The sequence below is a fragment of the Cervus elaphus genome, chromosome X, assembly GCF_910594005.1.
Source record: "Cervus elaphus chromosome X, mCerEla1.1, whole genome shotgun sequence".
Taxonomy (NCBI): domain Eukaryota; kingdom Metazoa; phylum Chordata; class Mammalia; order Artiodactyla; family Cervidae; genus Cervus; species Cervus elaphus.
The window spans coordinates 28,639,312-28,708,344 of NC_057848.1; the positions used below are offsets into that span (position 1 = coordinate 28,639,312).

General features: G+C 39.5%; 1 long non-coding RNA gene across 7 annotated transcripts; it reads right to left on the reverse strand.

The window, feature by feature from the left end:
• Positions 1–534: 534 nt before the first annotated feature.
• On the reverse strand, positions 535–41,989 carry LOC122690231. 7 transcript variants are annotated; one of them, XR_006340024.1, is made up of 8 exons: positions 41,897–41,989; positions 41,145–41,324; positions 20,257–20,382; positions 19,775–19,885; positions 10,286–10,388; positions 8,015–8,104; positions 5,935–6,154; positions 535–587 (listed from the first exon to the last, which is right to left on the reverse strand). It is a non-coding gene; the product is annotated as an uncharacterized LOC122690231 (long non-coding RNA). The 7 variants fall into 7 exon arrangements; XR_006340022.1 differs by lacking the exon at positions 535–587 and having other exon boundaries at positions 5,523–6,154; positions 41,150–41,324; XR_006340021.1 differs by lacking the exon at positions 535–587 and having other exon boundaries at positions 5,523–6,154.
• Between the last annotated feature and the right edge of the window lie 27,044 nt (positions 41,990–69,033).

Consider the following 69,033-nt stretch of genomic DNA (forward strand, 5'->3'; position numbering starts at 1 on the left):
ACCCAGTCCAGTATTCTTGCCTGGGAAATCCCATGGACGGAGAAGCCTGGTAGGCTACAGTCCATGGGGTCACAAAGAGTCACGACTGAGCCACTTCACTTCACTTTCTCCTAGAGGTTGCACGTTGTGTTTCTTTCCCTGACTTTCCTTTTGCCTTTACTTTTCTGAGCTTTGACTATGATATGTCTTTTCCTATGTACTCTGCTTTGGGTCCACTCAATTTCTTAAAAATATAGATTTAGACACGTGTAATCAACTAATTTATTTTTATAGATTATTAATTATTTTTTATTTATTTGTTTATTTTTGGTTGCACTGGGTCTTTGTTGCTGTGTGTGGGCTTTCTCTAGTTGCAGTGAGTGGGGGCTACTCTCTAGTTCTGGTATGCAGGCTTCTCATTGTGGTGGCTTCTCTTGTTGCAAGCATGGGCTCTAGGCACACAGGCTTCAGTAGTTGCAGCTCGTGGGCTCTAGAGTGTGGGCTCAGTAGTTGGGGTGCACAGGCTTAGTTGCTCCTCGGTATGTGGGATCTTCCTTGACCAGGGATGGAAACTGTGTCCCCTGTATTGGCAGGCTGATTCTTAATCACTGGAACACCAAAGAAGTCCCTGGTCAATTAATTTATGACAAAAGGAACCAAGAATATACACTGGGGAAAGGACAGTCTCCTTAAGAAATGGTGTTGAGAAAATTAGACAACCATGTGCAAAATAATGAAACTTGACCAGTATCTTCAACCATACATAAAAATGAACTCAAAATGGGGTTAAAAACTTGAACCTAAGACCTGAAATCATTAAACTCCTAGAAGAAAACAAGCAGTACACCCCTTGACATAGATCTTGGTAGTGATTTTTTAATCTGAAACCAAAGCAAAAGCAACAAAAACAAATGGGACTACATCAGACTACAAAGCTTCTGCACAGCAAAGGAAACCATCAACAGAATTAAAAGACAACCTACCAAATGGGATAAAATAATTGCAAATATCTGATAAGGGGCTAATGTCCAAAATATACAAAGAACTCATACAACTCAATAGCTAATAACAATAATAATAATAATAATCCTATTTAAAACTGGACAGAATCTGAACAGACATTTTCCCAAAGAATACATAGAGGTGGCCAACAGGTACATGAAAAGTTGTTAAACATTATTAATTGTTGGGGAAGGGCAAATCAAAACCAAGATGAGATATCACCTTACACTTGTTAGAATGACTGTTATTAAAAAAAGAGAGAAGAAATAACAAGTGTTGGCAGGGATGTGGAGTACTTTGTGCACTGTTGGTGGGACTGCTGTAAATAGGTGCAACCACTATGGAAAACAGTTAGGAGGTTCCAAAGAAAATTGAAAAAAACAAAAAAAAGAACTATCATATGACCTGGCTGTTCCACTTCTGGGTATTTATCCAAAGAAAATAAAAACACTAATTTGAAAAGGTATATGCATCCTCATGTTCATTGCAGTATTATTTATAGTAGCAAAGGTATGGAAACAACCTAAGTATCCGCAATGTGTGAATGGATAAAGACAATGTGGTACATGTATTTAATGGACTATTATTCACCCATGAGTAAGAATAGAAATCTTTTTGCTTGGGATAACATGGATGGATCTTGAGGGCATCATGCTAAGTAATTCAAACAGAGAAAGACAAATACTATTTGATCTCTTTTATGTAGAATCTAAAACAACCCCCTCCCCCAATCAAGCTCATAGATACAGTGAACAGTTTGGTGGTTGCAGTAGGTGAGGGGTGGGGGGGTGAGGAAATGGAGAACTTTTTCTTAGCTTAAATAAATTGAGCAAAGAATTTTAATTAAAAATGTAAATTTAGATTTTTTTTACATTTTTAATTAAAATTCTTTGCTCAATTTATTTAAGCTAAGAAAAAGTTCTCCATTTTTTTTTTGCCAGACAATTTTATTCATGATCACTAGCCACTATTTTTCAAATCCATTTTCACCCATGCACTTTTTCTCCTCTCCTTCCAGAACAAAAATGAGAAGCATAGTATATCCTTTGTTAGATCAATGGGTCCCTGAGGCTTTGTTCTTTTTTAAAGTACCTTTTCTCTTTGCTGTTCTGATTGTATAATCTCTAACATACTGTCTTCAAGTTCACTGATTCTTTTCTCTATTCTGCTCTTCAGTCTATCCATTGAGCTTTTAATTTATGTTTCAGTTCTAAAATTTCTAATTGGTTTTCTCTATATCTTGTGTTTCTTTGCTGAGACTTGATTTTTTTTTCATTTGTTTCAAGCATATTTGTAAGTAATTGTCAAAACATTTTCATAAGATCTACTTTAATTTCCTGGTCAGATAATTCCAACATCCATGTCATTTCTGTGTTGGTGTCTGTTGATTGTCTTTTCTCAATTTGAGATTTATCTGGTTCTTGGATATTGTATCCAGATTTTGAAGAATGTGATATGACACTCTGTATCTTATTTAATTTTATTTTTATTTATTATTTATTTGGCTGTGCCAGGTCCTCATATTGAAGCACCTTTACTCTATTAGAATAAGCTGCATAATGTGGAACTCCATAATAAGCTCCATAATTTTGAACTGTGGTGTTGGAGAAGACTCCTGAGAGTCACTTGGACTGCGAGGAGATCAAACCAGTCAATCCTAAAGGAAATCAGTCCTGAATATTCATTGGAAGGACTGATGCTGAAGTGGAAACCCCAATACTTTGGCCACCTGATGCAAAGAACTGACTCCTTGGAAAAGACCCTGATGCTGGGAAAGATTGAAGGCAGGAGGAGAAGGGGACGACAGAGGATGAGACGGTTGGATGGCATCACCGACTCGAGGGACATGAGTTTGAGCAAACTCTAGGAGTTGGTGATGGACAGGGAAGCCTGGCATGCTGCAGTCCATGGGGTCACAAAGAGGCAGACACGACTGAGCCATTGAACTGACACAGAAGTCTGGTAATGGAGCTATGTTGGTTCCACCTTGTGACAAAAGCCTGAACTGCAGCTTAAACATTTGGGAACAGGAAAGTGGGACAGAGGGGCAAACTCACCAGACAGAGCTTTCTAGAAGTCTGGATGGAAAGGGGGGAATTGCTTGGGTATGGCTCTACTGATGGCCTCTTTCTGGCCATTTCATATAAAGGGAATCATATAATATGTGATCTTTTGCATATTCAGGTTTTCACTTGGCATAAATTTTTCAAGGTTCCTCTAAGCTGTAGTGTGTATCAGTACTTCATTCCTTTTTATTGCCAAATAACATACCATGTTTTATTTATTCTTTCACAAATTGGTGGATATTTAGGTTATTTCCACTTTGGGCTATTATTAACAATGATTTCCATTCATATATTAATATTTAAATGTCTTATTCAATTTGAAAAGGTTACTTTCCATTTATAGTTATTATGAAATATTGGCTATATTCCCCATGATGTACAGTACATCTTTGAGTCTATCTTATATCCAGTAGTTTGCACCTCCCACTCCTACTCCTCCACCGCTCTTTTGTTCCTTCCTGCCCACCACTGCTAGCCATGAGTTTGTTCTCTATCTGTGAGCCTATTTCTGTTATATTTGCTAGTTTATTTTTTAGACTACACATGTGATATCATATAGTATTTGTCTGTCTCTGTCTGACATTTCACTTAGCATAATACCCTCCAAGTCAATCTGTTCGTTGCTTGCTGCAGGCATTATTTCATTCTTTCTTATGGCCGAGTAGTATTCCATTCTCTCTCTCTCTCTCTCTCTACATATATATATATATATATATATATATATATATATATATACCACATCTTCTTTATCCATTCATCTGTTGATGGACACTTAGGTTGCTTCTATATCTTGGCAATTATAAATAATGCCATGAACATTAATGCACATGTATCTCTTCATGTTAGTGTTTTTGTTTTGGTTATATACCCAGAAGTGGCAATGCTGGGTCATACAGTAGTTCTATGTTTCACTTTTTAAGAAATCTCCATACTGTTTTCCACAGTGGCTTCACCAGTTTACACTCCCATCAACAGTGTACCAGGGTTCCTAAATCTCCACATCCTAGGCAACATTTGTTATTTGTGGGGCTTTTGTTAATGATAGCCATCTGACAGGTGTGAAGTGATATCTCACTGTAGTTTTGATTTGCATTTCCCTTATCATTAGCAATGTTGAACATCTTTTCATGTACCTATTGGCCATTTGCATTTCTTCTTTGGAAAAATGTCTCTTCAGTTCTTATGCTCACTTTTTAATTGGTGCGGGGTTGTTTTCTTAATGTTGATTTGTGTGAGCTGTTTATGTATGCAAAATATTAATCCCTTATCAATCACATCATCTGCAGATATTTTGTCCCATTCAGTAGGTTGTCTTTTCATTTTGTCAGTGGTTCCCTTTGCTGTGCAAAGTCTTTTAAGTTTAATTAGGCCATATTTGTTTATTTTTGCTTTTATTTCCTTTACTTTAGGAGATGGATCAAAAAACAAACAAACAAAAAAAAAACATTGCTGCAATTTATATCCAAGTGTGGTCTGCCTATGATTTCCTCTAGGAGTTATATAGTATGCAGCCTTACATTTAGGTCTTTAGTCTATTTTGAGTTTATTTTTCTGTATGTTAGGGAATGCTCCAATTTTATTCTTTTATTTGTAGTTGTCCAGTTTTCCCATGCACCATTTATGGAAGAGACTGTCTTTTCTCCATTGCAAGAACTCTCTGTTTAACTGTCTGAGGATCTGTCACACTGTTTTCATGACTCTGACAATCCTGAAGAGAACAGGCATATTTTGTTATTTTTCTCATGATTAGACTGTGGTTGTGGATTTAGGGGAAAAAAATACCACAGAGTTGAAGTGCCCTTCTCATCACATCATATCTGGGAGAACATGGTACCCACATGACATCACTGTTGGAGAGGTTGACCTTCATCACTGGGTTAAGATGCTGTTTGCTGTGTTTCTCCAGTGTACGATAACAGTTTTCCATTCACCTACTCTATTCTTTATAACTGAATCACTAAGTCAGCCCTGCCTTCAGGGATAGAAGGGGGAAGGTTCATCTCATGGAGGGAAGGTATCTATTTGTATTATTTTGAATTGTTTAATCAAGAAAAATTATCTCCTCTTTTTATTAATTCATTTATTTATATTAGTAGGGATTTATATATATTTTTATTATAAGATTTGTGTTATTTTACTGAATGGATACATCCTAAAAACGTGATTTCTGTAATGCAGTACAAGTATTTTGACTTAAGAGCCAGGAACCTGCCAAAGACTAATCACCACCATTACACTGGTATTTCAAAACTAGTATATTGCTTAATTGTGGTATAACAGACAATACTTTAGGTGACACATTTAACTGTGGCAAAGTGTGAAACATAATTTTAGATGATTTCATTGCATACTTGGAAATCTTTAACAAAGAAATGAAAACAGGTACATCAGAGTTTATTTAAATGACCATAAATAATTGCTAACATGCCTTAAATTTATTTGCAAAATCCCTTTCAATGAAGCAAGAATATGAGATGTAAAAGGGAAAGCATATGCTTTATTTGAAAGTGCGATGTCTAAGGCACAGCCTTCACACTGTCTGACTGATTCTATGGAAGGTATTTTACAATTTGACCTTTTTGGTAACTGATAGCATGACAATATGATCTTTGTCTATATACAAGCAAATGAATTCTGTCCTGGGGACAGACATACCTCCTGGAGAAATATCTGTTTGTCTTCATTTGACTCATGATCTATAAATGTGACAAAGAGGTGAATATTGACACTGTCATGGTAAATTTAAAAGTGTGGGAGAACATAGCCCATTAGATAAGGGATGAAGATTGAGTCCGAGGGCAGGTGCAAGGAGATGTGAGTTGAGTATCAAGAATTCTTTGTAAAATTTTGGTGTGAAGGGAAGAATATACATCAAGAGGACACTAACCAGAGACGTGGACAGAGGCTCACAGCAGTAAATGAAGTTGTAAAAATCACCATTTATAGAACACTTGAGCAGGCTGAGATCTTAATGAGAAGGATCCATCTCTTCTTAGATGTAACATCTCAAGGTACCACACCAGGCTTCTCACGCCTTACTTCCTTGTTTCCGTTCTGGAGAAGCCTAAGACTTAGCCAAAGAGTGACGTAGAGTTTCTTCCTAATGCCTGTCAAATATATGAATGGAAGAATAGATGGACGCACAGTGTGTCAAAGATGTGATAAGAATTTAAGGATTTTTATCCGTGAGTGTGGAACTCCTCAGGGAGATGACTGAACCTGTGTGGTGAGTGGTTGAGAGGATATAGCTCCTCAGGACTCTGCAACTGAGGCTGCAAGATGGGAGCCCTCAATTTCAGAGCTCAGCAGCAGATTTAGTCAGACAGCCACACCTTACGTCCTGGAGGGATCCATCCCTGACCTGAGCAGGTGAGTGCAGACAGGCTTGCCTTCCATCTGGGGAAAGAGACTACTGTCTGCTCAGAAGCACGTTGTGGTCTAGCTGTGTGCCATTTAGAAAGACTTGAGAATGAGCAAATCCAGCTCCTCTCTAATCCTGAACTCAGCATACACCACAGAGAGATATTCTCAACCTCTTTCCAGGGATACACACTGTCATTGGGAGTCCCCGGAGTCCACACACACACACACAACTGGAGCTTACAAGCAGGCAGTAGCATTAGGAGAAACTGTAGGCTTATGTGACTGTCACTCATTGTTAGGCTTCCTATGTAACTAGACCCATTTGCAGTGAAAAAAATGACAGTTATGACTGATAGAGTCTTGTATAGGAAGAAAGCTTTTATTTTAAATAACCTTGATATGCAGTTAAAAATGATGGCAATAGACTTTCCATTCATCACATCAGAAAGTATAACAATAAACTATGGAGTATTTCCAGTGGGTGAGCATGACCCTACACGTTCTGATACTACTACTACTGATACTACACGTTCTGATACTCCTGGTAGGGCCCTCAATCAGTACGTCTTTCCAGGTTGATTTGTCAGTGTCCATTAAAGAGTCTGTGCACTTCCTGTCTGTATGTATTCGGGGACTGCTCCTTCAAGTATTAATCCTCAACAGGAGAATTGTCCCTCTATTAGAGAGTGCATATTCCTTATGACATATAGGTGGTCTGGGGACTCTGCTTTCAAAAGTACCTATAATAGTTTAAACAGAGTCCCTTGTTTCTTTGCTTTAGCTTTACCGAGGTATAATTGATATGCCAAAAAATTACACATGTTTAACATATACATATTCTTGAATTTGGACCTATGCATAAACCCATAATAATCACCAAACCAAAGTTGATGTATCCATTAACTCCAAAATTTTGCTTGTGTTCTTTTCATACTCCCCAGGTTTTACAGAATAGGAAATTGAGGTCAAATCAGGTTTATTGTCTTGCAAAAATATAGGCAGACTCGGCATCCTGGAATCAGAAATGAAGATACAGATTATAGAAGTGACACAGGTCAGCAGGAAAGCAAAATTTACTTGATTTTGGCCTGATGTGTGGCTGAGCCTCATGCAGTCTGTGTGTGGATATGTAAGGTACTAGTCTCTGCTTTTCTTAGTAGCAGGATGACCCCCAGCCAGGTTACCTAATCTCTGTACATCACCACTTCACCAGCTACAAAATGGTGTGGAAATCATGCTCTACCTCCCTGGAATGTTGTGCAAAATACATGAGGATAAAAGTAGCAGACATTCAGGAAAGCTGAGTTCTTCATGGTTTCCTAAGGTCAAGAATCCTACTTTTTGCAAGTTTTAAGTTCCAATCATCCTATGACCATGCATAAGTGGTCATTCAATTAAGAAACAGTATGAGGACTACTGAGTTCATCTGATAGAGTGTGATAAGAGCTGAAGACTGGAAAGTAATTATTTGGAAATCACCGCTTGTTCCTTCCCAACTAAGGTCTCAAAAGGAAAGGCTCTTTCCTAAATGGGATCTCATTTACCTCTATATCTATCTCACAGATTTTATCTGAAAAACAACCAGCACAGGGGAAAAAACTTACCCAAAGGTGGATGATGTACCTGGCGCCAGTATCCTATTGCAGTGTTCCTTTGCAAACCTCCTCTTTCTGGATAACATTGCATATATTACTCTGGAGAAATTAACACAGAAGATAAAAAGTGGAATGGGAAAGTATATGCAATAAAGTGATGTGGGGTGATGGTTTTGGTGGTTTCTTTCTCAAACCATATGGAGCTGGTCCAGTGATTGTTTCCTTCTTCCTAAACTAAGTGACAAGTTACGCCAGCGAAGAGATAGGACACAGAAGTGTATAATGGAAACTTAGTGTATAATGGAAACTTATACATTTCTCTTCTGCTTAATCTTTCCAGTCGTCATCATAGAGTAATGCTATTTGGATTATGTCAAGGGACGCTCCTATAAAGGAAGGATGGGTATGGGATAGGATGGGAACTAACATCTATTGAGTGTCCTATGTACAATATGCTGTGTATGACACCCAACATATTTTTTTCTTTTGCTCCTCAAAACAATTGTTTACATTTTATAAATTAGAAAAGGCAAACACAGAAATATATAATTTCTAAGAATTATATGTTTATATATATACATATATATAAAATATCCTACCATAACTGTAAAGATCACAGAAATGCTAATCCTGAGGCAGTGCTCTCCTCATGTAAAACACCACATCCTTTTTACTCTGTGGTGGTGCAGGGCTTAGGGATAAGTGTTTTGAATTGAGTATGTTTTCCTTGACAATCATGCATGTATGGATGGCGACTAATACTTTTCTTTCTCCAGGTGGACACTTTCAATAAACATAAGCATCTAGATCTCAGAAGAGAGATCTTCTAGGACATGGATTTTCACTGGAGTGTCTGGCAAATAATATTCACCCAATAAAAATGCATTGAAATCACAAGTCCATGGATCAGTGAATGCATGGAGAGCTCCTACAACAAAATACCAAAGTGGACAAAATGTGTAAACTGTTCACAGATGAAGAAATTAAAATGGCCAATAATCACAAAAATATGTTCCAACTCACTAATAATTTAAGGAGTGCTAGTGAAAACATCTAAATATCCTTTCATTACCTATCATCTGACACATGAAAAATACAAAAAACAAAAATCAACAAAAAATTCACAAACATTTGAAAACTGGCTTGTGTGTGTGTGGGACAGGTTGGAGAGGCTAAACTTCAGCATAAGTCAAGGAAACAGAACACAGTCAGAAATAAATGGAAATATTATGAACAAAAGTTTAGAGGGGTAAGAAATGAGAATGCTCTGACACCTTACGGGAGAATTTAAACTATTGAAATCATGTCCCAGGGAAGATGGCAGGGAAATTTTTACACATGTACAAAAGTAAGCTGGTAAGAGGATATTTACTGCAGCATTGCATGAAATAGGAAAGAAAAATGGAAATATAGGAAGCTGTCCAAATGTCCATAAATATGTGAGTAAAGGCTATCAAAACCATTTATACTTCTCTATGGGCTTCAAGGCAAAATGAAAAAAAAAAAAACAACATGAAATTCCAGAGTTAGCTACTGATCAGGAAGAAAACAAAGCTGTGCCCCTGGTTAACTGAAATCCCTAAAGTCAGTCCTGGAGGAAGGCATAGCAGCCCACTCCAGTATTCTTGTTTTTGTTTATCTGGTGGCTTAGTGGTAAAGCATCCACCTGCAACGCAGGAGACGCAGGAGACGTGGGTTCCATCCCTGGCTTGGGAAGATTCCCATGGAGGAGAGAAATGGCAACTCACTCTACTATTCTTGCGTGGAGAATCCCATGGACAGAGGAGCCTGGCGGGCTATAGTTCATAGGGTCATAAACAATCAGACACGACTGAAGCAACTTAGCACACACGCATGCAAAGTTAGTCCTCTGTTCTGAATAATGGTCATAATAATGGGTAACTTGAATAGCCACTAGGATGAAAGGACATGAAATATAAAATACAATTCCTTAAAACACTTCTGCACATATCACTTGCCCTCCCTCCAGATCACCTGTCTCAAGGGCAATACCTGAGCTTCTGCCGGAGCCCCACCCCTCTCTTCAGGGATAAGTCATTGCATGTGGCCCGGACACCAAGGTCAGCTGGCAGAAGGGACAGGATTTCATGTCCTCTGTCCTCTTCCTCTCCCAATGGGGTAGGTGAGTGAGTACTGTGAGACAACAGCAGGGGTGTGTAACCATTTCTCCAGCCCTGAAAGCCCATCTTCTGAAAGGGCGGCTGCTCTGTGTCCTCAGGGAGGGTGAGGGATGGGACCTCATCCCATCCTGACACTTACTTGCAGAGGTGACCCAGGGTCGGTCACTATGATCTTGGGCATCTGTGACTGGGCTTCATGGTGCTTTTGTCACAAAGCTGTCTTGATGGGTGAATAAGGAAACCTGCCCAAAGGGTAGAGCACATGGTCAGACTTCAGGGCCCTTTAAGAAGTAGGGGCTCAAAAAAAAAAAAAAAAAGAAGTAGGGGCTCCACCAAGTCAAACAAAAGAGGAGGAGATAGGGAATCTACCTGAAAAAGAATTTAGAATAATGATAATAAAAATGATGCAAAATCTTGAAAACAAAATGGAGTTACAGATAAATAGCCTGGAGATAAAGATTGAGAAGATGCAAGAAATGTTTAATAAGGACCTAGAAGAAATAAAAAAGAGTCAATTAAAAAAGAATAATGCAGTATATGAGATAAAAAATGCTCTGGAGGGAACCAAGAGTAGAATAACGGAGACAGAAGATAGGATAGGTGAGGTAGAAGATAAAATGGTGGGAATAAATGAAGCAGAGAGGAAAAAAGAAAAAAGAATCAAAAGAAATGAGGACAACCTCAGGGACCTCTGGGACAATGTGAAATGCCCCAACATTCGAATCATAGGAGTCCCAGAAGAAGAAGACAAAAAGAAAGGCCATGAGAAAATACTCGAGGAGATAATAGCTGAAAACTTCGCTAAAATGGGGAAGGAAATAGCCACCCAAGTCCAAGAAACCCAGAGAGTCCCAAACAGGATAAACCCAAGGCGAAACACCCCAAGACACATATTAATCAAATTAACAAAGATCAAACACAAAGAACAAATATTAAAAGCAGCAAGGGAGAAACAACAAATAACACACAAAGGGATTCCCATAAGGATAACAGCTGATCTATCAATAGAAACCCTTCAGGCCAGAAGGGAATGGCAGGACATACTTCAAGTAATGAAAGAGAATAACCTACAACCCAGATTACTGTACCCAGCAAGGATCTCATTCAGACATGAAGGAGAATTCAAAAGCTTTATAGACAAGCAAAAGCTGAGAGAATTCAGCACCACCAAACCAGCTCTTCAACAAATGCTAAAGGATCTTCTCTAGACAGGAAACACTGAAAGGTTGTATAAACACGAACCCAAAACAACAAAGTAAATGGCAACGGGACCATACCTATCAATAATTACCTTAAATGTAAATGGGTTGAATGCCCCAACCAAAAGACAAAGACTGGCTGAATGGATACAAAAACAAGACCCCTATATATGCTGTCTACAAGAGACCCACCTCAAAACAAGGGACACATACAGACTGAAAATGAAGGGCTGGAAAAAAATATTTCACGCAAATGGAGACCAAAAGAAAGCAGGAGTCGCAATACTCATATCAGATAAAATAGACTTTAAAATAAAGGCTGTGAAAAGAGACAAAGAAGGACACTACATAATGATCAAAGGATCAATCCAAGAAGAAGATATAACAATTATAAATATATATGCACCCAATATAGGAGCACCGCAATATGTACAGCAAATGCTCATGAGTATGAAAGAGGAAATTAATAGTAACACAATAATAGTGGGAGACTTTAATACCCCACTCACAACTATGGATAGATCAACTAAACAGAAAATTAACAAGGAAACACAAACCTTAAATGACACAATGGTCCAGCTAGACCTAATTGATATCTATAGGACATTTCACCCCAAAACAATCAACTTCACCTTTTTCTCAAGTGCACACGGAACCTTCTCCAGAATAGATCACATCCTGGGCCATAAATCTGGTCTTGGAAAATTCAAAAAAATTGAAACCATTCCAGTCATCTTTTCTGACCACAGTGCAGTAAGATTAGATCTCAATTACAGGAAAAAAATTGTTAAAAATTCAAACATATGGAGGCTAAATAACATGCTTCTGAATAACCAACAAATCATAGAAGAAATCGAAAAAGAAATCAAAATATGCATAGAAATGAATGAAAATGAAAACACAACAACCCAAAACCTATGGGACACTGTAAAAGCAGTGCTAAGGGGAAGGTTCTTAGCATGACAGGCTTACATCAAGAAACAAGAAAAAAACCAAATAAACAACCTAACTCTACACCTAAAGCAATTAGAGAAGGAAGAAATGAAGAACCCCAGGGTTAGCAGAAGGAAAGAAATCTTAAAAATTAGGGCAGAAATAAATGCAAAAGAAACTAAAGAGACCATAGAAAAATCAACAAAGCTAAAAGCTCGTTTTTTGAAAAAATAAACAAAATTGACAAGCCATTAGCAAGACTCATTAAGAAACAAAGGGAGAAGAACCAAATTAACAAGATTAGAAATGAAAATGGAGAGATCACAACAGACAACACTGAAATACAAAGGATCATAAGAGACTACTACCAGCAGCTCTATGCCAATAAAATGGACAACTTGGAAGAAATGGACAAATTCTTAGGAAAGTATAACTTTCCAAAACTGAACCAGAAAGAAATAGAAGATCTTAACAGACCCATCCCAAGCAAGGAAATTGAAACTGTAATCAGAAATCTTCCAGCAAACAAAAGCCCAGGACCAGATGGCTTCACAGCTGAATTCTACCAAAAATTTAGAGAAGAGCTAACACCTATCTTACTCAAAGTCTTCCAGAAAATTGCAGAAGAAGGTAAACTTCCAAACTCATTCTATGAGGCCACCATCACCCTAATTCCAAAACCAGACAAAGATGCCACAAAAAAGAAAACTACAGGCCAATAACACTGATGAACATAGATGCAAAAATCCTTAAGAAAATTCTAGCAAACAGAATCCAACAACATATTAAAAAAAATCATACATCATGACCAAGTGGGCTTTATCCCAGGAATGCAAGGATTCTTTAATATCCGCAAATCAATCAATGTAATACACCACATTAACAAATTGAAAGATAAAAATCATATGATTATCTCAATAGATGCAGAAAAAGTCTTTGACAAAATTCAACATCCATTTATGATAAAAACTCTTCAGAAAGCAGGAACAGAAGGGACATACCTCAACATAATAAAAGCTATATATGACAAACCCACAGCAAACATTATCCTCAATGGTGAAAAATTGAAAGCATTTCCCCTAAAGTCAGGAACAAGACAAGGGTGCCCATTCTCAACACTGCTATTCAACATAGTTTTGGAAGTGTTGGCCACAGCAATCAGAGCAGAAAAAGAAGTAAAAGGAATCCAGATAGGAAAAGAAGAAGTGGAACTCTCACTGTTTGCAGATGACATGATCCTCTATATACAAAACCCTAAAGACTCTACCAGAAAATTACTAGAGCTAATCAACGAATATAGTAAAGTTGCAGGATATAAAATTAACACACAGAAATTCCTTGCATTCCTATACACTATCAATGAGAAAACAGAAAGAGAAATTAAGGAAACAATACCATTCACCATTGCAACAAAAAGAATAAAATACTTAGGAGTATATCTACCTAAAGAAATGAAAGACCTATACATAGAAAACTATAAAACACTGATGGAAGAAATCAAAGAGGACACAAACAGATGGAGAAACATACCGTGTTCATGGATTGGAAGAATCGATATTGTCAAAATGGCTATACTACCCAAAGCAATCTATAGATTCAGTGCAATCCCTATCAAGCTACCAACAGTATTTTTCACAAAACTAGAACAAATAATTTCACAATTTGTATAGAAATACAAAAAACCTCAAATAGCCAAAGTAATCTTGAGAAAGAAGAATGGAACTGGAGGAATCAACCTGCCTGACTTCAGACTATACTACAAAGCCACAGTCATCAAGACAGTATGGTACTGGCACAAAGACAGAAATATAGATCATTGGAACAGAATAGAAAGCCCAGAGATAAATCCATGAACCTATGGACACCTTATCTTTGACAAAGGAGGCAAGAATATACAATGGAAAAAAGACAACCTCTTTAACAAGTGGTGCTGGGAAAACTGGTCAACCACTTGTAAAAGAATGAAACTAGAACACTTTCTAACACCATACACAAAAATAAACTCAAAATGGATTAAAGATCTAAATCTAAGACCAGAAACTATAAAACTCCTAGAGGAAAACATAGGCAAAACACTCTCCGACATAAATCACAGCAAGATCCTCTATGACCCACCTCCCAGAATATTGGAAATAAAAGCAAAAATAAACAAATGGGACCTAATGAAACTTAAAAGCTTTTGCACAACAAAGGAAACTATAAGCAAAGTGAAAAGACAGCCCTCAGATTGGGAGAAAATAATAGCAAACGAAGCAACAGACAAAGGATTAATCTCAAAAATATACAAGCAACTCCTGCAGCTCAATTCCAGAAAAATAATCGACCCAATCAAAAAATGGGCCAAAGAACTAAACAGACATTTCTCCAAAGAAGACATACAGATGGCTAACAAACACATGAAAAGATGCTCAACATCACTCATTATTAGAGAAATGCAAATCAAAACCACAATGAGGTACCATTACACGCCAGTCAGGATGGCTGCTATCCAAAAGTCTACAAGCAATAACTGCTGGAGAGGGTGTGGAGAAAAGGGAACCCTCTTACACTGTTGGTGGGAATGCAAACTAGTACAGCCGCCATGGAGAACAGTGTGGAGATTTCTTAAAAAACTGGAAATAGAACTGCCATATGACCCAGCAATCCCACTTCTGGGCATACACACTGAGGAAACCAGATCTGAAAGAGACACGTGCACCCCAATGTTCATCGCAGCACTGTTTATAATAGCCAGGACATGGAAGCAACCTAGATGCCCATCAGCAGACGAATGGATAAGGAAGCTGTGGTACATATACACAATGGAATATTACTCAGCCATTAAAAAGAATTCATTTGAATCAGTTCTAATGAGATGGATGAAACTGGAGCCCATTATACAGAGTGAAGTAAGCCAGAAATACAAAGACCAATACAGTATACTAATGCATATATATGGAATTTAGAAAGATGGTAATGATAACCCTATATGCAAAACAGAAAAAGAGACACAGATGTACAGAACAGAATTTTGGACTCTGTGGGAGAAGGCGAGGGTGGGATGTTTTGAGAGAACAGCATCGAAACATGTATATTATCTTGGGTGAAACAGATCACCAGCCCAGGTGGGATGCATGAGACAAGTGCTCCGGCCTGGTGCACTGGGAAGACCCAGAGGGATCGGGTAGAGAGTGAGGTGTGAGGGGGGATCGGGATGGGGAATACATGTAAATCCATGGCTGATTCATGTCAATGTATGACAAAAACCACTACAATATTGTAAAGCCTCCAACTAATAAAAATAAATGGAAAAAAACAAACATAAAAAGAAGTAGGGGCTCTCTGAGCCTTTGTCCTAAAGAAGGCACTGTGAAAAGTCATTTCTCATTTTTTTTTCTCCTATGACAATATATAAATCTTTATGAAGGAAGCAAGTATCTCTCTGTTATACCATGAGACAAACTTTTGAGATGAGATGGTTCCTTAATATTAACTGGCAATCTTTCAAAGAGAGAATAGCATTGAAACATATACATTACCCATATGTAAAATAGATAGCCAGTGGGAGTTTGATGTATGATGCAGGGCACTCAAAGCCTGTCCTCGGCATGACAACCTGGAGGGATGGGGTGGGGAGGGAGGTGGGAGGGGGGTTCAGGAGGGAGGGGACACATGTATGTCTATGGCTGATTCATACTAATGTATGGCAAATCCATCACAGTATTGTAATTACCCTCCAATTAAAATAAATAAAAAAATTTTTTAAAAACTAAAACGAAAAAAAATTCCTCCTTGGATCCCTCATCCCAATGCAGCCATAAGCCTTCTCCATCCTGCCCTGTCCCAACTCCTTGTCCACTTTCCCGTCCTTTGTCTGTCCCTCCCTCTTTAAAATCAATGTTCCAGAAAGTCTTCTACATCCACTGTTAAGATTCTTTGGATCCCACTGGCTAGTCATATCACTGCACTGTGGCTTTTGTCCCCATGATTGCAATAAACATGCTCACACAAGCAATGTTTTTATCACTAGGCCCCGATATTTTGTGTAAGTAAATATATTATCATACTGAGTATTGCTTTTAATGATGCCTAAAATACACATGTTTGAGCAGACTGCTCCTGTCACTTAACATCAAATCTTTGGCAGTTTCCCACACTCTGGAGCATGAGTGCTGGGTACAAACCCAAGCTGTCCTGCTCCCTAATTGTGCAGTGCTGGGCCAAGTCTTTATGTCCCTGTCACTCGGTGTTTCTTCTATAAAATGGGGATGAGCACAGCAATAGTATCTACCTCATAAGGTGCTACAAGGACTGATGGAGATGATACATAAAAAAGTACTTAGCACATTAGTAAGTTTTAGCCATATTTCTTCCTTCTTATATGTCTTTATTGGCAATACTATCCCCACTGGCATAAAAAATAGGATATAGGCTGATGGTTCATTCTTAACAGTCTCCTAGGACCACCTTGGGGCTTCCCTGATGGCTCAACTGAATCTGCCTGCAATGCAGGAGACTCAGGTTCAATCCTTGGATCAGGAAAATCCCCTGGGAGAAGGGAATGGTTACCCACTCCAGTATTCTTGCCTGGAAAATCCTTATGGACAGAGGATACAGTCCATGGGTTGCCAAGAGTCGGACATGACTGGGTCACCTTAACAAATTATTGAGCTTCGTGGCTTAAAATGTCAGAAACTTCAGAGACAAGCTCTCATAGTTCTAGAGACCAGAAGTCTGAGATCAAGGTGTCAGCAGGGCCAGATTCCTGCCAAAGGCTCTAGGGAAGCATCCATCCTTACATCTGCTAGTGTCCAGTGGCTTCTGGAGCCCCTTGGTTTGTGGCAGCACAGCTGCCATCTCTGCCTCTCAATATCTCTTCACATGACTTTCTTCCCTGTGTGTGTGAAATCTCCCCTCCTTTCTCCTATAAGAACACTAGCCTTTGTCGATTTCACCTCAGTATCCTTAACTGGGGCTTCCCTGGTGGCTCAGAGGTAAAGCCTCTGCCTGCAATGCAGGAGACCTGGGTTTGATCCCTGGGTCAGGAAGATCCCCTGGAGAAGGAAATGGCAACCCACTCCAGTACTCTTGCCTGGAAAGTTCCATGGGCTACAATCCACGGGGTCGCAAAGAGTTGAACATGACTGAGCCACTTCACTTTTCACTTTCAATCCTTAACTGAATCAAATCTCTCAAGATTATTTCTTATTAAGGTCACATTAACTTGTATGAGGGTGTTAAGCTTGGACACATCTTTTCGGGGGACCCACTTAACCAACTTCAATGAGGTATGCAGGTTCCCAAAGTACATGTAGATGAGATCTTATCCATTGTAGATAAATATACAAATATACACATAAATGGGGGCTCCCCTGGTGGCTCAGTTGCTAAAGAATCTGCCTGCAGTGCAGGAGACCTGGGTTCAACCCTGGGTCAGGAAGATCCCCTGGAGAAGGGAATGGAAACCCACTCCAGTATTCTTGCCTGGAGAATTCCATAGACAGAGGAGCCTGGTAGGCTACTGTCCATGGGATCTCATAGTCAGACACAACTGAGCAACTAACTCTAAACACACAAATATATAAATATCTATGGGGAATTCCCTGCTGTCCAGTGGCTAAGACTCCATGCTGCCAATACAGGGTGCCCAGATTTCACCCCTGGTCAGGGAACTAGATCGCACATGCCACAACTAAGAGTTCCCATGCCAGAACTAAAGGTCCCACATGCTGCAATGAAGATCAAAGATCCCATGTATTGCAACTAAGACCCAGTGCAGCCAAATAAATAGCAAACTATTAAAATTAAATAACTATCGATTGTTAGGTTGTTAAAAAGATTAACATCTGCATTAGAAAATTCTGGAGGAATATAATATAGAGGAAAATACAGTTTAATTGGGTGGTACATTTTGGGGTAATGCTTTTTCCCCCTCTTTTCTATGTCATCCATCTTTACCTAAAATGAATACCAATTGCGTTTGTACCTATATAAAAACAAAACAAAATGGGAGGGAAGCAAGAGGGTTCCTAGCCCAAACATAGGAAAGCCTTTGGAATGGGAAAGCCCTAGAAGCACAGGAAGGGAGATGAGATATCGGGGAACCTTTCTAGATTATAACAGGACACATTCCACCCAATTCCAAGCTATAGTGGCCACTATCACTATTTTAAATTCCTGTGTATTGAAGTGGGAAAAACAACTGTACATCAGTTTGGTTGATTATGCTTTGCAGGTCTTATCAGATGAGGAGTAGTGTGCACTGGTTAGATGTGGGTCTCAGCAGCCACCCAGAATCTGTTCACATCTTAGTCTTGTGACTGGCGAGCCCTGCCCTCACTCTGTCTCACTTCCTTGATGTTTAAATTCGGGCAACAGTAACTCCTCCTCATGGGTTGTGGTGAGGACTAAATGAGCAAGTACAGGTTTAGCACTTACAGTAGCATAGGCAGAGGGGAAATCAGCAATAATATTAAATATTCTTATCACTATTATGATATACAAATTGACTATTAATGCTACCACTGCCATTTTTATTATTATGTGCATTTGTACTGATTGGCATAGACTAACCTTCACAGTATATTTATAGTAAAAGTATTTTATAGTTTTCATTTGTATTCATTTTATATTTTACTTGGAGGATAATTGTTTTACAATGTTGTGCTGGTTTCTGCTGTACAACAACGTGAATCAGCTATAATTATACATATATCCTCTCCTTCTTGAGCCTCCCTCCGACCCATCTCACCCTTCTAGGTCCTCACAGAGCACCAGGCTGGGCTCTCTGTGTTATATAGGAGCTTCCCACTAGTTATCTGGCTTACACCTGATAGTATACATATATATGTCAATGCTACTTTCTCAATTCATCCTACCCTCTTCTCTCCCATATTATTTTTAAAACTCCACATATAATCGGTATGATCTAATATTTGTCTTTCTCTGAGTTATTTCACATACTGTAAATGAACTGTACTTAAGTTAAAAAACAAAAATTTCAAAAAATGTATTCAAATGATAACAGTGCTTATCCACTGTAAGAGTCTCTAATTTTTTTTCCTCTCCTATATTTCCCATTTTTAATTTATAACAAAAGGGTCTTGGTTTTTTGGTAGTGAAAAAAATAGTATTTTTAGCCCTTCCCAAAGGAAACTGGTCAGCAGCAAAATGAGGAACATCCCTAAGCCAAGGGAATGAGGTAACAGCATGGTCCAAGGTGAATGAATCTACCACATGACAGTCCCAACTGGGCAATTTCAGGGACAAGACAGAGGCTTAGGGGAGGGGCAAGCCTGTCTCTCAAATAAGCCTTCCAGTCAGCATTCAGATGATCTTGCCAATTCCTAGAATTTTAGTGAAGTCAAGAGATGAAAGCAAGTTTCACAACATGCTTCTTTCTGTCCCCTCCAAATAAAGCCCCCTGAACTGAAACCAGGTTCACTGGTTTAATCACACAGTTAGCCAAGTTCAACTTGCAGCTTCTCCCTCAGGAGGAAAAGGCAAGAGTGATTCACCTCTCTTCTTTTGCTCCAGGAAAATGTCTAGTAGACTCATTATCACACTTGGTTCTTCTCTACTGGATCTTGTTTCTGAGGCTCAGAGTCCATACCTTCTCTAATGTTCCACTGTAAGGAAGGAAGAGTAAGGAGATAAACACATGGAATAGAGAGGAAAATGAGAGGAAGGGAAAGCACATGAAACACAGGGGAAAGGGCTCAGGATCTGCTTGCCTGCCCCCTCTCATTTCCCTGGAAGCAGTGCAATGATGCTTTTCCTCTTCCCCAGCTCCATCACACAGCCCCCTCCACACACAGCAGTGACACTGAGGCTCTCACATCATGGACATGTGCCCTTATCCCTGCTTATGTTATATGTCTAAGTATTCTCTCCAGTAGACATGCTATTATAGAAATGTCAGAGGCATCACGTTGACAGAATCAAGGAGGTAATGTTGGAATGGGAACTAACATTGCTGAAAGGTTACTAGATGCCATACCATGTTGGTTATCTTCATTTCCTCTTCATATGCTCAAAGTAATGCCTTGAAATGGACATCATCACTTCCTTTCCACAGACTGGCATATACTCAGGCTCAGAGAGCAAAGCACATGTTCAGAGAATCCTAGGAAGGCACAAAATGGACAGAGAGGCAACTTTGTAGAGCTGGCAGGCCAATTCTGTGACAGTTTGATCATAAAAATAAATAATTCTGTCAGATGGAAAACCTTTGAAAAAATAAGAATCTATGAGTCTTACTAATAAAAGAAATATATGAATAAATAAATAAATGATAGGGGAGAAGGGAAAGCTCAACCCAACATCTGAATGTCAATTAACATCAATAAATCTAGAAGAAATGACAAAATTATAAAAGCAGCACTTAACAACTAACATAGTCATAACAGATTCAGATAAGAATCACAAATGGATTTCAGTCTGTAATAAATCCCACAGCAATCACTGAGTCACCATGGTAACCATGCTGACCAAGGAAATCTGTGATAAAACAAATAGCAACGATCTTGATACATTTCCTAATATGTGCTAGGAACTGAGCAGGACTGACATAACACACAGGAATTAACCTCAAATATTCCTGACACAAATATTCCTTATAACTTCACCAATACACACAAACACACACACACATCCCCACCTACATACATGGATACCCACATTCATAATGCTCTCTCCCACTTTTTCTTACCACCCAAGAACCCAGGAATTCATCAAGGTAGATTTGTTTGAGGATAATGAAGATAACTCCACAATTCAATCCTAACCACACAAACGTTAAAGCTATAAAACTATTTCATTTCAGTGAATGATTTTCTGGAGATAACCTGTAGAAATGTCTGTATGATATTTTTGTCCTTTGTTTTGGTATATTGCCAATGACATCTAAAAGCTGATATGAGCATCTAGGCAAATGAATACTGTGATGGTAATTTTATGTATCAACTTGCTGGGACCACAATGCCCAGATATTTGATCAAACATTATTCTAGATGTTTCTGTGAGAGTGTTTTTGAATGAGAATCACATTTAAATAGGTACAATTTGAGTAAAGCACTTAGCCCTCCATAATGTGGATGGGCCTCATCCAATCAGTTGAAGGCATGGATAGACCAAAAGGCTGACCTTCTCTGAACAAGAAGGAATTCTGCCAGGAGACTGCCTTTGAACTTCACCTACAACATAGGCTCTTTGTGGCTTGCCAGAGGGTGCCTTCAGACTCCAACTATAACTCTCTCCTGAGCCTCCAGTCTGTTTGCCTCCTACATTAGACTTTGGACTCACCAAGCCTATTCAATCTCATTAGTCAATTCCTCAAAATACATCCTATTGTTTTTGTCTCTCTGGGAACCTAAATAATACACATATTAAGCATCAAGAGTCTTTTCTATTCTATTCTGTGGTGCTTTCTACCCAAAAGATTTCCCAGCAACATCTGGTTACTGACAGTTCAGTGAAAATATATCTGGGATTTGTATCAAATAAACAGTGCCATTCATGGAAGCAATTTAAATATCCATCAATGAAAAAAAAAGAAAAAAAATAAACATCCATCAACGGATGAATGGATAAAGATGGTGTGCTACATATATACAATGGAATATTACTCAGCCATGTAAAGTAACAAAGTTGAATCATTTGTAGAGATGTAGATAGAACTACAGTTTGTCATACAGAGTCAAGTAATTTAGAAAGAGAAAATCAAATACGGTACATTAAAGTATACATGTAGAATCAAGAAAAATGGTACCGATGAACCTATTTGCAGGGCATGAACAGACATGCATAGAGAATGAAAATGTGGATATGGGGAGGGGGAAACAGGGGTGGGATGAATTGTGAGATTGGGACTGACATATACACATTACCATGTGTAAAACAGATAGCTAGTAGGAACCTGCTGTATCGCACACAGAGCTCAGCTTGGTGATTTGTGGTGGCCCAGATGTATGTGGGGGAGGTCCAAGAAGGAGATATATGGATAACTAATACACTTCTTTCTACAGCAGAAACTAACACATTATAAAGCACTATTATCCCAAATTTTAAAAATGCCATCAATAATAGCATCATAAAGTATGAATATATAGAGATAATCTATGTAGCACACCTATGTCCATAGATGTGTATGACCTGTAATCTGAATCTGCAGAACCTTGCTGAGAGAAATTAAAGAAGCCCTAATAAACAGACCGACTACAACAGTCCTGAGAGCCACAGAGTGTTGGCATAGGTCCTTTTGAAAGGACATCACCATTATCCCAATCACCCCTACCATAGTTGGGCCTCAGGCCAAACTACAGGAAGGGAACACAGCCCATCAACAGAAAGTTGGATTAAGGATTTACTGCACATGGCCCCACCTACCAAAGCAAGACCCAGTTTTCCCCACAGCCAGTCCTCCCATCAGGAAGCTTCCACAAGCCTCTTATCCTCATCCATCAGGGGGCAGATAGAATGAAAACCACAGTCACAGAAAACTAACCAAACTAATCACATGGATCACAGTCTTGTCTAACTCAATGAAACTATGAGCCATGCTGTGTAGGGCCATCTAAGACAGATGGGTCATGGTGGAAAGTTCTGACAAAACGTGATCCACTGGAGAAGCGAATGCAAACCACTTCAGTATTCTTGCCTTGAGAACCCCATGAACACTATGAAAAGGCAAAAAGATATGACACTGAAAGATGAACTCCCCAATTTCATGAGTTCCATTCTCATATGGAAATCTTATTTGGTACAAGAAGGCAAAGTAAAAAAAACAGAAATAAAAGACATACAAATTGTAATGTAAAAAAATTTCTTTCATCTTTGTGGATGACATTATTGTCTATGAAGAAAATCCCAAGAAACGTATATTGCAAAAGAAAAAATAAAACCAAAACAACTGGACATGCATAACTAAAAAAATGGACTCTAACACATACCTCACAACTTATAGAAAAAAATAACTCAAAGTGTAGTATACTTAAATATTAGTTTATATTTAAACATATTTAAATATATTAAAAATAAAAGTAAAGCATGCCGTAAATCATGAAATGTAAATCTAAGACCTAAGAAAATAAAGATTAACTCCCCAGGTCAGCAGGTGTCCAATATACTACTGGAGAAGAGCAGAGAAATAGTTCCAGAAGGAAAGAAGAGCATGAGACAAAGTGGAAACAATGCACAGTTGTGGATGTATCTGGTTGTGAAAGTTAAGACAAGAGCTCACCCAGAAGTCTCCATATCTACACTGAAACCAAGTTCCACTCAAGAGTCAACAAGTTCCATTGCAAGATGCACCATGCTAATTCTCCAGCAAAACAGGAACATAACACTGAACATTAAAAGACTGGCTGCCCAAAGCTATGCCCAGCCCATAGAAACCCCAAAACTCACTCCTGGACTCTTCATTGCACTCCAGAGAGAAAAGATCCAGCTCTACCCACCAGAACACAGAACACAACTTCCCGAAACCAGGAAACTTTGACAAGCCACCGGTCCAACCCCACCCACAGATAGCAGTCTCCACAATTAATAGGACCTTGAACTTCCAGCCTGCAGAAAGGGCACCCCAAACACAGCAATTTAAACAAAATGAAAAGGCAGAGAAATATTCAGCAGGTGAAGGAACATGATTTAAAAAAACCACCAAACCAAACCAAAGAGGAGGAGATAGGGAGTCTACCTGAAAAAGAATTCAGAATGACAGTAAAGATGATTCAAAATCTTGAAAACAAAATGGAGTTACGGAAAAATAGACTAGAGACAAGGGTTGAGAAGATAGAAGAAATGTTTAACAAACACCTAGAAGGAAAAAAGAAGAGTCAATCAATAATACACAATGCAATAACTGAGATTTAAAGTACTCTGGAGGAAACCAGCAGTAGAATAACTGAGGTAGAAGAGAGGATAAGTGAGGTGGAAGACAGAATGGTAGAAATAAATGAAGCAGAGAGGAAAAAAGAAAAAAAGAATTAAAAGACATGAGGACAACCTCAGACACCTCTGGGACAACATTAAATGCCCCAACATTCAAATCATAGGCATCCCATAAGAAGAAGATGAAAAGAAAGGGCATGAGAAAATATTTGAGGAGATAATAGTTGAAAACTTCCCTAAAATGGGGAAGGAAATAGCTACCCAAGTCCGAGAAACCCAGAGAGTCCCAAACAGGATAAACCCAAGGTGAAACACCCCAAGACACATATTAATCAAACTAACAAAGATCAAACACAAACAGCAAATATTAAAACCAGTAAGGGAAAAGCAACAAATAACACACAAGGGGATCCCCATAAGGATAACAGCTAATCTTTCAACAGTAACTCTTCAGGCCAGAAGAAAATGGCAGGACATACTTAAGTTATGAAAGAGAAAAACCTACAACCAAGATTCCTCTACCCAGCAACTATCCTATTCAAATATGAAGGAGAAATAAAAAACTTTACAGACAAGCAAAAGCTGAGAGAATTCAGCACCACCAAACCAGCTCTTCAACAAATGCTAAAGGATGTTCTCTAGACAGGAAACACAGAAAAGGTTTATAAAAACGAACTCAAACAATAAAGTAAATGGTAATGGGATCATACTTATCAACAATTACCTTAAATGTAACTGGGTTAAATGCTCCAATCAAAAGACAAAGACTGGCCAAATGGATACAAAAACAAGACCCCTATGTATATTGCCTACAAGAGACCCACCTGAAACCTAGGGACACATACAGACTGAAAGTGAAGGGCTGGAAAAACATATTTCATGCAAATGGAGACCAAAAGAAAGCAGGAGTAGCAACACTCATATCAGATAAAATAGACTTTAAAATGAAGACCGTAATAAGAGACAAAGAAGGACACTACATAATGACCAAAGGATCAATTGAAGAAATATAACAATTATAAATATATATGCAGCCAACATAGGAGCACCTTAATATGTAAGTCAAATACTCATAAATATGAAAGGGAAAATTAACAGTAACACAATGATAGCAGGGGACTTGAATACCCAACTCACACTGATGGATAGATCACCCGGCCAGAAAACTAGCAAGGTAACACAAGCTTTAAATGATACAATGGACCAGTTAGACCTAATTGATATCTACAGGGCATTTCACCCAAAAACAATGGATTTCATGATTTTCTTAAGTGTACATGGAACATTCTCCAGGACAGATCACACCCTGGGCCATAAATCTATCCTTGGCAAATTTTTAAAACTTGAAATCATTTCAAGCATCTTTTCTGATAACAATGAGGTAACATTAGATGTCAACTACAGGAAAAACACTAGAAAAAACACAAATATATGGAGGGTAAATAACACCCTCCTGAATAACCAACAGATATTGGAAGAAACCAAAAAGGAAATCAAAATAAGCATTGAAACAAGTGAAAAGGAAAACACGACAATCCAAAACCTATGGGATTCAGTAAAAGCAGTGCTAAGAGGGAGATTCATAGCTATACAAGCCTACCTCAAGAAACAAGAGAAACATCAAATGAACAACCTAAATTTACACCTAAAGCAATGAGAAAAAGAAGAGTAGAAGAACCCCAAGGTTAGTAGAAGGAAAGAAATCATAAATATGAGAGCAGAAATGAAAGAAAAAGAAATGAAAGAGACTAGAGCAAAGATCAACAAAACTAAAGGGTGGTTCTTTGAGAAGATAAATAAAATAAAATAAAATAAAATAAAACCAGACTCATCAAGAAAAAAAGGGGAGAAGAAGCAAATCAAGAAAATTAGAAATCAAAATGGAGAAATCACAACAGAAAACCCAGAAAAAAAAAGATCTTAAGAGAATACTATGAGTAAATTATATGCCAATAAAATGGACAACTTGGAAGAAATGGACAAATTCTTAGAAAAGTGTACCCTTTCAACACTGAACCAGGAAGAAACAGAAAACCTTAACAGACCCATCACAAGCACAGAAATCAAAACTGTAATAAAAAATCTTCCAACAAACAAAAGCCCAGGGCCAGATGGCTTCACAGGTGAATTCTACCAAAATGTTAGAGAAGAGCTAACACCTATGCTACTCAAACTCTTCCAGAAAATTGCAGAGGAAGGTAAACTTCTATTAGGCCATCATCACCCTAATATCACAACCAGACAAATGTGCCACCAAAAAAAAAAAAGAAAAAAAAAACTACTGGGCAATATCACTGATGAATATAGATGCAAAAGTCCTCGACAAAATTCTAGCAAACAGAATCCAACAACATATTACAAAAACCATATATCATGACCAAGTGGGTTTTATCCCAGGGATGCAAAGATTCTTCCCTATTCACAAATCAATCAATGTGATACACCATATTAATAAATTGAAAGATACTCGCCAGAAAGCAGGCACAGAAAGAACATATCTCAACATAATAAAAGCCATATATGACAAACCCACAGCAAATATTATTCTCAATGGCAAAAAATTGAAAGCATTTCCTCTAAAATCAGGGGAGAGACAAAGGTGCCAACTCTCACCACTACTGTTCAACACAGTTTTGGAAATCCTAGCCACAGCAGTCAGAGAAGAAAAAGAAATAAAAGGAATACAGATTGAAAAAGAAGTAAAATTCTCACTGTTTGCAGATGACATGATCTTCTACATAGAAAACCCTAAAGATACCACCAGAAAATTACTAGAGCTAATCAATGAATATAGTAAATTTGAAGGATATAAAATTAATACACAAAAATCCTTTGCATTTCTATACACTAACAATGAAAAACAGAAAGAGAAATTAAGGAAACAATTCCATTCACCATTGCAATGAAACGAATAAAACACTTTGGAATAAATTTACCTAAAAAAACAAAAGAGCTATATGTAGAAAAATATAAAACACTGATGAAAAAAATCAAAGATGACACAAATAGATGTAAAAATATACCATATTCATGCATTAAAAAATCAATAAAGTTAAAATAAGTATATTACCCAAAGCAATCTATAGATTGAATGCAATCCCTATCAAGCTACCAATGGTATTCTTCACAGAACTAGAACAAATAATTTCACAATTCATATGGAAACATAACAAAACTTGAATAGCTGAAGGATTCTTGAGAAAGAAGAATCGAACTAGAGTAATCAACCTTCCTGACTTCAGACTATACTACAAAGCTACAGTCATCAAGAGAGTATGGTACCAGCACAAAGAGAGAAATATAGATCAATAGAACACTATAGAAAGCTCAGAGAGAAACCCATGCACCTATGGACACCTAATATTTAACAAATGAAGTGCAAATATACAATGGAGAAAAGACAATCTCTTTAACAAGCGGTGCTGGGAGAACTGGTCAACCATGTATAAAAGACTGAAATTAGAACACTATCTAACACCATTTCAAAAGGTTCTAAACTAGAACACTTTCTTTTTTTTTTTTTTTGACTATAGGAAATCTACTTTTTTTTTTTAGTCTGAAATTTTTTTCCTTTACTTTTTATTAGTTGGAGGTTAATTACTTTACAATATTGTAGTGGTTTTTGCCATACATTGACATGAATCAGCCATGGATGTACATGTGTTCCCCATCCAGAACCCCCCTTCCACCTCCCTTCCCCACTAGAACACCCTCTAACACACTTTCTATCACCTTTGTAAATTCAGACTTAAACTGAAGTAGAGAAAACCACTAGACCATTCAGGTATGGCCTAAATCAAATCCCTTACAATTATACAGTTCAGTCAGTCAGTCGTGTTGGACTCTCTTTGACTCCATGGACTGCAGCACGCCAGGCCTCCCTGTCCATCAAAAACTCGTGGAGTTTACTCAAACTCATGTCCATTGAGTCAGTGATGCCATCCAACCATCTCATCCTCTGTTGTCCCCTTCTCCTCCTGCCTTCAATCTTTCCCAGCATCAGGGTCTTTTCAAATGAGGTGGCTAAAGTATTGGAGTTTCAGCTTCAGCTTCAGTCCTTCCAATGAATATTCAGGACTGATTTCCTGTAGGATGGACTGGTTGGATCTCCTTGCTGTCCAAGGGACTCTCAAGAGTCTTCACCAACACCACAGTTCAAAAGCATCAATTCTTCGGCACTCAGCTTTCTTTATAGTCCAACTCTTACATCCATACATGACTACTGGAAAAACCGTATCTTTGACTAGATGGACCTTTGTCAGCAAAGTAATATCTCTGCTTTTTAATATGCTGTCTAGGTTGCTCATAACTTTTCTTCCAAGGAGCAAGCATCTTTTAATTTCATGGCTGCAGTCACCACCTGCAGTGACTTTGGAGCCCCCCAAAATTAAACCTGGCATTATTTCTACTGTTTCCCAATCTATTTGCCATGAAGTGATGGGACCAGATGCCATGATCTTAGTTGAGTTTTAAACCAACCTTTTCACTCTCTTTCACTTTCATCAAAAGGCTCTTTAGTTCTTCGCTTTCTGCCATAAGTGTAGTGTTATCTGCATATCTGAGGTTATTGATATAACTCCTGGCAACCTTGATTCCAGCTTGTGCTTCATCCAGCCCAGCATTTCTCATGATGTACTCTGCATATAAGTTCAGTAAGCAGGGTGACAATATACAGCCTTGACATACTCCTTTTCTGATTTGGAACCAGTCTGTTGTTCCATTTCTAGTCCTAACTATTGCTTTTTGACCTGCATACAGATTTTGCAGGAGGCAGGTAAGGTGGTCTGGTATTCTCATCTCTTTACGAATTTTCCAGTTTGCAGTGATCCACACCCTCAAAGGCTTTGGCATAGTCAAAAAAAGCAGTGGAAGTGAAAAATAGATTAAAGGGATTAGATCTGATAGACAGAGTGCCTGAAGAACTATGGATGGAGGTTCATGACATTATACAGGAGGCAGTGATCAAGACCATCCCCAAGAATAAGAAATGCAAAAAGGCAAAATCATTGTCTGAGGAGGCCTTACGAATAGCTGAGAAAAGAAGAGAAGTGAAAGGCAAAGGAGAAAAGGAAAGATATTCCCATTTGAATGCAAAGTTCCAAAGAATACCAAGACAAGATAAGGTAGCCTTCCTCAGTGATCAATGCAAAGAAATAGAGGAAAACAATAGATTGTGAGAGACTTGAGATATCTTCAAGAAAATTAGAGATACCAAGGGAACATTTCATGCAAAGATGGGCACAATAAAGGATAGAAATGGCATGGACCTAACAGAAGCAGATGATATTAAGAAGAGGTGGCAAGAATATGCAGAAGAACTATACAAAAAAGATCTTCATGACCCAGATAATCATGATGGTGTGATCACTCACCTAGAGCCAGACATCGTGGAATGTGAAGTCAAGTGGGCCTTAGGAAGCATCACTACAAACAAAGCTAGTGGAGGTGATGGAATTTCAGTTGAGCTATTTCATATCCTAAAAGACGATGCTGTTAAAGTGTTGCACTTAATATGCCAGCAAATTGGGAAAACATAGCAGTGGCTACAGGACTGGAAAGGGTCAGTTCACTGCAATCCCAAAGAAAGGCAATGCCAAAGAATGTTCAAACTACCACACAGTTGCACTCATCTCACATGCTAGCAAAGTAATGCTCAAAATTCTCCAAGCCAGCCTTGAACAGTACATGAACTGTGAACTTCCAGATGTTCAAGCTGGAATTAGAAAAGGCAGAGGAACCAGAGATCAAATTGTTAACATCCGTTGGATCATAGAAAAAGCAAGAGTTCCAGAAAAACATCTACTTCTGCTTTATTGACTACGCCAAAGCCTTCGACTGTGTGGATCACAACAAACTATGGAAAATTCTTAAAGAGATGGGAATACCAGACCACCTGACCTGCTTCCTGAGAAACCTGTATGCAAGTCAAGAAGTAACAGTTAGAACTGGACATGGAACAACAGACTGTTTCCAAATCAGGAAAGGAGAACATCAAGGTTGTATATTGTCACCCTGCTTATTTAATATATACGCAGAGTGCAAATTATGCGAAATGCCTGGCTGGACGAAGCACAAGCTGGAATCAAGATTGCCGGGAAAAATATCAATAACCTCAGAGATTCAGATGACACCACCCTTATGGCAGAAAGTGAAGAGGAACTGAAGAGCCTACTGATGAAAGTGAGAGAGGAGAGTGAAAAAGCTGGCTTAAAACTCAACACTCAAAAAATGAAGATCATGGCATCTGGTCCCACCACTTCATGGCAAATAGATGGGTAAACAATGGAAACAGTGACAAACTATTTTCTTGGGCTCCAAAATCACTGTAGATGGTGACTGCAGCCATGAAATCAAAAGACACTTGCTCCTTGGAAGAAAATCTATGACCAAACTAGACAGAGACATTACTTTGCCGACAAATGTCCATGTAGTCAAAGCTATGGTTTTCCCAGTAGTCTTATATGGATATGAGAGTTGGACTATGAAGAAAACTGAGTGCCAAAGAATTGATGCTTTTGATCTGTGGTGTTGGAGAAAACTCTTGAGAGTCCCTTGGACTGCAAGGAGATCAAACCAGTCAATCCTACAGGAAATCAGTCCTGAATATTCATTGGAAGGACTGTTGCTGAAACTCCAATACTTTGGCCATCTGATGCAAAGAACTGACTCATTGGAAAAGACCCTGATGCTGGGAAAGATTGAAGGCAGGAGGAGAAGGGGACAACAGAGGATGAGATGGTTGGATGGCATCACTGACTTGAAGGACATGAGTTTGAGCATGTTCCGGGAGCTGGTGATGAACATGGAAGCCTGGCGTGCTGTAGTCCATGGGGTCGCAAAGAGTTAGACAGGACTAAGCGACTGAACTGAACTAACAAAACATTAACTCTAAAGAGGAAATAAGAGGAAAATATGAGAAAAGTCAGTGGTTGCTCTGAGGTGACATGGCTCCAGCAAATTAACTTTGTACTTTTAAAAAGCGAAAAAATATTTTTTTAATCCGTTTGTACCGCTCATCCCCATACAATCACAGGCCTTCTTTCTCTCTCTTTTCTCCTTTCTCCCCCACCCTTCAACATCAAAGTTCCAGAAAGCATTTTTGCATTTGGTTTTTAATATGTTTCTCTTCCTACCGACCCCTTACCTTACCGCACTATAGTTTTTGTCCCCATAATTGCAATGAATGTGCTCTCACCAAGGTCACAAGTCTCCTTTTTGTCTCTAGGTTCAGATATTTTGTATAAATATGTTAACATCTTGAAAGTTCTTTTAATAACCATATAAAATATGCATGTTTGTACACATTGCTCCTATTGCTTAATATCAAATCTTCAACAGTTTCCCAGGCTCTGGAGCAGGAGGTGCTGGGTTCAAACCCAAGATGACCTGCTGCCTAACTGTGCAGTCCTGGGCCAAATCCTTATTTTTCTGTTCCACAGTTTTTTAATCTATAAAATGAGTATAAGCAATTGTATCTACCTCAAAGAGGTGCTGTAAGCACTGAAGAACTGATATATGAATAGGACCTGGCATATGATACATAAAAAGGACTTGGCACAAATACAATTTTAGCCAATTTAGTATTTTGTTTTCTCTATCTTTATTGATACTACTATCCTGGCGGTTGTGAAAAATAGGGTTTACACTGATTTTTATTCATATTCAGTGACATTTGAGGGATGTTTTTACTGAGTGTATTAGTTTCCTAATACTACCATTTCTTTGTATCACTCATTCATACACTAATCAGTAAATATATATTGAGCTTGAAACCTATACTATTCCATTAGCGCTTACTCACTAAATCTGAACTGGAAATAAGAGGAAAATATGGGGAAAGTCAACGGTTAAATCTGAGATGACATGGCTCCTGCACATTAACTTTATACTTTTCTGAACTGGCAATAAAAAAGAAAACATGAAATTCATGGCTTAAAACAACAGAACTTTTCCCCTCTCTCACTTCTGGAGACCAGAGTCCAAAAGTAGGGTATTGATAGGGCCATACTAGAGCAGCAGACTCCAGTCTTTGCCTCCATCTTTCTTTACATGGCCTTCTTCCTTGTGTGTGAAATCACCCTCTCCTTTTTTTTTTTTTCTCTCCTTTCTCTTATAAGGACACCAGTCATTGGTTTTAGGGACCATCCTAAATTCAGTATGAACTCATCTCAATTACATATGCTCAGACCATACTTCTAAATATGGTTGCAATCACAGGTATGGGTTAAGGCTTGGACATATCTTGTTGTGGAATATAATTCAACCCACTACAGTGATATAAGCAGATTAAAAATCTAAAATGAGGTCTTACCTTTTGTACAGAGCATATGAATGCATCTGTACATGCATGAATACACATATTCCCATATAAGAAAGCTTTGGGACCCATATAACCCAGATGAAAACATTAGCAAGGATTATCTTTGAGTGCTATATTTAGGGTATTTTTATTTTATTTCTGTTTATATGTTCCATTTTTTAACCTATAAACCTGTGTTACTCTTGTAAATACAGAGAATAATAAAATCACTGAGGAACACAAGCAATCTTTGCTCTGCCTACAAGAGAGCCATAAATTTAGAACAGGACCATCCCTGAGGCACAGGAAGGGATAAGAAGATGTTGGGGAGCCCATTCCACACTACAACAGGACACAATTCCCCAAATGCCAAATCATACTACTTACTATCAATATTTTAAATTCCTACCTATTTAAGTGGGGAAAAAGTGTTGTACCTCAGTTTGATTAGTTTTGCTGTGCCCTGGTGAACAGTGAGGCTGAGGGTCTTATCAGGTGAGAAGCAGTAGTGTGTACTGGTCACATGTGGGGCTCAGAGACCACACAGAATCTGTTCACATCTTGGTCTTGGGACCGGCTAGCCCTACCCTCACTGTGCCTCACTTCCCTGATGGTTAAAGTCCGACAACACGGGCTTCCTTAGTGGTCCAGTGGTGAAGACTCCATATTTTGCAGGTTTCATCCCTGGTCTGGGAACTAAGGATCCCTCATGCCCCATGGTGCAGCCAAAAAAAAGAAAAAACAAAGTCGGGGAACAGTATCTCCTAGGCTGTGGTGAGGAGGAAAAGACTAAGTGTAGGTTGAACATGTACAACAGTGTTAGGTAGTGAAGAGGTCAGGAATAAATATGTACAATTCTTATCATTATTATCATACCTAAATGAATCATTAGAAATTACAGGATCATTTTTATTATTCTGTGAGCTTATACTGATTGGCTTGAATTGACCTATGGTGTTTATCATAAAAAAGTAGCTTATAAAACCACAAGAAGGATTTTACATCATTGCTATTCTTAAAAAATGCATAATTATACAGGCATAGTACAATTTCTGAAAAAAAGAATGTAGTCAAATGTAGACAGTTCTTATCCATAAGAAATAGGCCTTTAAGAATTTTAATGACTTTTTTTCCCTTCGTGCGTTGTCTACCCAGTTTTATCTACAACAAAGTGCTTGGTTTTGGAAGTGCAAAATATAGTAAGAATAAATATCCCTAGCCCTTCCCATAGGAAAGTGGGTCAGTGTCAAAATGGGGAATCCCTAAGCCATAGGAATTAGGTAACAAGTGGTCTCAGAACTAATTTTTTAATCTACCACATGACATTCCCAGTGGGCAATGTCAAGAGAATTAGACATGCCTAAAGGAATGGCAATCATGTCTCTCAAGTAAAGCTTACATGCAGCAGTCCAATGACATCTACACTTCCCAGGATTTTAGTAAAGGTTGTGAGATAAAAGCAGCTTCACAAGATGCTTCCTTCTGTACTCTCACAATTAAAGCCCCTTGAGCTAAGAGCAAGCCATGGTTTTAACCACCAGTTAGCCAAGGAGTGAGCTCCAAGGGAAAGGAAAACGTGAGGGTCTGCATGATATCGCCCAGCCCCACAGCAACCCGAGGGGAGAATGCTTAAACAGAAGGATTCAGGGGGAAAGTTTAGTCACAGTTTCAATCAGACAAAGTTCCCAGGCACAATCAACATGTGAGAATGAAATAAACTTTAAAGTACCTTCCTGGGACTTTCCCGATGACCCACTGGTTAAGAATCCACCTTCCAATGCAGAGGATGTGGGTTTGATCCGTGGTCAGGAAACTAAGATCCCACATGCCGTGGGGGCAACTAAGCTTGCAGGCCACAACTAGAGAGAAGCCGCAATGAAGAGCCCACATGCCACAATAAAGATCCCACATGCCACATCTCAGACCCAACACAGCCAAATAAACAAATAAATATTAAAAAATAAAATTGCAACCTCATCACTAGAAAAAAGGAAAAGGGAAGAAAAGGAAAGAAAAGAAAAAAAGTACCTTCTTTATGCAACTAAAACTAAGAAAAGAAAAGGAAAATATACAAAAGCCCAGCACTTCAAAAAAATTCAAAATGGGATACATGCTCAAGCCAACTGAGGGATCTGAGAGTTAGTCTGAACACAGGAGGACTACCTGCGATCATGTCATCTTTCACCTAGGTTCTGGACATAGAGGTATAGCTGAGCAACAGTGTGAATGAAAGACAAAAAACTAAGCCTGGACAAAGAGAAGTTTCATATTCAGGAGGTACTGAGACACAGTTTAGAGCTAGCTGAGACCTGGCAACTCTAAGACTTTGAACATGGCAGATAAAAAGTGACTAAAAATAGTATCTGCTGATTCCCTTAGTGCCTCCTTCAGCACAGAAATTGAGAAAATGGGTGTGTCCATTTTAGAAGCTATAGAAGCTCTGAAAGAGAATATACATGGCATAACATTCATAACATATACATTTCCTTTCTGCTCCTTCAAATCCAAATGATTTCTATGAGCTCTTCTTATTTAAGTCATCTCTTTTCTTGGGAGAGAACACAGGAGAAATTATACATATATTTGTTGAACTTTTACAATATTGAAAAACTGATATCTTCTATCAGTTTGTTCATTATTCCTGACAACAGATCTGTGAGGTAGGTATCAATATGCCATTTCCTAGATGACCCACTATATGGTCACAGACATCTACTTAGAGGCATCTCTCTTCATTTTCCTTGGGTTATTTTTTTCCAAAGAAGAGACAATTTTTAGAAATAGAAACAAAAAGTTTCCTTTAAAGAAGATTATAAAAATTAACTGTTGTATGATCCCAATGCCCTTTAAAGAATTCGTAGTGTGTATGTGAGTGTGTGAGTGATAGTTGCTTAGTCATGTCTGACTCTATGCAACCCTATGGACTGTAGTCCGCTGGCTCCTCTGTCCATGGAATGCTCCAGGCAAGAAAACTGGAGTGGACTGCCATTTCCTTCTCCATCATATGTGTATAAAGAGAATGAAAGGACATATAGGTAGTTTTCATTTCCTGCTTACTCCTGAATCTACATCACATCTCTTTATTAAATTTGAGTTATGGACTTCCCTGGTGGCCCAGTGGTTAAGAACCCACCTTGCAATGTGGGGAGAAATAAATATATATATTGTAATTGATTATATTTTTTAAAATTGAAAGTTAAAACTCAAATTTATAAAAGTGATTACCTATAAGATGACAGAGCAGCAGCTCAGGATGGAAGATGATATTTATTCTCATTAAAAATACAATACATAATTACTGACTCCAGGTACTAAAAAGGACAAGAAACAATGACCAACCCAGTAGCAAAGAGCAACTCTACTTGATCAGATTGAATTAGACACATTTCACACTAAAAGGAACCAGCATTCTTTGGAGAAAAGGCTGATTCCAAGACTAAGTGGGAATTGCAGCAGATGAGTCTGAACCAAACTCTCATTCTAGAGCACATGTCAAGGAGACAACAGCCACCCTAAAGACTCAGAAGCCAACCAAAAGGCTCTCACAGTCCAAAAATAGAACAATTTGAACATCAAAAATGTTAATACCTGCAATGGATTAAAACATCAAGTATATAAACATCTAGAGCATATGATGACACTCTAAAAGAAAAAAAACAACAACTCAATTTTCACCTTTGGAGGATCCCACAGAAAAAACTCACCATCTTAAAGAGTAGAAATATTGCAAAAGAATTAAGCATTAATTCCTCTCTTCTGTGTCAACCAGACATCAGTGTAACCTCATAGTTGATGAGAGGAAGTTTGTCTTATAGAAGAATTCCAGCTAATACATGGAAAAGAAATTATAGAATTAAAATATTACCATTTGCAACCATTAATGAAATATATATCGAGGTCTTCATCTTAAGAGGCTAAGAAAACATGAGTAAAAGGCAGATGGGAAATGTCATAACAGATGGATCAGACAACACCTGGACCCAGTGATCAGTCTCAAGGACAGAGGAAGGACAGAAATGAAGAGGCTCCTGATATAGGGCTATAGGAAGTACACCACCACATCTCAGGTACTCTTTCCACAAATCCGAATCTGAGCAAGCCTCTATATGTACAGTAATTACCAATTTAAAAGAAATAGGATAAGCCAGTAGAACCAACAGCACAATAGAGACATAATCAGCATAATCCAGAATGCAGACTCCACAGGAAAAAGATCCAGTTTGTTAAGTAAATAAATGGAGATTTTAAAGAGGACATTTGGATGAAAAGAGATCAAGATTTCAGGGAAATTAAGCTTAAAACCACAATGAGCTGCTACCACGTATCTATAAGAACAACAAAAAGGAGAAAGATGGAAAATACCAAATTGTCTAATGCATAGAAACTGTGATGAATATTATCTTCTAATTTTTACAGTCATTATCTTCACATTTTTGTCAAATAAATACTCTGTATATGCAAAAATGCCTACCAAAGCATAGTTTTCACCTGACAACACCTAACAGGGGCTGACATAGTTCAACAAATGTCTCTTTCTTCTTCCTAAGTATAATGGTGAGGAGTGTGGGCTCCAGAGACAGACCAGGTCCAAACCACCATTCTACCACTTATAAAATGGTATGAATTTGAAAAAAAAATAATGGTATGAATTTGAACACTTTTACTTCACCTCATAGTCACTCAAGTGCCTCATCTGCAAAACACCAATTATGCAGAACTGATCATAGAAGAAAGAAGTTCAAAGTAAAAAATATTGCCTTGTGTTTTGGTTTCTACAAGGATAAATGGTGAGGAATTACATAATTTAAAAAATTCAACTGCAAAAACCTTGAGATAGCTGGCTCTCTCTGTACTATGGGAGAATGAAAGAACCTCTCTGGGCCTCAGTTTTCTCCTTTAAGAACTGTCTTTACCTCATGGGTTGTTGCTTTGAGAATTAATTGATACATGCAAATACTTAGAATGGCATGAGGCACACAATATCAGCTCAATAAATGGTGGAATTTTCATAAGGACATGCAAGTTTTGATATTTTTACGAAGTTTCCATTTGTCTGTAATAAAGCTTGTCATTTAGACTCAATTCGAATATCATGTCCTAAGAAAGAGCTTCACTGACAACTGTGTCTACAACAATCCCTGTCCTTGTAATTTTCTACTAATGAATTTTATTTTGTTGCAAGCATTTATTCCCATACAAAATAGCCCAGCTTACTGATTTGTTTCCCTGCTTATTGCCAGTTTCTCAAACTAGAGTAAAAGCTCTAGGGATACTGCCCTTTCTTATTCACTGTGTTGCATCCCCAGAAACTAGTTTCAGTGAATGTGATGGATTGAAATGTCACCCCAAAAAGATATGTTGAAGTCTTAATTCCCAGTGCCCCTGAACATAACCTTACTTGGAACTATGGCTGTTGCAGATGTAGTTAGTTAAGATGAGGTCATACTGTTTAGGGTTGTCCCTAAAACAATGTGACTGGTGCCACATAAAGACAGAAGAACAGGGATAACATCATGTGATGATGCAAGCAGAGGTTAGAGTTCTACAGTGCCAAGTCAAGAAATGCAAATATTGCCATCAGGAGCTAGGAAGAAGCTTAGACAGATTCCCCAACTGGTCCTCAGCAGTGAAAGTGCAGAGTCCCAAACCTGGACTTCATCTACAACATCAGCTCCTCATGACTCACCAGCAGACTACCTCCAGACTCCAACTAAAACTCTTTCCTGAGTTTCCAGTCTGTCGGCTTCCCCCATCAGACTCCACAAACTAACGTCACTTCCTTAAAATAAATCTCTATATATATACATCCCATTGGTTCTCTTTGAGAACTCTGACTAATATAGGTATTAAAAATCAAGTATCTTTTCCATCCTAGCGTAACCTGTGCTTTCAACCACAAAGATTTCCCAGCAATAGTCAGCTACTGACATGTTCAGTGAAAATACCTGGAAATTATAATAAAAAAATATTCCCATGACAATATCATCGAAAAGTATGAACTACATAAAGATAACCTATATTGTACATCTGTGTCCACAAATGTGCAAGTTCTAAACTCTGAACACTATAAAACATTGCTGAGAAAATTAAAGCAGGCCTAAATAAATCAAGGGATATGTCATCCTCTTGGGTCAGAGGACTCAGTATTGTGAAGATGTCTATTCTTCCCAAACTGATGTATAGATTCCTTGCAATCCCAATAAAAATTAAAGTGTTCATTTTTTTAAAGAAATTGATTATTCTAAAAAGTCATTGAAATGCAAAGGGCTTAGTCTACAAAAAGCAACTTTGAAAAGAAAAAAGCTGGAGGATAAGCACTATCTTATTTCAAAACTCAAATCTATAGTCATCAAGGCACTGTGGTATTGGGATGAAGGTAGGAATGTATATCAAAGGAAAGAAATTAAAATTCTAGAAATAGACCCACATATATATGGGCAACTGATTTTCAACAAAGCTACAAAGGCAATTCAGCAGAAAAAGGAGTCTTTTCAACAAATGGTACTGGGACAAGTAGATAGCCATATGCACATAAACTGTGATAGATGGGGCTTCCCAGGTGGCACTAGTGGTGAAGAATCCACTTGCCAATGCAGGAGATACAAGAGACGTGGGATAGATCCCTGTATAGGGAAGATTCCCTGAAGGAGAAAATAGCACCCCACTCCATATTCTTGCCTGGGAAATCCCATGAACAGAGGAACCTGGCAGGCTACAGTCCATTGGGGTCGCAAAGAGATGGACATGGCTGAGTATCTGAGTGTGAACTTTGATCCATATAATGCACTACATACAAAAGTTAACTCAAAAAGAATGACTGATGTAAACATAAAAGCTAAAACTATTTTAAAACTCTAGAAAAATTACAGTAGAAAATTCTTGTGACCTTAGGTTTCATAAAGATTTCTTATAAATGACATCAAAAGCAAATTCAAAACCATACATGAACAAATTGATGCACTGAATTTCCACAAAATTAAAACTTATGTTCTTCTAAGAACACTGTTGAGAGAATAAAAAGACAAGCCATTGAGCGAATGAGAGAAATATTTGTAATTCACAGATCTGCTATTTAGAATTAAAAATCTCACAGAGGTCAGTAGAAAACAGACACTTCAATAAATAAGTGGGCAAAAGATTTGAACAGATACTTCACCTAAGATATACACTTGTCAAACACATGACACGTGTCAAACACATGTCAAGCACATGAAAAGATGCTCATCATCATTAGTCATTAGGAAAATATAAATGAAAACTATGAGAAATCACTACACCCCTCTGTGAAAGTCCAATCCAAAATTAAAAAGAATGACCATACCAAATACTGGCAAGGTTGTGGAGGATGGAACTCTCATATCTCATACACTGCTGGTGGCAATGGAAAATGCTCTGACTACTCAGGGAAAAAGTTTAGCAGTTTCTTACGTAGTTAATTTTACAACTATCATATGACCCAGCCATTGCTCTTATAAGTATTTACATAGAAAGAGAAAATATATGTCCCAGGAAAGAATTATATACAAATGTTCATAGAAGGTTTATTTCCAAGAGCCCCAAATTGGAAACAACCCAAATATCCATTAACAGGTGAATGGACAGAACAAATTGTTATATATCCAAATAATGGGATAGTTCCACATTATAGGAAAGGAAAGCTAATCTATAGTGACAAAAGTCAGTGGAAGCCTATGAATGAGATAGGTTGAAGTAGAGAGAGAGGCAAAGGAGAGCTTGGTGGGCTGATTACCTAAGAGCACAAGGAAGCTTTTTGAGATGATATATGTGTTCATTATCTTGACTGTAGTATTAGATTCACAGGTGCATACATATATCAAAACTTAGACCATATACTTTAAATATGCACAGTATATTGCATGTTGACCATACCTCAATAAAATATTTGAAATATATTTATATATTCATAATTCTGATGCAATTAAATTAATCAGGTGAAAAATTCTTACAATTATGCTCTTGTAGTATTAACAGATCCACATTATATCTTATCAAATTGGTCATGCTCCATATAACCAAAATAATCATGTGCAATAAAATATACCCAAATATTAGGGTAAACTAAATGTTCATTTTTTTCTGAAGTACAGAAATAAAAATATTACATCCCAGGGAAATCATAATGATATTTAATAGGAATTGGTTATTTCAGGAAATGTGGCTGAGTATCATGATGTCAGGACAAACTCTAAAGTAAAAGTGCTTGTTTTTAAATAATAAATTCTATGGCTGATATTTTAAACTAGCAGTTGAAAATTGTCTGTTTTTTAAAAAAAAAATGTCATTATAAAAGGAAAAGAAACCTACTTGCAGCAGAGAACAATCTACATTACAATGTCAAATTATTAGAAAGTCCTAACTACTGTATATTTCATACCCATATGAGAGACACAAGGGAATCACTGATTATTATTATTTATAAGATATATTTACTTATTTAACTCTATTTACTACAAATGAATGTTAAAGACCAACTGCCTTCCCAGTTGGACAAACAATTGCTTTTCAGCACAAAAAAGAAAAAAAAGGCTTCTCTCAGATGGGCCTCAAGGGTGACTGAAAAGCATGTAGCAGCTGATGAAATGTATTCCCACTTTCCAACTCTTTCCCATGTAGATCAAAGTAGCTACTTTTAGGCTAGTTTGTGAACCTTACAGAGATATCCCACAACATGCTTTTACCATACATATGAACTCATTTGAGTCAGGCATCATATCCAACTGAAGATGTGAAGTGTTGGGGTCTCTGGAGGACCGCTGGCCTTTAACCTGCAGTGGACGTTCCATCAGTCACCAGGACACTGATCTTCAGAAGCTGTCTCCTTCAGACACCTGATATGAGCAAGGCCATCAGCATGAGGGCTGCACAGGGAGAGACACATCCGGCAATCACCATGGTTTACCGGTGTAACTGTGTGCTCGGCATCGTTCTAGGCACTGGGTTATGACAATGACAATGAAACCATTGGGTAGTGATCATAACAACCAGATGTTACAACGAGCTTCCCACCACGGACTTTTTCGTCTCCGTTTCTCATCTATCCCTTAACAACAAAGCGGAAACGGAATAAAAAGTGGCCTGAATTCATAAAGACATTTATGATCCCGCAATAACCAGAGGGCCATCGGTTTACTCCTGTGTTATCACTGAACGTTCTCAGCGATCCTGTGGGGAAAGCATTCTTACCCCCATGTTACAAAGGGGAAAGCTGAGGCTCAGAGAGTCGCCACCTGTCTCACCTCCCGCGCCCCTGCATTAGGAGGAAAGTGGCTCCAGGACGCCCCTGGCGCAGGACACCGCACTCACTGGGGCCGGGCGGGACCCCAGTGCTTTACCTACGAGACAGCGGGGCACCGAGACCCAAAGCGGGAAAGAGGCGACTTGCGAGTGGATCCCTTTGTCTCCCCACACCCCAGGGCGGTAAAGCGCCTACCGTAGGTACTCACTCTCCAACCTCAGTTCCAAACAACTGAAGGCGAAAAGTGCTCTCCTCGCCAGGCGCTTTTGTCTCCATTAAAAAGTCGTCGAGGTCGCCTTGCTGACGTCACGTTTCTACGGTTACCGCCAGGCGCAGGCAGATCCTCCACCACCTTAAATACCAATACCCTCCCACCCTCCTGCACCCCCTTATCTTTAGCTTAAAGTAAAACACCTCAGCTCTTCAGGCTGCAACCGAGAAAACATACTCATTAGAGCCACTAGACTGGGACCCCGGCAACTAGCAAAAATCTGTCCAGTTTGGTGGGACAAAATATGTGCTTGTGGTCAGAAATTGCGTTTGCTTTAAAGAGACTGGGATAGGGAGGGAGGTGGGAGGGGTGTTCAGGATGGGGAACGCATGTAAATCCATGGCTGATTCATGTCAATGTATGGCAAAAACCACTACAATATTGTAAAGTAATTAGCCCCCAACTAATAAAAATAACTGGGGAAAAAAAGGAATAAAAAAATAAAAACGTTTAAAAAATAAAAAAATAATGAGACTTGGCGGTTGTCCGTCTAGTTTGGGTTTTTTCAGTAGTCATGTATGGATGTGAGAGTTGGACTATTAAAAAAAAAAAAACAAAAAAAACTGAGCGTGGAAGAATCGATGCTTTTGAGCTGCGAGGAGATCCAACCAGTCCATCCTAAAAGAAATCAGTCCTGAATATTCATTGTAAGGACTGATGCTGAAGCTGAAACTCCAGTTCTTTGGCAACCTAATGGGAAGAACTGACTCACTGGAAAAGACCCTAATGCTGGGAAAGATTGAAGGCGGGAGGAGAAGAGGACGACAGAGGATGAGATGGTTGGATGGCATCACTGACATGGGTTTGAGCAAGTTCCGGGAGATGGTGCTGGACAGGGAGGCCTGGCGTGCTGCGGTCCATGGGGTCCCGAAGCATCGGATAAGACTGAGTGACTTAACTGAACTGAATTAAAGAGACAGTAGGGGATTCCCTGGTGGCTCAGACGGTAAAGAATCGGCCCGCATTGCGGGAGACCTGGGTTCGATCCCTAGGTTGGGAAGATCCCCTGGAGAAGAAAATGGCAACCCACTCCAGTATTCTTGCCTGGGAAATCCCATGTACAGAGGAACCTGGCAGGCTACAGTCCAATGGGCTCGCAAAGAATCGGAACAGACTGAGCGACTTCGATTTCACTCTCTTAAAGAGACAGTACAGGGCTTCCCAGCTGGCTCAGAGGTAAAAAGAATCTGCCTGCAATGTAGGGGAGGGGTGGAGGGTCTCGATTCCTGGGTCAGGAAGATCCCCTGGAGATGGAAATCTATCCCAGTATTCTAGCAAGGGAAATCCATGGACAAAGGAGCCTTTGGACAAATCCATGAACAAAGGCAGGCTACAGACAATGGAGTCGCAAGAGTCGGACACGACTTAGTGACTAAACCACCACCAGGGACGTATAATCAGAACATGGAGACCCAGTTCCCTGGGGATCTGGGAGATGACTTAGCCTCCCTCTGAGGGTGAACGTGTACTATCACAATCCATGCTAAGCAGTTAGCCATCTGCAAAGAAATAAACTGTCTCTGGTCATGTGACTGAATGATGTAGATCCATACAGAAAAATGCCAATGAAGAAATCTCAGAGTGATTTCAGGGAGGCAAACCTAGAACATTTAATAGGCAGAAAACTAAGTCATTTAAACCATACATTGGTTTTTCCTGGGGAATTTTTATCCTCCATTCCCGATATTTTCTTTCACCATAGAGGAACAGGTCGAACCAAACCCATGTGACCTCTCTATACACTCCTCTACCTAGAGAATCACTTCCCTGATTAGTGAGGTTGGATGAACAAACAAGTTGCACAGTGGAGGCCCTCTCCCATCAAACTCTTGAAGCAAGCTGCCCTTATAGAGCACATGTTTGCTCTGCCCTCAGGAGTGGGTCTACAAACAGATCCACAGCTCTTCTGCTTTTTTCTGTCTCACTGACTCCCAAAATATTCCAATGATTTTGCTCCAAAATGGTTGAGTTTTTAAGAGGCCCTGAAAATACACTCTTCCACATCTTGACTCTAAACCAATTAGGAAATATGAAAAGTAAGAAAAATACATCAACTTCGTTCCTTATAAAGCTGATACTGTAGAACGTGCCTTAGATTTCACACGAGGCAAGTGGGCTTCATATTTATGAACCCCAGAACTGCACAGATTTATCTACCCTGCACTGATGTACCAGGACAGTCTGAAAGGACCAGGACTGCAATGCATATCTCTCTGTGTTCTAGTGAAGGCATCCTATGTGTACTCAAGAAGAGTGGCTCCCTTGCAAATCTATCCTTGTAGCAGGAGAAAGTGTTTCAGGACACCTTCTTTGAGAAACTCTTCTCAAAATGGGTAAACTCTGCTTGTTCTGACTGTGTACTCACAAAGCCATTTTCTGAGGATATGGCTTTCTATGCATCTCAGGGAGCAGTTTGCAGCAATACCCTCTTCTTCCCTTCACAAACATGGCTGCAGCAAAGCCTTGTCTGGGCAACGGGATTGGAAAAAAATTCTGAAATTCCAAGAGTATGATGAAAATCATACATCATAAAAATTTATCCTGGGAATCCAAAAAGGAATTGAGGAAATGTTCAAAAACTATCCCCACATATAAATCCACACACAGACTATAGCCAAAATTATGAAATTCTACCAAACCTCCACAGGTCAGCAAATCCCTGTCTTATCCAATGGTTACAAACTGTAGAAAAAGAGAAATCACCAAAACCATATGGCTCAGATATCCATTTGTGTTTGACAAACACCACCAAAACAATAGCCATATTTTAATCTCTTAGGTTGGTTTTCTGCTCCATGTGGAGTCTTACCTGTGGTTGTTGTCAGCTGGAGGCTCCACTAGGCTAGTGAGAGGGTAACAGGCAGGAAGGCCAGGGGTCTCCAAACGGAAGAAATAGGCTGCAAGGGCCAGACATTTTTCTCTCTCTTAAGCGGCAGGAAGAAACAAACTAGAGATATTTTTTTACCTTCTCTATACAAATATAAAAGGAGGTTTCACTTAAAATGCTGTGTTGCCATGACACCTGGTTTCACTTGAAGCTAACTATTCTCAAACCCTTGAGTTAACCAATACATTTTTTCTTATGGAAATGTTTGTCTTAAGCTATGTTAATGTACCCCAGACTCTGTCTTCAAGTTGGTTCCCCCAAATGGCTCAACCTACTTGACAAACCAGTATGTTATACTCAGATATTGTTCCCCTAATCTATGTAAACGAAACTATTTGTGTGGTAATCTGCCCTTCTACAAGATGCAAGTCAATTGTTTTATGGCCTGGGATGAATTATCTGGTGCCATTCTAAATTTTAAGACATTCCTTTCTTTTCATTAACAGACTGCAAGTGACTATATAACATACAGCTAAAGACTAGCAGGGGGTTACTCTTTCTGCCCCCTTCTGATGCCTGTGTCAGAAGCTTTGTCTATCTCCTTTATACTTTAATAAAACTTTATTACACAAAAGCTCTGAGCAATCCAGCCTCATCTCTGGCCCCGGATTGAATTCGTCTCCTCCGGAGGCCAAGAATCCTGGCGTCTTATCATTCAGCAACAACCTTTCATCTTGGGGGCTCGTCCGGGATCCTTCAGGACAAGGTAAGGCTGCTTGGAGCTCTAGTTCTTTGTTCTCCTAGCGAACATGTTTCCGCTGTACTTTACTAACTCTACGGTGTGCTTGTGTGAATGAATGAAAAGCTCTGCGCGAAGCAAGTGAGGAGCCCTGCTCTGCAGTTCCGCGGCGACCTCATAAGGCTTATGGCAGAAACCTCTCGGGGGTTTATGCCAACCTGCCAATGCCAAGAGGCAACCAATGTCTCCGAGAACCAACCAGAAATGGGCAAATCTTGTGGACCGAACTCTCCTTTCTCGGTCAAACTTTTCGGTCTCTTTGACCATTTCATAACTCTTTGGGAATTAGAAGTACTAACCTAATCTATCGGATCATAGGTTTTCCACGGACTTGTAATCTATGTTGCTACTGTGTACAAGGTGGCCTAGGTCTCACTGGGATTGGTAGTCAGGAAGCGCCTAGCTTCGCTAGGACTCGAAAGTTTGGAAGCTAGATGGAGCTCTAACTCCAAGAGCATCTCTGAGGTTAAAGGTTACTCGGATTGAAACTGCAATGGATTTTTTCCCTTTGGTAACACTGGCTATTAGTGGACCAGAGGAGGCTCTTATACTGGTGTGGTGACGCTTGGAAGGAACATCTCAGTTTAAAGTTCGTGGAGGTCTTATTGCGGTCAGGAATATACTCAGGGTCGTGCACAGGCATTCAGGTGATGAATGTGTCCCCCAGCCGTCTTAGCTTGGGAGGCATTCTGGAAGGTTACTCTGATTGCACCCCAGGTGGCATCAGAGGCAAGCGAGGTGAAGAGCTGGACTTCAGTCAGGGATGCCATCAGGTCTACCCCTGGTGCATCCCCACCCCGTCTCAGTGGTAGAACCGGGAGGGACAAGTGTGATGCCTGCGTCGGTAAGGGACGGACTAAGTCCAACCGGGAAGGAAAAGCTTTTGGTGTAAAGTCTGTCTACACCCCCATCTAGAGCAGGGAGGAATGCCTCCGGTAGAAAAAATGGCGCTGGTCGCTTTTTTTCTCTCTTACAGATGGGAGCTAACAATTCCAGCCTCACTCCTTTGATCTGTATCCTGAAAAACTGGGATAGATTTGATCCCCAGGTCTTAAAGAAGACACACCTGGTCCTCCTATGTGATACTGCATGGCCACAGTACCCACTGGGACTCAGGCAGTCCCAGCTGCAGAACCAGACTGGAACTATAACACTGCTAAAGGAAGAGGGGATCAGAGTCATTTTGTCAGATGTATCCTTGAAGGACTCAGGCAGGCGCGTTCTAAACCTTTAAACTATGGCAAACTGGCAAACATAAAACAGGAGGAGAAGGAAGCTCCTGGTAAATTCCTAGATAGACTGAGAGAAGCCCTTCACAGATTCAGCGATTGATCCCGAAAATGAAGAGGGAAAAGTGATTTTAAAAGAGATTTCTCACTCAGTCGGCTCCAGATATTCGCCGTAAGTTATCAAAACGGGTGTATGGGCCAAATCAGTCTTTAGATAATCTGTTACAACTGGCTCACAGTCTATTATGGTAGGGAATATGAGGAAAAGAAAGAAAGGCAGAGAAAGACAAAGGAAAAGGCGGAAGCCTTCACAATGGCTATGAAAACCGTTCTTAAACAGCCTGAGAAAAATGCCCAGAGGGACCCAGGTGAAAAGGGATGGGCTTGCTATTACTGTGGAAAGGAGGGGCATATCAAGCGGGATTGCCGTCAGGCATCTAAGCCGCCCCTGGCTCCAAGTCCGGTCTGCAAGGGACCACACTGGAGGAGAGACTGCCCCCAGAGGCGTAGGTTTCAGGGGTCTGACTCTCAAGACAATCAGGACTGAAGGTGCCCGGGGGTCCCCACACAAGCTCCCGTCCTAATTACACCTGAGGAACCCCGGGTATTGATAACGGTGGGAGGCCAATCCATCTATTTCCTTTTAGATACTGGGGCAACTTACTCCGTGCTTACTGAAGCCCCTGGCCCACTTTCTTCCTGATCCGCTTCCGTAATGGGACTGTCTGGACGAGCCAAAAGGTATTATTTCAGTTATTCTCTATCTTGCAACTGGAATTCTGTGCTATTTTCACACGAGTTTCTTATCGTGCCAGAATCACCCTCACCCCTTTTGGGGATGGATATACTGAGCAAGGTCCATGCCTCTGTTTTCATGAATATGGAGCCCTCCCTTTCTGTCCCTTTAGTTGAACAAAATGTGAATCCTAGAGTATGGGCTGATGGAAAATCTGTGGGTCGAGCACAAAATGCTATTCCTGTAGTTGTCAAGCTCAAAGACCCGCACTTATTTCCACACAAGAAGCAGTATCCACTGAAACCTGAGGTTAAGGAAGGGTTAAAACCCATCATCGAAAATTTAAAGGAGCAGGGACTGTTACTTCCCTTTAACAGTCCATGCAACACTCCTATTTGGGGTATAAAGAAATCAAATGGTAAATGGAGACTAGTTCAAGATTTACGAATAATAAATTTACACCCTGTGGTGCCTAATCCTTATACTCTATTGTCTGAAATTCCTGAAGGAGCCAAATATTTTTCACTAATTGATTTGAAAGATGCCTTCTATTCATTGCCTTTGGCGGAAGAAAGTCAATTTCTATTTGCCTTTGAAGACCCTACGCAGCCAGCTTGTCAGTTAACCTGGACAGTTTTGCCCCAGGGATTTCGTGGCAGTCCTCACTTATTGGGCAAAGTTTGTCACGGGATCTACAAAACTTTAATAGCTCTGAAGCGGTGGTGTTACAATATGTAGATGATATTTTGCTCTGTGCTGAGACAAAGGAAGCTTGTTCACCAGCTTCAGAAGATTTCTTAAACGTTCTGGCAGGCTGCGGTTTCAAGATATCAAGAGAAAAGGCTCAGCTTTCTCAACAATCTGTTAGATATCTGGGCCTAATCATATCAGAAGGGACTAGGGCCATAGGCCCCGAGAGAATTAAACCTATACTAAATCATCCCCTATCTATGACTTTAAGACAATTGAGAGGATTTTGTGGAATCACAGGCTACTGTCATACTTGGATTCCGGGCTATGGGGAACTTGCCCGGCCTTTATATAAACTTATAGTTGAAACTCAGCAGGCCCAAACCGACAAACTGGTTTGGTCTCCAGATACTCAAAAAGCTTTTAAGTTTCTTCAGACTGCTCTCCTGCAAGCCCCCGCTTTGAGTTTGCCCACAGGGTCATAATTTAACTTGTTTGTCACTGAAAGAAAAGGTATGGCCTTGGGAGTTTTGACACAACCCCAAGGGCCTCACCAGCAACCTATTGCTTATCTAAGCAAAGAATTCAATGTAACTGCACGTGGGTGGCCCCACTGCCTAAGAGTAATTGGGGCCATGGCTTTATTAGCACCTGAAGCTTTAAAAATAATTAATGGACGGAACCTTACTGTACTGACTTCTCATGATGTGAGTGGAATCTTAAATTCTAAGGTTAATATTTGGATGACAGACAGTAGACTTCTTAAATATCAGTCATTGTTGTTAGAAGGACCAGTAACTAAGCTTAAAGTTTGTGGAAATTTAAATCCTGTCACTTTCCTTCCTGAGAAGGAAAATAAAACACCTGATCACGATTGTTCCCAATTCCTAACTTTAAACTATGCAGCTCGGGCGGATCTAATGGATACCCCATTAGACAATCCTGACATGGAAATATTTACAGATGGCAGTTCTTTTGTTCGGGATGGAAAGTGTAAAGCAGGTTATGCAATGGTGACTGCTGAACAGGTTTTAGAAGCAAAATCTCTCCCTCAGGGAACCAGTGCTCAGTTAGTGGAGCTTGTGGCTCAGACCCAAGCTCTAGAGTTAAGCAAAGGGCAGCGAGTAAATATCTACACTGATTCTAAGTAGGCTTATTTGCCTTTACATGTTTATGCTGCAATATGGAAAGAAAGACAGTTTAAAACAGCAACAGGAGAACCTATTAAGCATTTCAGAGAGATCGAGAGACTTTTAAATGCTATATATTGTCCTAAAGAAGTGGCGGTTATGCATTGCAAAGGGCACAGCGGGGATGGGAGTAAAGTAGCCGCCGGCTACCTGTTAGCTGACTCTCAAGCCAAAAGAGCGGCACTTTACAAAACCCGCTCACTACAGACGCCTTTGATCTGGAGAGGTCCTGTGGAACAAGAAAAACCACAATATACTGAGGAAGAATTAGAAAGATATGAGAAAAGAGGAGCAAAGATTACTGATAAAGGATGGTTACAGTCCAAGGATGGACGATTAATAATTCCTGAAAGTGCTCAGTGGAAAATTCTTAAGGATTTACACCAGAGTTTTCATTTGGGTGCAGAAAGTACTTACCAGATGGCATCTCATTTGTTTGAAGGTTAAAATGTAATGAAAACTTTAAAGAACATTATCAAAATGTGTGAGGTTTGTCAGAAAAATAACCCAAAGACTGAAAAGCTAGCAAAATCTGCATTACAACGAAGTGCAAAGTATCCTGTAGAGGACTGGGAAATTGATTGTATTCATATGCCAAAAGCTAATGGATATTCTTGCTTACAAGTTTGGGTGGATACTTTTACTGGATGGATTGAGAGTTTCCCCTGTCGTAGTGAACAAGCTAAGGAGGTTATAAAGATTGTAATCCATGAAATTATCCCCAGGTTTGGGCTGCCAGGGAGCCTTCAGAGTGACAGTGGCTCCGCCTTTAAAGCTGCTGTAACTCAGGAGGTGTCTAAAGCTCTAGAAATAGAGTATCACTTACACTGTTCCTGGAGACCCCAATCCTCAGGAAAGGTTGAAAAAGCTAATGATATTATCAAAAGACATCTGTGCAAATTAACTCAAGAAACACAGGACAACTGGATTAAAGTCCTACCTGTAGCTTTAATGAGGGCTCGAACTGCCCCCAAAAAGTAGGGACTGTTCCCCTTTGAATGTATTTATGGAAGGCCTTTCTTAAGCACAGACATTGTTATAGACCGTGAAGCCTTGGAGTTAACTAATTATGTAACTCAGCTCTCAGCTTTTCAACAGGCATTAACAGAACTCTGGGAGGCTCCGGCAAGCCTCTATTTGAGCCAGGAACCGAGGTCTTCATAAAAACATTGGGATCTGGGGGCCCATCCCTCGAGTCCCTCTGGGAAGGCCCTTACCAGGTTATTCTTTCTTCTCCCACAGCTGTCAAAGTCCCAGGAATTGATTCATGGGTACATCACACTCGAGTTAAGAGGTGGCACCCTGACCAGAACTAAGTGATGTCATTTTATGTCTTTACTTTCTATGCTGTGACTTTGTACGTTTCAGATGGGCCTGATAATCTATGTGAGTCTACTTCTGCTGACTCCAAAGATCCTGAGTCTGCCATTTGATCCTCAAGACAATGCCTTCCTGTCCTGGGCTCACTCCTTCACTGCATTCCACAATCGGCCTAACTGCTGGGTCTGCAGAGCAGTCCTCTCTTCATCAGTGGAAGACTTTCCGTGGTGGACATCTCCACTTCAAGGAAAAGACTTTCTCCAAGTCTGCAAATACCTTCGACAACAATCATACGTGATGCCTCTTCTTCATCTGATGACATCTAACAACCCTAAAATGGACTGATGCAACACTTTGTACTTTAACTTTGGACATAACGTGACTTTTAATTTTGATTATACATTGTTTCGGTTTAATGACTATTTTGCTGCATATAAAACAAGTAGGTCTAGATCTGATGGTTTTTTACCTGACGTTTATCAAATATGGGATGAGGTTATATGGCTAACTCCTGAAAAAGGACGTCTAATATCTACTGCCCCTATATGCTGGGAACAAACAGAGCCATCCCCAAAAGTTAGCCAACAACTTAATTATAGTGATTGGAAACAATTGGGATTTTTGCCTCAGGAAATATGTAATGTAATAATTCCCGTGTTTTCCAACCCCAGTTCAGGACCTCCCTTTGTCTGGCCAGGCACTAACTGGGACTGGATATCTCAGTCATGCTGGCTTGCTCCAAACGAGACTTATTGGATATGTGGCTCTTACTTATGGGCTTGGCTTCCCCCTGGCTGGATAGGGAGATGCACCCTGGGTCTAGCCTTTACTCATGGCTTTATATTTTCAGAGCTTCCAGAGAAGCTTGCTAATTTACCCCACCTTAAAACTCGGTGGGCAAAGTCTGTATTTCACTGGTATGATTATTTGGCTGCAGTGTTTGTCCCCTCTTTGGGAACTACAGATATTATGCTAAGAGTGGATGTGTTAGGGGAAGCACACTGATTGAAACAGCCCACCCTGGCCAGGCCCCATTGTAACCATTTGCATGAGTTGTTTTATGACAGGAGATCCTGATAAGGAATACGGAACTAATAAGCCACTACCAGCCAGAAGAGTTCGGGAAAGGTCAAGGGGAGACAGTGCTTGTCTGTCCACTTCCCAGAATCCCTCTTGCTAGCATCCATCTTGGCTGAGTGATGCATCACCACCAGGAAAGACTCTGAATTAGAATGATTGGCCAAAGACCACCCAGAAACTAATCCCATCACCATAAAACCCAAGACTGCGAGCCACGCGGCAGAGCAGTTCTCCTGGGTTCCCTTACCCTCCTGCTCTCCACCCGGGTGCCCTTTCCCAATAAAATCTCTTGCTTTGTCAGCATGTGTCTCCTCGGACAATTCATTTCCGAGTGTTAGACAAGAGCCCAGTTTCGGGCCCAGGAAGGGGTCCCCCTTCCTGCAACAGATGTTTTGACTAATTTTACTCAACAGGCATTACAAGATTCTCAAAAAGCTATTTCAGCTCTTAATGCTGAACAAGCACAAATTAGAAAGGTGGTTTTACAAAACAGATTGGCTTTAGATATTCTGACAGCTGCACAAGGAGGAACTTGTGCCATCATTCATACTCAATACTGTACATATATACCTGATATGAGCACTAATGTTACTCATTTTACTAAACACATGAACAAAATAATTGGGGCCATGAATACTCCTGAAGCCTCAATTAGCCTCACTTTGGGAGACGTTAACTAGTTCCCCATGGTGGAAAACTATCTTAATTACAATAATTCTGATTGTTTTGTTTTTTCTGTTTGCTCCCTGCATCTGTAACTGCATCTGTAACTGGATTTGTTTCTAGTCGCAAGAAAGCTTTAAAGTTACAAATGGTTGCTCAAACTCCTGCTATCGCTGCAGGTTCTTCCAACTATTATTTGGGGCCCCTGGATCAGACATCCTCAGTATGAGGATTAGGAGAACATGTTGCCTCACCAATTTAGGGACAACGCCCCTTGTCAGCTCGGAAGCAGTTATGGAACGAGAATGGCACCCCTTTTCCCTAGGCAACATAATTCTCCTGAAAGAAAAGGGGGGAATGAGAGGGTAACAGGCAGGAAGGCCAGGGGTCTCCAAATGGAAGAAATAGGCTGCAAGGGCCAGACATTTTTCTCTCTCTTAAGCGGCAGGAAGAAACAAACTAGAGATATTTTTTTACCTTCTCTATAGAAATATAAAAGGAGGTTTCACTTAAAATGCTGTGTTGCCAAAAAAAAAAAAAAAATGCTGTGTTGCCATGACACCTGGTTTCACTTGAAGCTAACTATTCTCAAACCCTTGAGTTAACCAATACATTTTTTCTTATGGAAATGTTTGTCTTAAGCTATGTTAATGTACCCCAGACTCTGTCTTCAAGTTGGTTCCCCCAAATGGCTCAACCTACTTGACAAACCAGTATGTTATACTCAGATATTGTTCCCCTAATCTATGTAAACGAAACTATTTGCGTGGTAATCTGCCCTTCTACAAGATGCAAGTCAATTGTTTTATGGCCTGGGATGAATTATCTGGTGCCATTTTAAATTTTAAGACATTCCTTTCTTTTCATTAACAGACTGCAAGTGACTATATAACATACAGCTAAAGACTAGCAGGGGGTTACTCTTTCTGCCCCCTTCTGATGCCTGTGTCAGAAGCTTTGTCTATCTCCTTTATACTTTAATAAAACTTTATTACACAAAAGCTCTGAGCAATCCAGCCTCGTCTCTGGCCCCGGATTGAATTCGTCTCCTCCGGAGGCCAAGAATCCTGGCGTCTTATCATTCAGCAACAACCTTTCACTAGTACATCCAAGAAAGCTCATTCACATGGATGAGCATTGGTGCTGGTTTCTGCTTGGGGACTCAGCTGGTGCTGTTGACAAGAGCATCTTGGTTCTCTTCCTGATCACTCCATTTGTAGGGTTACTGGATTATACTTAAACCATTTAAATTTGAATTTAAAATAAACAACAACCAAAAAATAAACAAGTATTTTTAGTGTAGTTTTTTGCATGAAATATTTCTTTGTTCATCTGAAGTTCAAGTACAACTGGGCATCCTGTGTGTTTATTTGCTAAACCTGGCAACCCTAGCAAAGGAGCTTGTGAATCTATAAGTTTACAGACACACCTTCTGAGGTGACTCTTCCACTGGGACTTGTCTGGGGAGAATGAAGAGATCCTATATGGGAGTAAAGAAAAAAGTTGTTAATGACTGATGCTGGTAGAATGAAGGGAAAATGGACAATGCCATACACTATTGGTGCCAAATGGGCATATGTATTTCTTAAGGCCCATGTCATTATGCCTGAATAAGTTGAATGGCTTTTGATACAGAAGCCCTATTTTCACCAACAAGGGAAATTAATATGCAGGTTTAGAAAAAGATCCCCAAGGTGATTCTGACCTGCAGTCTGGGTAAGGGGCCCTGACTGAAGGGGCAGGTCGTGACCACATAAGTTCTCTAATCAACAAAGGAATGAGCTACTACTATTTATGAGGCAGATTGTTTAGAGGGGCCCAGATCTAGGTTCTTCATGTTAGTGACTGGATTTCATATCACAACATCCCCCCTAGTGAGGTGTCATTATCATCTCTTTGTGGATGTGTGTGACTCCAAAGCATGTGCTCCTGAGCGCAGAGAAAAATGGACAAGAAGTTGCTCCCCATGCCGATTGCCAGAGCCAGGAGTGGGACCTGGCAGCCTGGGCACCTTTGGTTGCTGGTGGCAGAACTTTAGCAGAGGTATCAGGACCTGTACTTCTGAGGTGGTTAATCTTTGTTCTCCCTGTGCTTACCCTCACTGCACCAGGAAGCCAGGCCTTGGGCTCCTGCCCCCTGCTGCATGGGAGATTTATAACAGCTGGAAGCAGAAGTTGTCTGAAGCCAGGTTTCTTTTGTCCTTTGTGAACACATTTGGAAATGACTGGAAATGACTTCCCTGGTGGCTCAGTCAGTAATGAATCCAGCTGCAATGCAAGAGACACAGGAGATTCAGGTTTGATCCCTGGGTCAGGAAAATCCCCTGGAGGAGGCCATGGCAACCCACTCCAGTATTCTTGCTGGGATAATCCCATCGATAGAGGAGCCTGGCAGGCTACCTGGTTGGGAGAAAGGACATCTCAGGTAATAGAGAAGGAAGTGAGATTTCTCCCAGAGAGGGATGAGGTTGGAGGTCTACAGGTCCCTCCAAGTGTAGGGACTTGAGCATGGCTCCATATCAATGCTTGGAGTGGTTCCATGGATGGTCCATCAAGGCCTGGCATCTGATCATGACATTTTTTGAATGTGGATTGTGGGATGGATATAGGAGGAATGGGATTCCAGCTTTTGCCCTAATCACAGTATACCATGCATTCTCAACAGATGACACCATGCCCTAGGGATCAAAGATGGGTTCTTGAGGGTCAGATTTCCTAGATATTGCAATGGTTTGTGAGGGAATTCCTTGAAAGTCCAGTGGTTAGGACTCTGCCCTCTTACTGCTGAGTGCCTGGGTTCCATCCCTGGTGAGGGAACTAAAATCCCACAAACTGTGTATTGCAGACCAAAAAACAAAACAAGACCCACAGTGGTCTGTGAACCTCCAAAGGACCACAGCCACAGTACACAAACAGATCAACTATATCTGGAGTATTAAAAATTTCACATTCTGCTAGGGAGTGGGGTTAGAGGTGATTAGGCAAAAAAAAAAAAAAAAAAAAAAAATCTGAAAAGGCTCCTGACAATGAAAGGAGATTGACAAACACTGTATATACACAGTGACCTCTTATGTAGGTGATAGGCCTCCAGGAGTTGAGGACAGGTCATTAAAAATTCCCCATAGGACAACTGCTCTTGTTGGTGACGGTGATGATGATGGTAATGATGACTGATGATGATGAAAGCAATGAAATCCTACCCCTAGGGTCAAGAGAATTGAGTATGGGGATTATGTGAATTAGCAACAGATGTTTCCCCTATGAAAGATGATATGGAGGGTAAAGAAAATTAATATTTACAAAATTAATGTAGACAAGTGGTACTCTAAATTGCATTTCCTTTAAACTTAACACTTATTCAGTTACCTGTTTAATCTTATACTTCAGATAAGGGTAAGAAGTTAGAAGAGGTGAAGTAAACCAGGGAAACTGCTTTGAATGCCTGCACAGTACTTAAACTTGAAATAACCCTAAAACTTTTCCCATTATATCCTGAAGCTACCAGGTCTCTAAATGCTCTAATCTTGCTGAACACTGGCATTCAGTGCTGCCCAAATTATTGCTTGATTTATTAATAATGATCTATATTGCTTTTTAATTGAAGTATAGTTGATTTACAATGTGTTAGTTTCTAGTATAGAGCAAAGTGATTCATTATACATACATATACATATATCCTTTTTAATATTCTTTTTCATTATAATCTACTATAAGATATTGAATATAGTTCCCTGTATTATACAGTAGGACCTTGTTGTATAGATGTTAGTGTGTATCTGCTAATTCCCAACTCCTAATTTATCCCTCCCTGCTCCCCTTTCCCCCATTGGTAACTGTAAGAGTGTTTTCTATGTCTGTGAATCTTTATCTGTTTTGTAAATAAGTTCACTTGTATATTTTAGATTCCACATATAAGTGATATCATATGATATTTGTCTTTTGTAGGGTATAGTTCGGGCGAGGCAGAAAAGGAAAGATGACCTCAACAGAAGTAGGTTACATTTATTCAGGCAAGGAGGGGAGACAGTAGGCCAAATGACCAGGCTGAGTGCCGAGAGGGGTCAGGGAGGCTTCATACTTATAGGGAGGTTTGTGGAAGCGATAAGGGACACGTTAATCAGGCAGGATATTTTGAGTATTCTTTTGTTGAGATGACATCTGTAGTTGGGCAGGAGGTGATAAGTCTTCTGGGCAGGTGTAGGGGGTGGAAGGTTTCTGGACAGGGGGTGATAAGTCCCAGAGAGATGCAACCGGCCTGGAGCATCAGGGTGGAACTAAAATTCTGTTTTGTTTTCTCCGAAGTTAGATGATTCTCTTTTCTAGGCCCAAAAGACTCCTTCACCTTTCTTTTTCTGACTTACTGTGCTTAGTGTGATAATCTCTAGGTCCATCTATGCTGCTGCAAATGGCATTAATTTTATTCTTTTTTATGGCCAAATAAAATTTCTATCTATATATAGGAGTATTATATATATCCTCTTTATCCATTCATCTGCTGATGGACATTTAGGTTGCTTCCAAGTCTTGGCTACTTAAAAAGTGTGCTATGAATATTGGGGTGCATATATCTTTTCAAATTAGAGGTTTTTTTTTCCAGATATATGCCCAGGAGTGGAGTTGCTGAATAATATAGCAACTCTATTATTAGTTTTTTAAAGAGATTCCAATATGTCAGCAAATTTGGAAAACTCAGCAGTGGCCACAGGACTGGAAAATGTCAATTTTAATTCCAATTCCAAAGAAAGGCAATGCCAAAGAATGTTCAAATTACAGTACAATTTCACTCATTTCACATACTAGCAAGGTAATGTTCAAAATACTTCAAGCTAGGCTTCAACAGTATGTGAACCAAGAACTTCCAGATGTGCAAGCTGGATTTAGAAAAAGCAGATGAACCAGAGATCAAATTGGCAATATCCATTGGATCATCAAAATAACGAGGGAATTTCGCCCCCCCCCCCAAAAAAAAAACCACATCTGCTTCAGTGACTATGCTAAATCCTTTGACTATGTGGATCACAAAAAAATGTGGAAAATTCTTAGAGATGGAGTACCAGAACCCCTTATCCATCTCCTGAGAAACCTGTGTGCAGGACAAGAAGCAATAGAACCAGACATGGAATAACAGACTGTTTCCAAATTGGGAAAGGAGTACAAAAAGGCTTTATGTTGTCACCCTGTTTATTTCACTTCTATGCAGAATACATCATGTGAAATGCTAGGGCTGGATGAAGGTCAAGCTGGGATGAAGATTGCTGTGAGAAATATCAACAGCCTCAGATATGCAGATGATACCACTCTAATGGCAGAAAGTGATAAGGAACTAAAGAGCCTCTTGATGAAGGTGAAAGAAGAGAGTGAAAAAGCTGGTTTAAAACTCAACATTCAAAAAACGAAGATCATGGCATCCAGTTCCATTACTTCATGGCAAATAGATGGGGAAACAATGGAAACAGTGTCAAACTATCAAAATCACTACAGATGGTGACTGCAGCCATGATATTAGAGATGCTTGCTCCTTGGAAGAAAAGCTATGATAAACCTAGACAGTATATTAAAGAGCAGAGACATCACTTTGTCGACAAAGGTCCATATTGTCGAAGCTATACTTTTTTCACTAGTCATGTACGGATGTGTGAGAGTTGGACCATGAAGTGGAAAACCACAGCGAAATATAACGTTGACTGATGGAGTCAGTACTTCAATAAAGTAGCTATAGTAGATATCTATGTACATTTTAATATAGATATAATACATAGGCAAATATAGCATAAAGGGGAGTGGTAACAGGACATATTAAGGTGAGGTTTCTACATATCAATTGAAGTGGTAACATACTGATTCTGAATAGACTGTGAAAAGTTAAGTAGGTAGTTTATAATCCACAGAGAAATCACAAAAATGTTATGTGAACAGAGATATTTAAAATCAGAGTAAAAAAAATTAAAATGAGATACTCAAAAGCATTCAGATAACCCAGAGGAAAGCAAGAAAGGGGAAACGGGGTAATGAGAAACAGAGAAGACCAACAAAACATGAAAAATAAAGTGGTAGATCTAAATCAAAACATACCACCAATAATTAATTGTCAATAGCCTAAATACATAACTAAATGAACTAGATTGTCAGAATGGATTTATAAAACAACAACGTGAAACACAAATAATGCTCCAACTATATGTTGTCTACAAGAAACTCACTTCAAATATAATGACATAGGTAGCTTAAGAGTAAAACGATGAATAAAAACACACCATAGAAACACTGATCAGAATCTATAGGAGAATATCAGACAATGTCAACTTGAAAGCAAACATAGTTACCAGGGGTAAAGAGGGGCAGTCAATTCACCAGGAAGATACAATAGTTATAAATATGTATTATACCTAACAACAGTCTTAAAATACATGAAGCGAAACTGAAGGAACTGAAAGGGAAATAGACAAATCCACAATTATAATTGTGATCTTCAATATTCCTCTCTCACTAATAGAATTAGTAGGCAAAAAATCAGCAAAGTTATAGATGAACTGAACACCACCATCAACCAACTAGATTTAATTGACATTTATAGAGTGGTCCACCCCAAAATAGCAGAATGCACATTCTTTTCAAATGCACACAGAACACTCAGCAAGATAGACTATATCCTGAGTCAAGAACCAAACCTTAATATATTAAAAAAACTGAAACCAAACATATTGTGTTATCTGACAATAATGGAATAAAACTCTAGAAATCAATAATAGAAAGATTACATGAAAATGTCCAAGAACTGGGAAACTGAACAATACATATTTAATTCATGGGTCAAAGAGGAAGTCTCAAGGGAAATGAAAAATACATAGAACAGTATTAAAGCAAAAATAAAAGTAAAAATCTAGAGCTATCAAAATTGGGGAGTCAGAAAACACATAGGTCATTTTCAGGTTGACTACAAAAAGGCACAGGAGATATTTTTGGTATAATGGAGCTCTTGCATATCCTAATTGTGTAGTGGTTATACAACTGTATGTACCTTTCAAGGCTTACAGAACTGGACACTAAAAGGAGTGAATTTTATTTTGTCTAAATTATACCTTAATGAAAACAATTTAAAAGCACACATCTTGTTAAGTGAAGAATGTGAGTAGCAGATCAGTGTTATTCTGTGATTCCAATTTCATATCTAACAGATTAGTAAATCAGTTGATGAGCAGACCAATGTATCTATTTATGTATGTGTATTTCAATATACATAGAAAATTGTATGCCAAGTACCAATCAAACAGTAGCAGTGGTTACCTTTGGGGAGTGGAATGCAAAGGATTTCACTTTGTCCAGCTGTGAAGCATATTAAACCACACATAAATTATTTATATTGATAACCCATCATGAAGCAGTATATATGGAAGATATTATGATAAACAGTAAGAGTACTGAGGAGCATAAAAATAATATTCAATATATATTTAAAACACATTTGCCTAACTCTTTGATACATTGAAATTAATGTGGGAATGATAATTAGCTCCATATGGTTTATAATCTAAAAAGGCAAAAAATAAAGTCAAGTTCAGTGACTACAGCTAAAAATTTAAATAAATGTGATCTATATTCCTTCAGAATTATAGTTCATTTCAACTCTGAATATTTATTGGAAGGACTGATGCTAAAGCTGAAGCTCCAATATTTTGACCACGTGATGCGAAGAGCCAACTTGTTGGAAAAGACCCTGATGCTGGGAAAGACTGAGGGCAGGAGAAGAGGGTGATAGAGGATGAGTGGGCTGGATGGTATCAAGGACTCAATGGACACGAGTTTGAGCAAGCCCCAGGAGATAGTGAAGGACAAGGATGCCTGGTGTGCTACAGTCCATGGGGTCACAAAGAGTTGGACACGACTGAGTGACTAACACAGACACACAGTGCATCTCTAGAAAATTTTGCCATACATTCATGAGAAAATAAGAGTGGAAAAGGTAAATGACATTATCTTACAAACCTTGTGAAAGGTTGACCTATAAAAATAAAAGAACTCAGTCTTCAGGAAAGTGGTATAATGAAACATTATTGAATAAAACATACTATTTCATTTTGACCAAATTAAATCATAGATATGCTAAAATAAAATCGATAATATTTTGTTGTTGTTTAGTCTCTAAACAAAAAGTGTCCAACTGTTTTGCAGCCCCATGGACGGTAGCCCTCCAGGCTTCACTGTCCAGGGGATTTCCTAGGCAAGAATACTGGAGTGGGTAGCCATTTCCTTCTCCAGGGGATCTTCTCTACCCAGTGATTGAACACACATTTCCTGCATTGCAGGCAGATTCCTTATCAGTGGGCCAAATGGGAAGTCCAATATTCAGTTCTCTGTAAAAAAAGAAAAAAAAAAACCTTGTAAAATTAGCAGGATACCACGCTGTAAAAATAAAGTAGATCAAAGTTTACCAGAATACAGTTCTTATAAAGAAAACTGCCTTGGCTCTGAAAAGAGCCTTCAGCCTGCAATGCTCAGGTGGTCCTCAGGCAGCTCATTTACAAGATGTGTACCTGATGACTGCCTTGCTGGCCTCGGAAATGGCCGGCTTTTCAACCACCATGCTCAACAGCAAGTGCATGGAGGTGAGGATCTCACTGGAGGTGAGGAAGGAACACTAGGTTGAGCAGGCAATGAGGGAGGCATAGCCAGACACACTCGAAATGATATCGTTAAGAAAATAATTGATGCTGTGCAAGACATTTAAACAAATACCAATATTACAGTGAATCAACTTCAGATCCTTGTAGATATGAAGTGAAGTGAAGTGAACGTTGCTCACTCATGTCCAACTCTTTGCGACCCCATGGACTTGTAGCCTGCCAGGCTCCTCTGTGCATGGGATTCTCCAGGCAAGAATACTGGAATGGGTTGCCATTCCCTTCTCCAGGGGATCTTCCTGACCCAGGGATCAAACCTGGGTCTCCTGCATTGCAGGCAGATTCTTTACCATCTGAGCTACCAAGGAACCCAGGGTATCTCAATTCATTTTTTCCTTCTCTGTTTTGGGAGTGGGTTTCATGATGCCCTTCTTGACAAAGATAGATTTTGAAGAATGCTCAGCCACAAAAGACACACATTTGCAGTATCTTGGAATAAAATAGAAAGGCAGTGGCGTGAGTGCTTTCCATTTATATACATATGCAAATGAGGACTTGCATGCAGGTAACTTCTGATTGGATGAAATGCAATACAAGAAACCCTGTCACAAGACACAAGAGAGTTATATATCCTTGCCATAGTAACTGGTCTATCTCTATCACTCTATCCTTTTCTGCTTTGGAAGTGGCTTTCGTGCCAACCTTCAGGGCAAAGATAGACATAGAGGAATGCTCAGCCACGAAGGACAGACCATTACAGTACCTTGGAATAAAAGAATAAGGTGGTGGTGATCACTGCTGTCTATGCATATATGCTGTATTCAAATAAGGTCATGCATACAGGCAACATCTGAGTGGATTAAATGCAATACCGGAAACTCTGTTAAGAAGTCTCAGGCTTCATATGTGACTGCAATCTACGCTATCTCTATCCATCTTTCCCTTCTCTCTTTCAGAAGGGTCCTCTTTGCCGCCCTTCCTGGCAAAGATAGACTTAGAGGAATGCTCAGTTACAAAGGACAAAGCTTTACAGTATCTTGCAATGAAAGAGCAAGGGGTATACACTGTATGCAAATAAGTGTCTTTTGATGAAATTAAAAGATGATTGCTCCTTGGAAGAAAAGCTATGACCAACCTAGACAGCATATTAAAAAGCAGAAACATTAACAAAGGTCCATCTAGTCCAAGCTATGATTTTTCCAGTAGTCATGTATGGATGTGAGAGTTGGACTATAAAGAAAGCTGAGAACCAAGGAATTGATGCTTTTGAGCTGTGGTGTCAGAGAAGACTCTTGAGAGTCCCTTGGACTGCAAGGAGATCAAGCCAGTCAATCCTAAAGGAAATCAGTCCTGAATATTCATTGGAAGGACTGATGCTGAAGCTGAAGCTCTGATACTTTGGCCACCCGATGCAAAGAACTAACTCAATGGAAAAGACCCTGATGCTGGGAAAGATTGAGGGTGGGAGGAGAAGGGGACGACAGAGGATAAGATGGTTGGATGACATCACCGACTTGATGGACATGAGTTTGAGCAAGCTCTGGGAGTTGGTGATGGACAGGGAAGCCTGGTGTTCTACAGTCCATGGGGTCGCAAAGAGTTGGACACAACTGAGTGACTGAACTGAACTGAACTGATGTAAGTAAGCTGTCTTGAAACTCAACATTCAAAAAACTAAGATCATGGTATCTGGTCCCATCACTTTATGGCAAATAGATAGGGAAACAATGGAAACAGTGACAGACTTTATTTTCTTGGGCTCCAAAATCACTGCAGATGGTGACTGCAGCCATGAAATTAAAAGACACTGGCTCCTTGGAAGAAAAGCTATGACATACCTAGACAGCATATTAAAAAGCAGACATTACTTTGCCGACAAAGGTTCACATAGTCAAAGCTATGGTTTTTCCAGTAGTCATGTATGGATGTGAGAGGTGGACCATAAAGAAAGCTGAGCACTGAAGAACTGATGCTTTTGAACTGTGGTGTTGGAGAAGACTCTTGAGAGTCCCTTGGACTGCAAGGAGACCAAACCAATCCATCCTAAAGAAAATCAGTCCTGAATATTCATTGGAAGAACTGATGCTGAAGCTGAAGCTCCAATACTTTGGCCACCTGATGAAGAAGAGTGAATCATTAGAAAAGACCCTGATGCTGGGAATGATTGAAGGCAGGAGGAGAAGGGTATGACATAGGGCAAGATGGCTGGATGGCATCACCGACTCAATGAATATGAGTTTGAGCATGCCCCCTGACATGGTGAAGGACAAGGAAGCCTGGTGTGCTGCAGTCCATGGGGTTGCAAAGAGTGGAACATGACTGAGCAACTGAACCACAACAAATGCAAATAAGGCCTTGTGTAGAGGTAATATTTCATTGGATGAAATGCAGTACAAGAAACCCTGTCAGAAAAGCTGACAAAGTTATATGTGCTTGCAATAGTTCCTGGACTATCTCAATCCATCTATTCTTCCCTGTTTTGGAAATAGCTTTCTTGCCACCCTTCTCGGCAAAGATAGACTTAGAGGAATGCTCAGTTAAGAAGGACAGACTTTTACAGTATCTTGGAATGAAAAAGTAAGGCAATGGAGATCTATAGGGTCTGTTTATATATGCTGTATGCAAATAAGGCCTTGCATACAAGCTACATCTAATTTTATGCAATGCAAATAAAACTTGTCAAAACGTTCTAGGGAGTTTTGTGCTTGCAATTGTTACTGTGCTATCTCTATTCATCTATGCTTGTCTGTGCTAGAAGTGGCTTTCTTGCCAGCCTTCTGGGCAAAGATAGACAGAGGAATGCTCAGCCGGGAAGGACAGAAATTTAGAGAATCTAGGATAGAAAGAGAAAGGCAGTGGCAAGCGTATTTTCCATATTTATATATTGTATGCAAATTAAGCCTTGTGCAGATGCAACATCTGACCGGATGAAATGAAGTACAGGAAGCCAAGTCACAAAACCCTAGGGAGTTATCTGTGCTTGCGATATCTACTATACTATCTCTATGTGTTCATCATAGTCTGTTTTCAAAGTGACTTGCCATGCTCTCCTCCAGGGGATCTTCCCAACCCAGTAATCGTATCCAGGTCTCACCCACTGCAGGTGGATTCTTTACCATCTGAGCCACCAGGGAAGTCCAAGGCTGCCTCAGACAACAATTTTGCTTTGCTTTTCCTTTTCTTTGGGATGTTTTGGTCACTGTCTCCCGTACAATGTTATGAACCTCCATCCCCAGTTCTTCAGGCACTCTGTATCAGATAATCCCTTCAATCTATTTGTCGCTTCCACTGTATAATTGTAAGGGATTAGATTTAGGTCATAACTGAATGGCCTAGTGTTTTCCCTACTTTCTTCAATGTAATTCTGAATTTTGCAATAAGGAGCTAGCTCAGATGGTAAAGAATCCACCTGCAATGTGGGAGACCCAGGTTTGATCCCTGGGTCACAAAGATCCCTTAGGGAAGGGAAACTAACCTCTCCAGTATTCTTGCCTGGAGAATTCCATAGACAGAGGAACCAGGGGGGCTACAGTCCATGGCGTCACAAAGAGTCAGAGACGACTGAGCAACTAACATCTGATTGAATGAAATGTAATGCAGGAAACCCCATCAATAACCTAATGTAGTTATATGTGATTGGGTAGTTCTACCTGGCAAAAGCCAAATGAAACATATGGAATAATCAGACTATCTAAATGCTTCTGTAGCCTTCACCTAGGCCTAGAGAGCACTTTGCAGGAGCCATCTATAGCACCTAAGTTGAAGAAAATTCAGCTTCAGGTCTTTGAGAGTCTGACTTCTGTAAACCAGGTCCATAATGCCAGAGGAAGGATGCAGGCCATGTTTGGGCCATTTGTGCACCAACTGAGTATTTAAAAGCCTGGTTAAGCAACCCTAGCTTGAACAGTAACTCTCCAACCTAGGGAAGGAGCTCCTGGAAAATGGGACCAGTCTGGCAAGCCACTGCCTCCAATTCTGAACAAAAACCTCAGTGAATTGGAATAAAAGGAAAAATGGCAAAATCAGTCTCCAAATATAAAACACAAACAGAACTAAACATATTTATAGAAAAGTAAAATATCCTTAAAAGTCAACCAAGATAAATGTTTTTTTCTTGACAATGCTTTAATCCCAGAAAAACAGCCTTAAATGTATACTTGGTGAATAAATATGAGAGTTGTTGCCTGGGGGGAAAAGATTACACATCTGAGTAACCTTCTTAGTGAGAGAAAAGGAATAATACAGAAAGTATTATTCTGTACAAAGGATGTTTCTTTCAAACATTTGTGATGATACATTGAAAATTCTTAAAAATTAATTTGTTTATTTTAATTGGAGAATTTTGGAAAAATGTGTGGGTGTGTGGAAAGTATAAATCACAGAAATTAAACCCTCTCCCCTCCCCACAAAAAGACTTAAGGATTAAGGAAATGGAAGAAATTGAGGTCACCAAGGAACTGCCATCCCAAATGGCCAAGTATCCAAATATATTAATGTCAGACCATTTCTTAATGGTCTAATACTTAAGTATTTTTGTTGTTAAGCTTCCCTGGTGGCTCACATGGTAAAGAACCGCACACATCGCCCCCTCCCCCCACCGCCACCAATGCAGGAGACATAAGAGATGCGGGTTTGATCCCTGGGTTGGGAAGATCCCCTTGAGGACGGCATGGCAACCCACTCTGTATTCTTGCCTGGAGAATCCCCATGGACAGAGGAACCTGGCAGGTTACACTCCATAGGGTCACAAAGAGTTGGACACAACTGAAGAGACTTGGCACAGACACAAACATTTTTGTTGTTGTTAATGAAGTAGTGTCAGATAACGAAGAAAATTACATTTTTATTTAAAGGAAATAGAATATGAAGGGGGCTTCCCAGGTGGCACTAGTGGTAAAGAACCTGCCTTCTGATGCAGGAAACATAAGAGACACGGGTTCAATCCCTGGGTTGGGAAGATCCCCTGGAGGAGGGCATGGCAACCCACTCCAGTATTCTTGCCTGGAAAATCCTATGGACAGAAGAGCCTGGTGGACTCCATTAGGGCTGCAAAGAGTTGGACATGACTGAAACAACTTAGAGAAGCATAATATGAAAAGAGCACACTAAAAAGAGTTTTGAGTTGTCACATTTATAAATAAGGATATAAAAATTCTGTATAAATGATTAGCAATTATATCTGGTATGGGAAAAGATGAGCCAAACAGACAAAATATTTCAAACTGAGTAAATTACAAATGATTCACTTTACAATGTTAAAGGGAAAAAACCTTAATTAGTCTCCTTTGCTAACATGATGTTTGTTTCATGGTCAGATACTAAAATTACTATCTTTAGAGACCAGATGCACAAAATTTGACTTTCTCATCAGGAATAACTTATCTGATATATTAGAAAAACATTAGAAATATTAGAAAAATCTTATAAAAGAACTTGAAAAAAAGGATTTTACTGCAAGACCTAGACAAACTCGCAAAATCAGCAACAAGTAAATCCACCTGGTGGGGTGGGATGCCACATGATTGACCTACACATCAAAATAAATTTGGGGAAAGTGAAGGTTCTTTTCAGAGCTGTGTGTTCAGGGAAAGAGCTATGGATATTTTCCAAAAAAAAATTCACTAAGTCACTTTGTATCATGCTAATTGTTGTTGCTTCAAAACGCCAATATTTCTCACTATGCCATACAAATGTTTTTACTAAAGTTATTGTAGCACATTGGTCTCATACATATTGTGTTAGAAGGCATTTTGATATATCGAATCCATTAGGACAGTTGTATGTTTTGGCTGTTTTGCACTTGTAAATTCAGGAAATAAACAGAAGCATTAATAAAATAACATTTAAATGCCCGATAATTCAGCTGAGAGTGCAGGGGTGATTGAGACAGGTGAATCTGGTGAATAAAGAGACAAACCTGGCTTGATGTTAAAGACTGATGAGGATAATAAGTACATCTGACTTTTAACCTGATGGGAGAATGAGGAACAATCATGCTCTGATGCTGTGTTTTTGGAAAAGGCTAAATAAGGGAAGTGAAGTTGCTCAGTCATGTACGACTCTTTGTGATCCCATTGACTGTAGCCTACCAGGCTCCTCCGTCCATGGAATTTTCCAGACAAGAGTACTGGAGAGGGTTGCCATTTCCTTCTCCAGGGGATCTTCCCGACCCAGGGATCGAACCCAGGTTTTCCGCATTGCAGGCAGACGCTTTATCCTCAGCCACCAGCTGTAACTACAGTAAATAACATACTGCAAGTGTGAATCAGGGAGGAACAGTGTCAACAGAATAAAAATACCATAAACTTCTTTTGAATTCATTTTAATAAGTAACAGCAACAAAATGCCCAGAAAGAGAAAAATCAAAATTTTCAAAAAATAATATCTTTGTTAAGTCTCCAAGATTCTGAAATTACTGTTATATTTCATTCAGATTTATTTGTTTTTGTTCTTTTCTGGCCTATAATCTTTCATTTTTAAAAACATAAGCCTTCATGATCTGCAATTATGTGTCATTCTGAGAATGAGAGCATCCAGTGAGAGTAGTTCATGTCCCATTCTCCACTAGTTCAGCCAGTGAAGGACCTGACTCTTGATTATATTAATACAATGGTATTAATTATATTAATTGATGGTAATAGATCAAGAGAAATATGACTCTCCCCCACGATCTTTTTCGTCAAGCTATCTGAATATTAAAGTTATTTTATTTTTTTCATTACCCAGCATGTATGCCTGACAAAATAAAACCCAAAATATTAACTTGACAGGATGAAAACTTCATCCCAAGACAGAGACCAATACGATGAGGTTGGCCCTGATTCCTAACCCATCATCGGCCTCCTCCTTCTTGATTATGACCAGTCCCTCCTGAATAAGAAGGGGATGAAATGAGTGTTGGGTGGAGGGGAAGAAAGCTTGAAAAAGTGGACATTTATGCTTTCTTCTTAATAAAAAGGACTTTAAAAGCAAATCTAGGATTATTGGTGAGCACGAGCGGAGCATGAAGCTCTATACTCCCCTCTAGCTGGTTGTCAATCCAGCCCTTGCCATGCTGCCTAGCGTCCATCTAAGGGTTGTGACTCGGCCAGTCCTGCTGCTCACCACCTCTGCTGGTGCCCTAGAATTCTTCTGAAATCTGGAAACCTGTCTATGATGTAACTAAGTCTTCCTTAAAAATGTTCCTTACACAGAGGTAAGTGTGAAAAATGTCACCTCTTGGGAACTGGAGTTAGGTGGGGACCATATAACGTTGGGAAGACATGATATTTGACCAGATATTTTGTCATACACCACTGGGAATTTTGTTGTAAGAAATCATAAGACTCAGTTATTGCTCTTGCTAAAATAATTTGACTGGCATAGTGAATTCTATCACATATAGGAACACAGTGTTTTTTTCCAGATGGGATCTTCACAGAGAGGTAAAGGGCATTACCCAAGGTCACATAGCTACTGGGTAAGAACCGACACCAGGACCCAGGTGATCTCCCAAATCTCTCTCTTGTGTCTGGTCTATCAGACATGGTATTAGCCTTTGAGTGTTTGGACCTATCAGAAGCTTATAGAAATTGTTTCTCTGCATTAATCTGCTTGACAGGAAATAATTTAAAAGAAAAGCTATTTGTTCAGTCGCTAAGTCATTTCCCACTCTTTCTGACCCCATGGACTGCAGCATGCCAGGTTCCTCTGTCCTCCACTATTTCCTGGAGTTTGCTCAAACTCATGTCCATTGTGTTGGTGATGCCATCCAACCATCTTATCCTCTGTCACCCCCTTCTCCTTTTGCTTTCAATCTTTCCCAGCATCAGGGTCTTTTCTAATGAGTCGACTCTCCATATCAGGTGGCCAAAGTATTGGAGCTTCAGCAACAGTCCTTCCAATGAATATTCAGGGTTGATTTCCTTTAG